The sequence below is a fragment of the Arachis ipaensis genome, chromosome B4, assembly GCF_059453495.1.
Source record: "Arachis ipaensis isolate K30076 ecotype BB chromosome B4, ASM5945349v1, whole genome shotgun sequence".
Classification (NCBI taxonomy): domain Eukaryota; kingdom Viridiplantae; phylum Streptophyta; class Magnoliopsida; order Fabales; family Fabaceae; genus Arachis; species Arachis ipaensis.
The window spans coordinates 21076946-21149034 of record NC_142439.1 but is presented as its reverse complement, the minus strand read 5'-3'; the positions used below and the strand labels follow the sequence as shown (position 1 = coordinate 21149034).

Below are 72089 nucleotides of genomic sequence, written 5' to 3'. Positions count from 1 at the left end.
ACACTTAATTGTTACACAATCCCTATCTTAAGCTAACCAAAGATTCAATTGGGATATTTAATTATTTTTCTGCTTAAGGCTAGTGATGTGGTAAAATACAGAACAAATGGGGATTAAAAGGCTCAAAGTAGCTGACAAGGGTGATTTAAAGGGTAGGCTTATTTGGGATAAGTGAGCTAAAATTAAACAATGGCCTCAATCATATGCAAGCATGTAAATACACTAAATATTGGACATATAGACTGAAACAAAGTAAAGATCACAATTATAGAGAAGTAAACACACAAGAATAAAATATTTATGGTTAAATAATGTAACCATATAAATAAGCTGAAATCTCACAGGTTGTGTGTTTTTTAGCTATAATTCATGTTCCAAATACAACTTCCAAACAAGTTTTAACATAAAAAAAAATTTTCAATTTAAATTAGTGAAATTTTTCAAAAATAGAGTTACTTTAACCAAGTAGTAACTAAATGTACAAAATCAAATAAACATGCAATCAAATATGCAGATGTAACAATGAACAAATAAAGAAAATAAGATTATTGGTGTTGAAAAGAAGGTAACTAACCCATGGAGATCGGTATCGACCTCCCCACACTTAAAGATTGCACCATCCTCGGTGCATGCTAAGATGTGCAAGTGGACGGGGGTTGTGGTTCCTCAGCTGGGGCTCTTTTTGTTCCTTTCCTTGCCGGTGGTTTGGAAGTAGCTTTCTCTTTACCTTTCTTGGTGGCCATCCTGAAAAGGGAAGAAGAAATTAACTTAAATTCAAAGGGATAGAGCAAGGAAGAGAATAGGAGAGGTGGTAATTAATGCACATTAAAAGATAAATGATGTTGACACATGGTCATGACTACATGTGAAAAATCATAAACGGGAATATAGCAGTGCATATGAAGACAATTAAATGCAAGGTGTTTATTGGCATGCAGGCAAAGGCATGAGTAGCATAGATCAAGCATTTAATGTCCAATTTAAATTACCAAGTCTTTCATACTAACAACCTGTTTGTAAGAACAATTATATTAAATTAATAAAATATAAAAAGGAAATTTGTGAAAAACAGGCATCAGAATAGTAGAATGGAATAATCTAGAAAAATGCATAATGCCATATGAGCTTTTTCACAAACACATAGCATGCATGGTAAATAAGCTATTGAAAGTATTAAATTGAACATGCAAGCAACCCTTTAAAACATAATATATAATTGTCAAACAAATCTTGAATAATCCACAAAAATATATAAAAAAATTACCCAAATAAATTGCTAACACCAATGAAAGTAATGCAATGAATGAAAGTATGCAAATAAATTAAATGAAATAGAATGGAAGTGAAGAAGGATGATGAAGAAAAAGGAAGTGGGAAAGAAGGAAGGAAGAAGAAAAGATAGAAGAAATTAGGATTAGAAAAGAAAAGATAAGAGAATTGGCACTAACCTGGATAGGTTGTGTGACGCTGGCGACGCGTTCGCGTGGGTGACGCGGTCGCGTGGTGCGCAATAAGGTCAGGCGACGCAGACGCGTGGCCTGATTTGTGCGATTGGCGCGAGTGTAGCCTCGCGCTTGCATAACTCTTTGTTCAAAACTTAGTTTTGCCAAAATCCAGGGTGACGCGGTCGCGTGGTCGACGCGATCGCGTGAGTGGCCATCATGGGATATGACGTGGACGCGTGAGCCATGCGTCCGTGTGGTAAGGCGTGTGCGATCAGCACCAGTCCAGCACCACTCTTGCACAACTTTCGGTCGTGCACCCTTTCTTACGTCGATTTCCAGGTGATGCGACCGCGTGAGTGACGCGGTCGCGTGGGAGCCATTTTTCCCACATGACGCGGACGCGTCAGCGATGCCGCCGCGTCGCGTGCGTGCTTCTCTTTTTTTTATGCAGGATGCAAAATGATATGGATGTTACGAGAAATTCCAGGTTCAATGAAATAAAATAAAATAAAACTCAAACAAAACGAAATAAAATTAAAATTAAAATTGAAAAGGAACGATCATACCATGGTGGGTTGTCTCCCACCTAGCACTTTTAGTTGAAGTCCTTAAGTTGGACATTTGGTGAGCTCCCTGTTATGGTGGCTTGTGCTTGAACTCATCCAGGAATCTCCACCAATGTTTGTGATTCCAATGACCTCCGAGATCCCAAACAAGGCACGTAAAGCCCTTGAGCATTTTTAAATAGGTTCTCAGGCTTCCAGTGTGCTGAATGTCAGAACAGACTCCAGGATCCCAAACTTTGCTTTTACACCCGTCTTTGTGTTGATCATCATGATTCCATCCGGGTAGCAAGCAATCTGAATTCTCACTAAAGTGGCCAAACAACTTCCTAGACCCATTCAGTTGAGTTTTACACCAACCTTTGCGTTTAAACTTAAAGCTTCCAACCATAATGAACCTTGCAGGACAATTCTTACCATTGACCATCTTCCTCTTACTCTTAATGCCACAAGGAGCTCTAAGTTGACCATCCGTCTCCAGTAGCCCATATTCAAGTGGAATTAGAAAGCTAAGGGATATAAATTTTACCCACTTGAATGTTGTGAAGGATGATGGCAACTTAGGGGGAAGGGTCTCTAATAACTTTGGCAAGGTGATTTCAAGCTCCACTCCCTTGTGCTCTTTGACAACTTCCACCTCTTTGCAAACTTCTTTGATTTCAACCTCTTCCTCTTGGTAGCCTTCTTCCAATTCAATCTCTTCTTCATTACTTACCAAGGGCATGGGAGGCTGTGCTTCTTCTTCTTTAATCTCCATTTCTTGACCGACCTCTTCCAAGTCCTTAATCATGATATGCCTTGGAAGGAGGTTCTATGTCTTGACTTTCCCATGGAGGTTCAGCATCTCCCAAGTCTTCAACCACTTCTTCTTCTTCAATAATTCCGGCTTCTTCCACTTATTTCAGTACAAAGTCATGCTCCGTACTGTCTACTGGAGTTTCTAGTATCTCCTTCATGCTACGTTCTTCATTAGATTGTCCACATGAAGCCATGGGGGTTCCTTGAGTGTCCGAACGTCGGGAAGCTAATTGATTTATTGCTTGATTCAATTGATGAAGTGTGGCATTAAATTTTTCAATTGTTTCTTTGAGTTGCTCCGTTGATGCTTGGGGTGATGGATATGGACATGATGCATAGGGAGGTGGTGGTTCTTGAGAGTAATTGGGTTGGAATGGGGTGGTTCTATATATGGTTCATATGGTTCATAAGGTGGTTGGTATGGTGGATGAGGGTTAGGATCATATGGAGGTGAATGGCAGTAGTTGGCATGTGAGTGTGGTGGTTCAAAGTTGTGTTGAGGAAAGGGTTTATAGGCATATGGTGGTGGTTGTTGATAGTCCATTGGAGGTGGTTGTTGCCATGAGGGTTTATCAAATCCTTGTGGCTCCTCCCATCTTTGATTGTTCCAACCTTGATGCCTGTTCTCATTGTAATTTCCTCTTCCTACAACATAATTGTAACCAGACTCATAGCCAAAGGGGTGAGAGTTCATGATAGCAAATAAAAATTTAAAAACGAAAATGAAAACAAATTGAAATTAAAAGGTTATTGAAAATTAAATTTTGAAATTTAAATATTGAAATTTGATTTTTGAAATAAGATAAGATAAGATTTTGAAAAAGATATGATTTTTTGAAAAAGATTTAAATTTTGAAATTTTAAATTTTAAATTTTGAGATTTGAATTTTAAATTTTTTATTTTGAATTTTTGAATTTAATGAGGAAAGAGAAAAACAATAAAATGACACCAAACTGAAAATTTTTAGATCAAAACGAAGAAAATAACTAAGAACAACTTGAAGGTCAAGATGAACACGAAGAACAACTTGAAGATCAAGATGAACACCAAGAACAAAATTTTTTTGAAAATTTTTTTTATAACTAAATAAAAACCAATAACCTCTTAATTTACGAAAAAGTAAAAATAAAAACAAAAATAAAAACAAATAAACAAGTAAAAAGAAAATATTTACAATAACCAATAATAAGGCACACGTTTGCAATTCCCCGGCAACGGCGCCATTTTGAAGAGAGCGGAAGATTGATGGTTTAGAAGTTATAGTAAACCTTTCTTACAAACGTTTTGGTTGTCACAAGTAACAAACTCCTTTAAAATTGATAACCGAGTATTTAAACCTCGGGTCGTCTTCTCAAGGAATTGCAGGGAAGTATGTTCTTATTATTGGTTATGAGTCTTGTAAATTGGGGGTTTTGAAAGTAAGGAAGCAGTATGTTGAATGATAAGAAGAATAAAATAAATAAATAACTATAAAATAAACTCTTAGCAAGGTATGAGGAATTGGAAGTCCTATCCTAGTTATCCTTATCAATTGTAATGAGAATTTGATTTTTCTCCCACTTTGTTAACCTCTAACTATGAAGGTAAGTTAAGTGGATGAATTAATTTTTGATTCCTCAGGTCCTAGTCTTTGAAAGGCTAGAGTTATTGGAACTCGAATTAATTCTTGAAGAATTCCAATTTTCAATCAACAATGAGTTTGATAACTCAAGAGTCACCAATTATTTAACCAAAGCCAAAAGGGAAAATATCTAAATTAAATTAAAAGCATTCATATAAATAAAGTAAAGCAAAATTAAATCTGAAAATACCTCGAATTGCATTCACAAAAGAAATTAAATCTAACATGGATATTCATAAATTAAATTAGAAAAATAAATAAAAGGAACATTGAACCTGTGATGAAGAAGAAATAATCCTAAATCCTAAAACTAAATCCTAAGAGAGAGGAGAGAACCTCTCTCTCTCTAAAAACTACATCTACTCCTAAAATTGTGAATGTGAAAACTTGATTATGAATGGATGCATTCTCCCATTTTATAGCCTCTAATCTGTGTGTTCTGGGCTGAAAACTGGGTCAAAAATAGCCCAGAAATCGCTCCCAGCGATTTCTATTACGTTCAGGTCGCGGGAAGGTGACGCGGAGGCGTCGTCCACGCGGTGGCGTGGATTGAAGTTCGCAGATGCGATGTGGGCGCGTCATTCACGCGTTTGCGTCACCTAAAATTGGAGCAGCTATGTCATATTATATATCAAATCGAAGCTCCGGACGTTAGCTTTCCAACGCAACTGGAACCGTATCGTTTGGACCTCTGTAGCTAAAGTTATAGCCGTTTGAGTGCGAAGCGGTCAGGCTGGACAGCTTAGCAGTTTCTCCAACTTCTTGTATTCCTTCCACTTTTGCATGCTTCCTTTCTATCTTCTGGGCCATTCCTACCCTGTAATCTCTGAAATCACTTAACACACATATCAAGGCATCTAATGGTGATAAGAGAGGATTAATATTAGCAATATAAAGGCCAAAGAAGCATGTTTTCAATCATAGCACAAAATCAGGAAGGAAGACATAAAGCATGCGATTAGTATGAATAAATGGGTAAAGAGTTGATAAAAACTACTCAATTGAGCACAAGATAAACCATGAAATAGTGATTTATCAGGTACTTTCCGTCTTCCCATGGCCACAAATCATGCTTGATTCCCATCGATTGGAGGTCTCTTCGAGCTTTAATGTGGTCTTTAGACTTACCTTTCTCGTTCATTATGGTGAAAACTATGTTGTCGCACACATTCTTATCTATGTGCATGACATCAAGGTTGTGACGCAATCCATTGTTCTCCCAATATGGCAGCTCAAAGAATATACTTCTCTTCTTCCAAGGAGTCTCGTCTTGCATGGCAGTTTGCTGTTCGCATGTCCTTTTCCCCGTAACCGATTGCACCTTGCCAAGTTGGACATGCACACCCTCTAACTGCCGGACAATGTCTCCACCAGAGACTTTGATAGGTGGACCTCTATCCTCTATCTTTCCATCAAAGGAGTACCGATCTTTTCTGTATTTGTGGTCATGATTCAGAAAGCGACGATGACCCATGAAACACCATTTCTGGCTGTGTGTGAGCCGGTTAGTTTCAGCATCCAAATTGCACGCAGGACAGGCTCTCCTACCGTACGTGTTCCACCTAGATAAGTTGCCCAGGCCTGGAAAATCACTTATTGTCCACATCAACGCAACATACATCTTGAAGGTTTTTTTCTCGACTGCATCATAAGTTTCAACACCCCTCCATAATTGCTTCAACTCGGTGATCAACGGCTCTAGGTACGCATCTATGTCATTTCCAAGCATTTTAGGACTAGCAATAATCATAGAGAGGATAAACAAAGTGGGTTTCATGCAAATTCAAGGCGTCATGTTATATGGGATAAGAACTACGGGCCAAATTGAGTACTTCGAGCTCATGTTCCCAAAAGGGTTAAAGCCATCGCTGGCTAATGCTAGGCGAACACTGCGCAGATCACGAGAGAAGTCGGGATATCGTATGTCAAATGACTTCCATGCCTCGGCGTCCCTTGGATGCCTATACATACCATCAGAGTTAGGACCTCTCTTATGCCACAGCATGTCAACGGCTGTCTTACTAGACATATATAACCTCTGCAATCGTGGAATAAGGGGGAAGTAACGAAGAATCTTCGTCGCCTGTGGTTTGCTATTCTTCTTAACAACCATCTTGATCCTCACCCTAGAGTTCTTCTTAGTCTTATGCTTCCATCTCGATGTCCCACACTGCTTGCATTTGGTCAACTCTTGGTCGTTGCCTTGGTATAGCATGCAGTCATTTGGACATGCATCTATCTTCTTGTACGCGAGACCTAGTTTTCTTATGACTTTCTTGGCATCGTGAACAGTGGATGGAATCTGGGCATGCTCAAAGGCGTCTGCGAGCAACTCCAAAATCATTCCGAAGGCCTTATCGCTCACTCCGCACATGGACTTTATGTGATAGAGCCTCACCAAGAAAGACAACTTAGAGAACTTTGAACATCCTGGGTATAACTCCTACTCCCCGTCTTCGAATAGGTCGTGAAAGTTGCGGGTCTCTCGAATAGGTTTTTGTATAGGTAAGGCAACTCATCCATAGCGCCGCCGTCATGTTCATTCTCTGAGTCTTCTTCGTGGCCGGGAAGTCCTGAGAAGTTGAATGCCTCGTGGACCATATCAAGCATCGGGGCGTTGAAATTTTGTTCAGATTGATCTTCTTGTCCATCACAAGAGCTCTCGACCCCGCGTCTCTCACCTTGATGGATCCAAAATGTGTAACTAGACGGGAAAGTGTTTATCACCAAATGATCGAACACATCCTCTTTATTTTGTAAGAGGCGGAACCCACACTTCGGATATGGACAACGTATCATCCCATCGGATGATGCATTGGCAAATGCAAAATCTAGGAATCTGGTCAAATCGTTCCTATATTCTGCACTAACTCGCGACTTTGAAATCCAACTCTTATCAATATCTAGTTTAATGAAAAAATAGAACGACGACACATAGTAAAACAAAGTCAGACCATGAGAAAAAAGTAAATAATTAACACTTGATATAGAATGCGAGAATAACTCTTAAACCGAATAATAAAACACACATTTACTAGCATCCAGGATAATACACAGCTAACAAAAAAATAAAAGAAAATTGCTTACTCATTGAATAATTCTGCACTTTCAAAAGAAATTACTGGAAGAAAGAAACTCTGGGTCCAATGCCAAATATTTGAAATGGAAAATAAAATTCCTTCTTTAAAAAAGAAAAAGAAAAAGAGGTATATTATATTAATCTGAGAAATAATAAAATGATAAATTAATATAGTATTACAATATATTAGGGGTGTTCAAGTTCAGTTGACCTTTTTATGTTTAATATTTAATTCTTAAAGAATCAGTTTGAAGTTCTTATATATTAAAATTGCAGAACTGAAATTATATGAAATCTGACTCACCCATTAATTATATCAAATAAGAACACAAGATATATAATAAAATAAATGAAGACTTCATTTGAGTATGGAATAAATACGATTGACTCATTATTTTGTACATCTTATGAGGTTGTAATTATCTTCAAATAACTCCTAAGCTATTAACTGTATATTATTCAAGAATTTCATAACCAATAATTGCTTTCTTTCTTTCATTTGTTCAAGCATTTGCTGGTATAGTTCTTAAAAAATTCACATTAAAATTAGTTAGCAAAGCAGAACTATAAGCCATCTTTGTTAACGGGACAAGAATAACTATTTGGATTCAATGTACCTCCAGAATCAGATATTGAAGTATTTTAAATTCATCACTATTTTAAAGTTCGATAGACTTATAATGTATAAGTATTTCTTAAATAGTTTTAGATGCAGTCTGATGATGAAATATAATGTATAAAAAGTAATTAAATATTTCAACTTTTAACCCACCTGAAGAGAACAAGTGTAAGCTGAAGGAAGCTTTGATTCTGGAGTAGGAGCTGTGAAGTTATGGGATAATATAGCTCCAAGGACTGTGATAAGTCTAAGTCAATGTTATCAAGCTGAAACAAGCAGAAACATGAAAATATTAATGTGTGAACAGTGACATGATACATGTCACAGTCAACGCGCTAATCATTTATGCATAATTTTCAACCCATTTGAATTGTAAGTACCTATGCTAAAGTCATATGGTCATCAAGCAATCCCATAATAACTACAGTATATATGAGAAGAATAATGAATTTATAGATTAAGAGAGAAGAAGATTGTGTAAGGAGCACATTTTGTAGCATAAGAAAAGGGACTAGAGAAAACAGTTTTGCCATTAATTTATAAGTCTTTAGAATAAAAATGAATACTAAGTAAATTCTCGAAAAGACTTTATGCAAGACTTATTGGTTCTTGACCATTGATAATACCTATCACAGTTACAGGTGCAGGAATACACCTCAGGTAATTTATTTCAGATCTACGAGATATCTGCTCGTCAGAGAACCTACTTCAAGGCAAACAAATTAAGTTAAGACAAATTTAGAATGTAACTCCGAGAATTAGAGGAAACATTGAACAATGGTAACCAAAAAATTTCTAAGCTGATGAGAGATCTTGAGATTAAAACCATGATGAAGGTTAATAAAAAGGTTGGTTGAAATTTCAAAGAGTGGTTCAATTTAATCATTAAGGTGATGCTCATAAGGACTAGCTTGAATCACCAAAAGCACAAAATTAGATCTCTTTTTTTTGTAAATTCAGAAGCTCACTATTTAATTACTTAACTTGAGAGGTCCCTATAGTTGCAAAAAAGTGATTCAACTTAGTTTTTAAAGTGATGGTTAAAAGGCCTAGCTTAAATCAGCCAAGAGCACTAAATCAAATAATCATTTTTCTGCAAATTCGAGAGCTAAAACCATTAATTTACATAATTTTAGAGATTAAAATAAAACAAATATACAGTTTACTGAAACCAAAACAAATTTATATTCCAGAATCATAGAAGAGAAAAGATCCACTTAGTATCAAGAAGACAGAAAAGGTTATCTCAATTTCAGTCACAGCATAATCTACATTAACATATCCCCAATTCATTAGAAACACGTCAGATAGCACCAACTAAAGTCAAGCATGTTTGAACAGTTATACACCGAAGAATCAGAAAGTCAAAAGTTGAAAAGTACTTCACCATAATAAAGCATACATGAGTGGTTTATAAATATTTTTTATAGGAAAAAAAGCATAAGATTTATTTTTAATAATACAATTAAAATATTAAAGTATATATATACATCTTTCCTCCGACTTCTCTACTATTTCAATAATGTGATGCATTAATACATATAGACACAAATTACATCCAGATACATTGGTCTAACGATATTTAGCACAAAACTTTCAAACCACAGTTTAACTAATTTAACTAATCCAATAAAATTTGTTCTAACTCACAATTTGGGAATGAAGCTGCAATGCCCAATGTGTGGCCTTATAATAATACATAGCCCTTTTTTTCTTAGAGTTTGTACACACAAAGAATAATTTAAAAAAAAACATGATGAAGGGACTACTAGTACCAGACAAGAAGAGTTGCATGTCTCTCAACTGAGTTGCTGGGAGCATTTCAGAGTATAAAAATTTCTGCCAATACAAATTTTATCCAACTAATTTGGCTGCTAAGGTTATCCAGATAAAAGTAAAAGATATACCTCAAGTGCAATGAAGCTGCTTCAAGATTTATAGCAGCAAATAATGGAACAGAGCTCCGCCAGAGTAGCTTACTTAGGTAAACATTATATTCATAAAAGTTGTAATCAGAGAGCTACAATTTTCCAGCTTAGTTCGATGAAGCTAAAACCACAAATGTGTTCATGTCATTTTTTTTATTTTTTTATTTACATTATTTCAAATCTTACAACGTATAGAATTTTCAAGAATCCAAGTCATGAAATTGTCTTAGGAAACTGTAGAGCAGCACATGCTAAATGAGCCGAAGCAATAAACACAAACACATCAAGACTCAAGGGTTCAGATATTGGAAAAACATTAAATCTGAGTGTTAAATTGAAGAAAAAATTGGCCAAAATTAATCAAAGAACGTTGTTCAATAATGAAATTTAGAAAGCACAAAGATTAAATTGATGCAAGATTAATTTATTAACAGCCACGAAACTTAAATTGGGACGAGGGAGAGGAACTTACGACTGAGAGGGGAGTCTATTGCAAATTTGCAATTGGCAACGCAAAGCAGGGCCAAAGGGGAAAAGGAGGCTGCCAAGGATGACACAGGGAAGGATGGCTTGGGATGACGCCGACGACGTCAAACACATGCACGGCAGAAGGAGAAGACTCGAACGACCCCTCCTACTTCACCTTCGTGCACGGGAGCTACACGGCTGAGGAGGAGCCTGGTGACCGGAACGAACGATGAAGCGAACGCAGTTGGATCTGACAGAGGGAAGGGTAACGAAGACGGGGAAGGAGACCAGTGATTGACTATATCTTGGCTCTGACGAAGGGTTCTTGCGCCAAATACTGAAGGTTTATGGCGCAAAATAATTTTGGTTTGGAGATTTTAGTGAAGCGAAATCCCCCTCCTCCCAAAGTTATTTGCTGCGGTGAGGGCCCAATACCGCCTCGGGTCAAATTATTTGGAGCGGGGGTTAATTACGCAGCAGGAATCACAACAAATTAACTAAATTGGGACGGTTGGGAACAACGGCCGGCAATTTGAAGCTGCTAAGTCCCGCGCCTCTTGTAGTATTTTAGTTTAATTTATATATGTTTCTTGATATATGTAATCTAGTTTAAGTCTAAAATCTTAAATATATATAATTTAGACCCATATAATTATGGTCCCAAAAAAAGATAAAATTTTATCGATCTAAAATCAAGTTAGAATTTTAAAAATAGACCTATTGAATAGTTAGGGATGGATTTTCAGATTTCACTGGCCTATCCATTTTTGGACCATAATCATATCACGTATCCTTTAACTTTAGAGGGGGAAAAAAAGAAATAATATTTTGCATGAGTTTTAAAAGAAAGAGACAGCTTGTGCTGTGGGAGTAGCAGGCAAAATGATGATGAGAATATATATTGTGGGAAATTGAGGATGAAAGATGTTAAAAAAAATTGTTTAAATATCTAAAATTTTTATTCTATATGGACACTTAATATATCTAAATTTTAGCATATTTCTTATTTTAATTAAAAAATCCGCTTATGTTTACATTAAACTCTCATTAAAAATCTTACTAACTACATCTATTTTTTAATGTTCAAAATAATAAAATCAAAAGACATCAATTTAATAATAAAAAAAGATACTAAATTTACGCTCCATTCAAAATGAATCATGTTCTGAAAGTACGTATCCTGAATTCGGCTTTGAGCAGTGCATGTTGGGGTTTGAAAGACTGCTTTGGATACCAAATCCGCATATAACTTTTTCACGCAAAACAATGGCATGTAATTGTTGATGAGTGAGGTTTCTTTCATAATTTGTTCTGCCTCGTAGCCATTGTAGTTTTGAATGAATCATTACTTTCATAGTTGATTGGACCATTGTCCAATGCCTACTGAGCCACTTGCACGGTGGTGCCGTTTAACAACTGAATCATTTAATTTACCCCACATTCATTACTCTCTCTGTTTTAGTAATATTTATATTAGTTTTCCATGCATGCATGTATATATCTCTTTAGTCTTTAGAGTTTTAATATATAGATTCATCCATTTAATTTTGATACACCGTAAAATAATTTTATACGTTACATCTAATTATATAATATCATATCAATAAAAATAATTATTTTTATATTAATTATGTGAATAATTATTTAAAAAAATAAATATAATTAATATAAAAATAATTACGTGAATAATTATTCAAAAAAATAAATATAATTACACGATTGTATAAAATATTTTATATTATTAATGCATCAAAATTAAACTCATAAATTTATATCATATTATATGACACCAAACAAAAAAAAAATTGTAGATTCATATTATATATAAAAAGTAATCAATAATACTTATTATAAAATTGATCATAGAGTGTGAGTATTAGTAAGAATGTCATATTTGTTTATTATTTTGTTTAATGTAAAAAAATTAATTTTGATAAATTGTTAATATAAGATAGTGTTGTACATGTACCGTAATGTCTTATTAACAAAAATAATTGTTATTAAAAAAATGAATATAATTAATCGATTATATATTAAAATTAAAGTCTTAATATAATTAAGAAATGTTAATTAATAGAGGCGAACTTATTTTCCAAAGAAAAAGGATTCTTCTCCCCCCGCCCAAATTTATTACTTATTTTCCTCTTGAGTTGTGGGCATAGAAAATAAATTACCAGCAATAAGAAAGCAAATTACAATTACAACTAAAATAAGCTCGTGTGAAGTTTGAGTGATTGATCGATTTATTATTGGAGAAATATTAAAGAGTTATCGTAATTTATTATTTTTTGTTATTAGTTAATCATTAATATTTAAAAATATAGATTAAAGTATATTGTTAGATTACTATATTAAAAAAATTAAATTAATAACAAAAAATAATAATAAAAAATAATAAATTATATTCGGATGACTTTTTAACATTTCTCTTATTAACTAATGATAAAATTGCTATTCATATATATTATATGTTGTCTATAGCTAGGTAAAGCAACTCTCTACTATTATCGAATTGAAAGACATAGAAAGAGCGCGTGTGTATATGTATCTATGACCATAACAATAATGACAAAATCAGCAATAATAATATATAAACATCATGATTACTTTGAATAATTAAGAATATCATGCATACACAGCGCATTTCTTTCATGTCCTTATGATTGGTATGTGACAATCATTTCAATCCCAAACATTATTGATACTATTTTTTTTCTTTTGGCAAATTCATTAATTAATATATACTATATATGATATAGTAAGATAATCAGGGCCAAAAATTTATATATTATATACATATCAAAAGGAGAGATCAACAGAGAACAAATTAAAGTGAAAAAAAAAAAACAGAAACTGAAAAATTTATCACAAACCTTGCCTTGATATTACTTAATTTTTCGTTTTTTTTTTTTTTTTTTTTTGTGTTCTAGCATAATTGGTACATTGATGTTACCTGCTAATTGGAAATTGGGTTTGGACCACTAGGAACTTCATGCTCATTGTCATTGAAGATTCTCTTTTGCCATTGAAGTGTTGTTGAAGACTTTGGAATCCTAATAGATTTTCCTGATCTCTTTAGACCATTCTTCATCACTTCATTATTATTATCAGCATGAACATGGATTTTTTCACTGCCTACTCCTCTTCTTCTTGTTGACGCAGCTAGTTTCATCATCTTCATCATGGCACCATCCTTTTTAGAAGTTAACGGAGTAGAGAGGGTGTGTTCTTGGGTGGCCATAGTGAAGTGTAAAGATAAAAAGATCAACAATAAGAAGAGGGTTGTTTTTGTGGAAGTTGTAGAGAGAAATGAAAATGATGCATCATTACTACTACTAGTACTAGCCATGCAAGAAGATTTGATGATCATACAAAAAACCAAAGTACTAGAGCTTAGTTAATCTAAAACAATATTGAAAGGGACTTTAGTATGTGAGAATTGTCCAAAGAAACTTTTTGGAGGTGAAGCTCAATGAAGGTGATGTGATAAGGTAAAGAGGAAAGGAGACTATGACTATATGAGTGAAGTTTCCCTTTAAGGGTATAGATCAGATATATAGTTGGGGACAAACTAAAGGGGTCAAATTATATATCTAATATGAATCATGTCTATTTGATTATTATTGTGCATAAAGTTAGCATACATATATGACATATCTAGTATGAATCATATATATTTTATCAAATAATAAATGTGTGTCATTTTAATTTATAAAACCAAATATTAAAAAAATATATTTCTTATATTTAATGGGGTTGTACATGTGGCTGGATTTATTATCTACTAATATGTGGGTGTTTTTTTCCGTTTGACAAGTTTTACACAAATTGATTAAATTAGGTAATAGATTTTGCACGAATTGAAGTGTTATTCTATCATTTTATACTATAGATTTGGCTTAGAAATACAATTTTGGTTTCTTTTCATTTTTAATTTAGATTTATCTGTTAGTGATAAGGTTTAATGTTTTGAAAGTTTGAGGAAATAGTTGTGCAGAGTGGCTGGGAGTATGTAGAGTATGATGGGACATCTGATGAACTATTGTTAATGTGGGATGATGGTTTGTTTAAAATAAGAAATTGCTATAAAAGAGAGAGGTAGTTGTGTGTTGAAGGAATATTGTCGGAGAATAATGTTAACTGTGCTTTTTTTTTTGTTTATGATGTACATACTAGAGAAGAGAAACTTGTTGTGTGAGAGAAAATAGGTTACGTAGTTAGTTTGTGTCAGGGTCCTTGTTTTTTAGGAACTTTAATGAGATTGTATAGGTGGAAGAAAGGCGAGGCACTGATAACTTATGTTTATTGGCGGTAGATTTCAAGAATAATTGGATAAGTGACATGAATTTGGTGGACTTGTCGATTACTGATCGTAAATTTACAGGGTTCAAAGGACAATTCTGTAGCCGTATTGATAGAGCTCTGATTAGTTTGGAATGGCTTGAGACATTTTCTGGGACTCGCTTAAGAGGGGGTGGACTTGTTAGATCACTACCCTATTATAGTGGAAAATAAGAGGCTAAGGGACGGAGCGAGACTGTTCCAAAGTCTAGATTCATGGTTTACATATGAAGGATTTTTAAGGATGGTTAAGGAGAAATGGAGGAGGCTTGGAAGATGTACAATTCACCAATAAATTGAAGGCTTTGACGGTTCCTTAAGAAGATGGCATAGAGATAATATTGGTGATATGGACAACAAAATTATGTTTGAGGAAGAGATTAAGAAGATAGATGAAATGGTGGATAACGGGGTTCATGATGGGACGGTGGAAGCAAGAAGGAGGGTACTAGTTGCTTGCTATAAAAAATGGTATGTGAGGAATGAACTACATTGAAAGCAGATGTCGAGGTCTAGGCATCCGAGGTACATGGATAAAAATACGAGATATTTTCACAACTTAGCTTCTGCGAGGAGGAGGAAAAATAAGATTGATACTCTGGTTATTAATGGTTGATTGATCAGGAATCAAGCTATGATTATGCCATCAAGGAGTTTTACAAGGATTTATATCATCAAAAGAAATCTCTTATTGTAGGGTTCAGAGATGGTCTGGTGAAAATGGTCAGTGAGGAGGATGCTATGGCTTTAGAGTTACTGCCGACACCTCAGGAGGTTAGACAGACAATGTGGGATTGTGAATCATCTAAGACTCCATAAAGTGATGGTTACAACATGAACTTTATAAAGAAGTGTTGGGATAAAATTGGCTCTGAATTCACAGTAGCGATACTAGACTTTTTCCAATCTTCCAGGTTACCGTCAGATGCTAATGTCACTTGGGTGAAGTTGGCCCCCCAAATTTACTGGTGCTAAGAAAATCAAAGACTTTCAACCAATCAGTATGGTGGTGGGGTGTGTGTATAAGGTAATCTCGAATCTGCTAGTTAGGAGAATGCGAGCAGTTATGCCAGAGCTAGTAGGCGAGACATAGAGTGCTTTTGTCAAGGGTCGGAAGATTCATGATGGGCCCTCATTGCGTACGAAACTGTTCAGTGGATCAAACTAAGGAAGAAGAAAGTGGCAATAATAAAGTTAGATTTCCAGAAAGCATATGATAGAGTCAAGTGGAGTTTTATGGACCTTGTATTGCAAAAGATGGGATTTGGACGAAGATGGAGAAGTTGGGTTATGGAGTGTGCCAGTATGTGTTCTATGTCAATGTTGATAAACGACTCGCCTTCTAAGCCATTCAAGATGGAAAGAGGCCTGCGACAAGGCGATTCTCTGTCTCTTTTTTTGTTCATAGGATGATTGGAGAAGCTGTTAGAAACGGTTGCATATCTCAGTTGTTGGTTGGGAGAGATCATATTGAGTTGTCGCATCTTCATTTTGCAGATGATACTATTTTGTTCTGCCCATCCAAGGAAGAGACCATTAAGAATTACAAGAGGCTGCTTCGGTGCTTTGAGCTGATGTCAGGTTTAAGCATTAATTTTGATAAATCTAGCTTGATTTCTATTAATTGTGACGAGAAGTGGATACAACGTATGTGTAGTATGTTGGGCTGTAAGGAAGCCACTCTCCCATTTAAATATCTGGGTATCTTGCTAGGAGCAAATCCGAGGTTAGTTAAGACTTGGAAGCTAATAATAGACAACGTGGAAGAAAAAATTAGCCTCTGAAAAGTAAAGGCTCTAATAAAGCCAGTAAGTTGGTGCTTATCAAATCTATGTTGAATAGCCTTCCGACTTATTATTTGAGCTTATATAAAATGCCTAAGGCTGTTGCAGAGAAGCTAATTTCTCTGCAAAAAAAAATTTCTATAGAGTAAGGAGGATGGGAGGAATGGTATGGCTTTGATTAAGTGGGAAGTGGTGTAGGCTCCTAAAAGGCTAGGAGGGTTGGGAGTTGGAGATGCTTTGGTTCGCAACACAGCTCTTCTGTTTAGGTGGTGGTAGCGCTTTTCAAAGGAGGAGTACCCGTTGTGGAAGAAGGTGGCCTGCTCCTATAATAACCTGAATCCAAATGTTCCTCTGTCCACCCAGGAATTACCTACTCGGAAGGTCTGTGAAGGGATATTTGTCAGTTACAGTTCACGAACCAAGAAGTTAGACAAAAGATGATTACTGGACTGTCTATTGAGGTTGGTGATGGGAGAGGAACTCATTTCTGGGAGGATGTCTGGCTTCTTGGAGTTTCTTTAAAAGATCGTTTTCCAAGACCCTTCTCAGTTTCAAATCAAAGAGGATTGGTGATAGGGGATTGTGAGTTTTAAGATGGGTTAGAGTGAATATGAAACTTTTAATGGAGGAGAGGACTATTCCAATGGGAGTTGGATATAGTGAACCAACTACACGATACATTAAGGCTGGTCAGAATTTCATATGGTAGAGAGGATAGAGTTGTGTGGAAATATGATAAACAAGGAGTTTTTTCTACTAACTCATTTGTGTAGGTGTTGCAGGCGAAAATGGTTTTGGAGGATATAACAAGCTACAATTTTACTAGGACTATTTGGAAAGGGCTAGTTCCACCAAAAGTAGAGTTGTTTGTTTAGTTTGTCTTGACTGGCAGGTCAGTACGAAGGAGAGATTGAGTCGATTTGGGGTTATTAACCCACAAGATACTTTATGTGTCTTATGTAATAAAGGTGTTGAATATGGTCACCACTTGTTTCTTGGCTGTAGTTTTTCTTGGCAAGTTTGGTGTGCTTGGATATCATATGTTGGTAGACAATGGACTTGTCCAGATACGTTGAAAGAGAATTTCCAAAGTTGGACTGAGATATCACATAGGAAGGAGGAGTGCAAGAGATGGATGATGTGCTTTTGTATGATCATCTAGAACATATGGCTAGAAAGAAACAGAAGGATTTTTCAGAACAAAGAAAAAGGAGTTGAGGAGATTATTAAGGGTTAAGTATTGTTTTCGTCCTTAACGTCTTGGGTCAAAATCAAAATCGTCCCCGACCTTTTTTCGTTATTAAAACCATCCTCAACGTTCAAAAACGCTTTAAAATCATCATTTTTACCAATTTTATTTTTATTATTACCAAACTACCCCTCATTTAAAAAATTATAAAATAAATAAAAAAGAAAGGAAAGAAAGGGGTATAAAGAGAAACGGGGGGAGAGAAAGAAGGGGGTGGGGCGCAAGAAGGGGGTGGAGGGGAGGGAAGGGAAGCCGCACTGCCGCACCGCTATACCGCCGCCCCGCCGCACCGCCGCCCTGCCGCCTGTGATCCGCCACTGTTCCTCCTCCTCGCCCTCACCGCCTGTTCTTTGCCCATTCTTCTTCTTCTTCTCCTTCTCCTTCTCATTCTCCTTCTTCTGTGAACTGGATTTTTGTTGTAGAATTTCTGAATTTTTTGTGAAATTTATTTTGGAATATCTATAATTTAATTTTTTGTGATTTGGCTTAAATTTGGAATATTGTTGTTGCTGAATTTGTTGATTATTGTTCAAAGTAAATTTGTTGATTATTCTGAGTTATGGTTTTCTGAGGTGTGGGTGATGGTGGGTTCTGGTGTTGATGATGATAGTGGGGGTGGTGGTGGGTTCTGTTTTGAGTTTTGTTGTTCTTCTTCTGATGATGATAATGATGATGACCATGATGATAATGGTGGTGGTGGTGGTGGGTTCTTGTTCATCTTGGACTTCTGGTTGATTTTGGTTGATTTTGGGAAAAGTTCTGATGATGGTGATGATGACCATGATGATACTGCTGGTGGTGGTGGTGGGTTCGCGTTGGGCGTAGGCTTCTGTTTTGGCAGTGGAGGTAGTGGGGTGAGGAAGGTGAAGAGGAGAATGATGATGATGAGGGTATTTTGGTCCAAGAATTTGGGAAATGATGATTTTAAAGCGTTTTTGAACGTTGAGGATGATTTTAATAACGAAAAAAGATCGGGGACGAATTTGATTTTCGCACCTTACCTTAGGGACAATTTTAGTACTTAACCCGATTATTAACATGTCATTTCTGAATTATAAGGAGTGGTTAGGTGCAGACTCCTTTTGTTGTTGATGGCAATGGCAGAGATGACAAAGGGATAATTATTTATGTTCGTTTGCTTTGTTTGTCTTTCCTTTATTTATTTTGTTTTATCCGTGTTTATGTTCTTTGTACTCCACTTTATATGTTGAGCTTCTTTTTTTAAAGAAAAAATTAAATTTATCTGTTATATAAAATGTGTGAAACTATTTTTGTTGTTATTGTTTTTTTATTAAATATAAAAAATAATTATTTTATTAAATGACTGTACAAAACTCATAATTTTGAGATCCAGATCATATAAATATAGAGTAAAGTATTATTTTTGTCCCCAACGTTTGGAGTAAGTTCCAAAGTTGTCCCTAACATTTCAATCGTCCTATTTAAGTCCCTAACGTTTCAAAATTGGCTCAATGTTGTCCTACCGTTAAGGATCCGTTAACAGAATTGACGGCAGGACAAAATTGAGACGATTTTGAAACGTTAAGGACTCAAATAGAACGAAAACGTTGGTGACAAAAATGATACATAGAAATAAATTTTAATTTTATCCTTAAATAATATCAATTTTTTACTGTATATAATATTCAATTATTTTTTAATCACATCTAAGTAAATTATACTTCATCACACTACTTTCATTCTAAATAAATTTTTTTATATTTTTATATTAACTTATAACTTTAAGTATAAAATTATTTAAGAATAAAATTAAAATTTATTTCTATGTATCATTTTTGTTCCCAACATTTTCGTTCTATTTGAGTCCCTAACGTTTCAAAATCGTCTCAATTTTGTCCTGCCGTCAATTCTGTTAACAGATCCTTAACGGCAGGACAACATTGAGTCAATTTTGAAAGGTCAGGGACTTAAATAGGACGATTGAAACGTTAGGGACAACTTTAGAACTTATCCAAAACGTTGGAGCCAAAAATGATACTTTACTCATAAATATATTATTTAATTATATTCTATTTCAACTCGAGTTAAACTTTAATTAAACTTTTGAATTTTTAAGTTTATATCACCGATTCGACTTTCAAAACTTAAGAAAAAAATGTAAAACATGAAATTTGTATAACCATTTTTGTAGAACTTCAACATCCATATAATGTTGCATCCCTAGGTCGATGATTTTCAAGATGGACATGAGAGTGCTCGGCCAAGCTTTATATTTGTCCTCAAAAAGAAGGATTCCCATTGAAGGGTTGTAGTCCTCCCTCCATCGTTGCTAAGAATTTAATTTCAACAAGTTGGTGGAGGTTTCTAACCAAGTAAGATAGGGCCTTTCTGTAAATTCAGTAAGTTTGGGCCATTGTGGTAGTTTCACTTTAATGTTTTGATATTATCATCTAGCGTGCTTATTTTTTGTCACATTTGAAATAAAATTAATATATGATGTAACAATTTCAACAGTAAGAGTATGCACCAAAAGAAGAAATTAAGTAGAAAATAACAAGATCAAAGTACAAATAAAAGAAAAAAAAAACAGAGAATTAATCAATATTCATCAATAAGCATTGACAAAATTGCAATTGGTCCTGATTTCTCCTTCATCCTGAGCAGTGAGAACATCAATTACTCCAAACTTGGACATAGACACAGCAAATTGATGTTGGAAAATGGAGGGTGTTGAAGCCAATGCAGAAACAAGTGGTGAAGTTCTTGGATCAGAATAAAGCAATTGGTCTGTGTACAACAACCCCATTCTTTTGCTGAGGTTAATGTAGTAATTGTTGTCAAATTTGTTTGGAGTTGTGGCATCAAGATCCACATACTCTGAGGCCCACCTACACTTTCTTTGCAAGAAATTCAGATACTTTGGATCTATTGTTGGGTCTGGTTTTCCAGTCCCTTGGTAGTTGTATAGCCTATATTGAATGGATCCACATGAACTTCTTCCAATTGTATGAGACCCTACAAATGCATTGGTAATATAGGAATGTTTAGTTCAACATTTTTAAGCAATTTCTTGCTAATATTTCCCAATTAAGTCTAAGCTAGCTAGCACTTTATTGGTTTAAAAGGGTGCTTGAAAATAAACCATGGAATTGAAAACTTTTTTTTTGGTTTATTTTGGGCTTTAACTACTACTCAAATTTTATTATTTAAAATTTAATTAATTTGATTTAATATATCTATTGTTAAAAGAGAGTTTTGAATTCCGCCTTATACATGTAGTAACTTATCAACTTGTGACAGACCTTTAAATAAAGTTCAGATCTACAGCGAATTATTAATCTTTGATCCATCGGAATAATGTAAACAAAAAAAAATCTCTCTTATTAAAAGGTGAGAAGAGCGAAATTAAGATGATTTAAATTTAATACTATTGAAAAAGGATCATTTTATCTATCACTTTAACCAAAAGAGTGTTGATCATAGAATTATATCAAATCAAAGAATTCAATTACATGCATCTTATCATTAGATTCTGAATAACCTACCCATATCATTGCTTTTTAATTAACATGTTATTAGTGATATACAATAGGGCTGAACTCTATACTGCATGGAATGTCCAAAAACAACTAGTCTATGAATAGACACAATTCAAACAAGATTAGTTAAAATATAGTATTCTATGAATAATCATAATTAAGGTTAAAAAAATTAAAAAATAATACTATTCATACACTAAATACGGTTAACATTTAGTTAAAAAAGATTTAATTATTGTGTTGGTCTTTATAATTTTACCAAATTTTTAAGGGAAGTTCTATAATGGCATTGGTTTTAGTGGCTAAAAATGGCATAAGTTTGACCAACAAATAAAATATTGACATATAACAAGAAAATTAAATCTAAAATAAAAATAATTCTCTCTCTTGTAATTTTTTATGATTATTTTTATCAAAATAATTTCTTATAATTATTTTCATAATTATAAAAAATAATTTTAAAAAAATAACACCAAAATAATTTTATAATTAATTTATAATTATTATTTTATTATTATTATTTTTATTTTTTAAAAATAATTTTTATAATTTTTTTACTAAAATAATTTTTTATTATTATTTTTATTTTTTAATTATTTTTATTATTATTATTTTTAGTAATTTCTAAAAATAACACCAAAATTATTTTTTAATTACTTTTATTATTATTTTTATTTCTAAAAAATAATTTATTTTTATTTTTTTATAATTTTAAAAAACTAACACTAAAATGATATTTTCCCTCTTGGTGTTAGTTTAAAAATAATCATAAAAAATTATAAGAGAAAGAATATTATTTTGGTTTTAGTTTTCCAAAATTACAAAAAGAAAAAATAATTATAAAAAAATTTATTTTGATAAAAAATAATAATAAAAATAATTAAAAATAATTTTGGTATTATTTTTAGAAATTATTAAATATAATAATAATAAAATAAAAATAATTATAAAAAATTATTTTAGTAAAAATAATTATAAAAATAATTATAAAAAATTATTTTTTAAAAATAAAAACAATAATTAAATAATAATTAAAAATATAATTAAAAAATTATTTTAATATTTTTTTAAATTATTTTTATAATTACAAAAAAATTATAAAAAATTATTTTGATAAAAGTAATTATAAGAAATTATAAGAAAGAGAAAATCATTTTAGTTTTAGATTTAATTTTTTTTTGCCATGTGTCAATATTTTACTTGTTGGTCAAATTTATACCACCCTTGGCCACCAAAACCAATGCCACCATAGAACTTCCCAATTTTTAATTAGGTCCCTATAACTTTTTTTTAATTCTTACAATCCTTTTAATTTTGTAATTATGTTCTTTTTATGTTAAAAAGGTTAAAATTATGTCTTTTTTATGTCAAAAACGTTAAAATTTTTAATTATTTTTTAATTAATAAACCAAAGAGAATACATGTTAGTTATTAAAAAAATAGTAATATAAAAGTAACCCATAATAAAATTGAAAGAATAATAGTTGAGTTATAAATATTTAGTTAGATTACCTGAAAGAACAACTAAGTCAAGGAGAGTCAAGCCCTTGGATTGAAAGAACTCAATCAAAGAAGTAATATTTTCACGGCCAATGGGAATGATTTGAGCTTCTTTAGCAATGGAGATTCTGCCATCTTTTCTACCATAAGGAACTGCCCAATAGGGTCCACCCAATTCAACAGTGGCATCCCTTGCAGCTGCACTTAGAATGTCAGCACAAGACACTGTGTTGGGGCAACTTCTCTCTAACTCTTCCTTTATATCATTAATCACTTTAAACCCCCTCAGCTTCTTGCTTGCTTCTGCTCTTCTCTCACTCCCATCATGGTCCAATAGAATGGACCCATCACAGCCCTGTATCAAATAATTGATCAAGTAATTTGTGTTCGGATCTTAAAGAATCATTCAAGAGCATCTCTAATGTTGGTTTTTTTTTTTTTTTCTAATTTCTAATCCCATTTATAAAAATAAGAGTAAAATAAATGAAAATATATAAGAAATTATTTTTTGGATTAGTCAATCTCAGTTCATTTTTTATTGTCGAAATTATTTTTTTAGCTCACTCTTTAGAGAATTTACAATTTAATGTTTAGACACTACAAAAAAATTTAGATTTTGTCACGGTTAAAAACGTGTCAAAAGTAAAAACAAAGCGTAGCTAGTCACGATTTTGCAGGGGTCATATCTGCGACTGTGCCCATTGCTTTATCAACACGCTTTAGAATTTTAAATATCAGTTAGTGACGAAAATAAATTTAGTTTAATAGTTATGAAAAGTACATACATACCCTAACAGCGCAATCATGAAAATGCAACCTGAGAAGACTAGCTGCCAAAGTGTGATCCTTTTGAATCCATACTTTGATTTTGTTATGTAGGATGGATTCAAATTCAGGACAACTTTTAAGATAATAACCAAAAGAAAGAAGATTATCCAAAATGCTATCATCTAATGTTGGAACTTGGAGTGTGAACACATTGTCACTTGGGACTATCTCATCATCATTAGGATTGTTGGCTGAGGCTACAATGGTGTAAAGAAGCAAAAGGAGAAGGAATGTGAAGAAGGAAGAATTTGCCATATTTACTTTATATGAATTGTTTCATAATAAATTTCTTCCTTCTGTGTGATATATACATGACGATTAGAGGCATTGGTGGTTAGTAGTATATACATGTATTATATAGACAAACGTGGGGCGCACCAAATTATTATGCATACACGACATCCTAGCATGTAGCATTGTTTTCCTCTTTTTTTTTTTTCTTTTTTTTTTCTTTTAATGCAAAGTCTATCATGTCTAGCATGAAATAAATTAATATGTGTTTTCTTTTATTATTTGTCATTGGTATGAGGACTAATGACTGCATGATTGATCACCGTATGAGCATTATTCAATATGTTTGGTAAGTTTTCTTCTTGAGTTTTCTTTTCATTTTTTCATTGTTAAGAATTATTATACGAACTTAATTCAACTAAGAGAACGTTCTTTTAATTCTATTTTTAAGAATCAAATTCAATTTGTTGTTTAAAAAATCAAGACACATATTATCCATTATTTGAAACAACTTAGTTGATATAATTTTTTTTTTCTTTTTTTTAGGTTGGGGATTCTTTTTATTGTTTTCTAATTTGGTTTGGAAAATGCTATAGTAAGAGGAGACATTCCAATAACAGCTGGCGAGGCTTCACTCTTCCAGAATAATAATATAATTTAGTCAACACAAATAGAAGGTGTATAATATTAAAGAATTTAATTAAATATATTAAATTATTTAACGAATTTTATTTATTATTTTTATATAAAAATATCTCCATCTAAGTAATTTTACTTATATGAAAAAATAATTATTTGTACCGGAAGACTTTGAGAAAGTTTAGAATTTGAAAAAGAAATGACAATAATGGAGTTAAAGTTGAAAATAAACTGTGAGGATAATTTGAAAATTTTAAAAATTAACAAAAATTAAAATTTAGATATTTTTGTCGTATAAAATTCATCTTTTATAAGTATAACATTAATTTTAATATTTAATAGATATTTTTGTCAGTATTTATAAAATTCATAGATACACATAGTTGTTTTTTTTTTTAATTATTTAACGGGCTTTGTCACATAAAATTTCTACTCATTCAGAATTGAATCAGCCGAAACCAATCAGAAGATTCAGAAAGTGTGAAAAGAAGACCCAAGAGAGACCACACTCGCGCGCCAAACCTTAGACAATCCAAAACAAGATATGATCCATGGAATTAGTATAATCATAACATTGTACGGTTCAATAAAAATGACATAAAATACAGTGCAACTTTTCATAATGTCTAAAATAGGGGTGCACATGGGCCGGGTGAAGCCGGGTTTGATGTGATCCAGACCCGACCCGAAATATACACCGGGTCTATTTATTAGACCCGAACCCGGCCCTAGACCCGATGAAACCAATACACTTTCGGGCCACAATTATACCGGGTAAAAACCGGGTGAAAACCGGGTGAAAACCAGGCCGTTAACATTACATTACGTTGATACCTTCTTGTAAGCTAGCATGTAAAAATATCCAAATTTTCAAGACTCCAACCATTATTTAACATGGTAAAATTCACTTAGAAAAATATAACAAGAACCAACCCTTCTTCAAAATTAAAGCATAACCACAATCAATACTAAAGTATAACCACAATCAATACTAATATTGTCTAATAATACCAAATATTTAAATCAATACAAATAACACAATATTATGCATTAGTCTAAAGTCTTATACATTATAAACATAAAACATTAACTTATAGTTTTATAATGACTAATAACACAAAATATTAAGATTTACAATACTTAAATTCCACATAAGATTAGTCATGATCCATCACTAATAACACAAAATATTAATTGTGTATGATGACCGGGTCACCGGGCCGACTTCGGGTGACCCGAGCTATGACCCGGACCCGACCCGAAATAATGATCGGGTCTATTTTTGAGACCCTTACCCGACCCTAAACCCGATGAAATCACACCAAATTAGCCCCAAAAGTGTTCGGGACCGGGTCGGGCCTTCGGGCCGGGCCGGGTCTGTGCACCCCTAGTCTAAAATACACATAATGGCCACAATTTTTTCATACAGTGCAACTTTATTCTTATCAATATGTTCTTAAAAAGAAAATTATTACATCAATAATTCCTATAAAAAAAACTCTAGAGTACAGGAAATATGTATATATATTTATCTTTCTTTTCGATAATTGTTAATTTAATTGTTGATGAGAATTATTTACATATCCTTACTCTCTATAGTAGATTTGGGTAAATAACGTAATACAAAGTCAAATAGCCTAATTAAGAAAAAAAAAAAGAGAAACGCTAGGTGCCAATAATTTTAGTGTTTTGTAACCATCAATTAGTCATCAATAATATTTTTAATGGTGTGAGATTACATCTAATGATAAAAAATCATCTATTTTTATTTTGATGGTTAAATGTTGGCCAGAAAACACAAGAATTTCTGGCTTATTAAAAACAAAAGAACAGTAGCACACAGTTTTGATTCATTCAGTGGAAAAATACTAATGAAGATTGAAGACACAGTATTTAAAAGGTTTTATAACACAAAGAACATGCAACCAATCAAAAAGACCAAACGCACGACACGTTAGTTTTGGTAGATGATGATGATCCAACCAATAAATACAATTTGACTCTACATGACGTTAGAAATATGAAAACAAAAAAGGGTTAGAAGAGCAATATTTTTAGTAAAGAAAAATAAAAGATATTTAATGTCAATTTAAATATAAGACAAAAATATTGTAAGAAAGGAATTTAACAATGTATGTATGTAGAGTGGAAATATATTACAATGCTTTTAATTTGTGAGGCACTACATTCATTAGACTTTGTTATAGCCAATATAAACTGAAACCAATTCCTATCAAGGGAAATTGAACTACTATTGGCTTTCGTTCTCACTGGATTGAGTGGATTCTCCTTATCTTTCTCCTTGGTGTATATATAGCTAATTAAATAACACAATACACAAGTAGCAGACATGGCTACTTATTTTCCATCATTTATTGACAATACTGCACTCTTTCACATAACACAAACCATACTTCCTTCAATCTTCATTCATTTCTCTGCCAATTCCCACACAATCCAAGAAACTGTAAACCCAACCACCACCGCTTCCCAACCTTCTAACATTAACTTTACCTTACTTTTTTCATTATCAAATATTACTATCAACTTCATTCTTCTTCTCACAAACTAAACACCATCACCATCATCATTATTAAACCTTTCACTAATGATACTACTACTACTATTCTTCTTCCTGGGCCTTTCTAATGGCGCCAACAACGTAACTGAAACTACTCTCAAGGTTCTTTTGGACGTGAAATCATCGTTTCTTCAAGACCCACTGAAGGTGCTGGCGGATTGGAGATTCAACAACACTAACTACTGTTCATGGAATGGAATCACATGCAATGATGATAAAACCGTCGTGGGAATCAACCTATCTTCCTCTTCACTCAATGGCTCAATATCACCGTCACTCTCTCGTTTACAATCTCTTCTTCATCTTGACCTCTCTTCTAACGGTCTTGTGGGTCCCATCCCTGTCACTCTCACTAACCTCACTTCATTGGAGTCGCTTCTTCTTCTCTCCAACCAACTCACCGGTCACGTTCCCGCCGAGTTCGGCTCCATGCTCGCTCTCCGAATCCTCAAACTCGGTGATAACCTACTCACTGGTTTTATTCCTCCTTCGCTTGGGAACCTCGTCAAGCTTAACTTTCTTGGACTCGCCTATAACGCACTCGCTGGAACGATTCCAACTCATCTGGGTCGACTCACCGAGTTGCAGCAGCTGGTTCTTAAGGGAAATATGTTGACGGGGACGATTCCCGTTGAGTTAGGGAACTGCTCCAATCTCCAGATACTCAACCTTGCAAGTAACAAGCTGACGGGTCAGTTACCGAGTCAACTCGGGGAGCTGAGTGAACTCACTGACTTGGTCCTCATGGATAACCAGTTTGTGGGTAACATTCCAAAGTCTCTTTTTCAACTGGGCAAGCTTCAAATTCTGGACTTGTCGATGAACAATCTCACTGGAGAGATTCCAGGTGAGTTTGGAAACTTGAGAGAGTTACAGAACTTGAGTCTCTCTTGGAACCAGTTTCATGGTAGTACTATTCCCAGTACTATGTGTTCCAATAATGCATCAAAGTTGGTGTCTTTGAGTATTTCAGATTGTGGGCTTCATGGTGTGATTCCAATTGAGTTAGCTGAGTGTGTATCATTGAAGGTTCTTGATTTGGCTAATAACTCTCTCAGTGGTTCAATCTCTCCCTTCATTATTGGGAACCTTACAAATTTGGAGGAAATTTATTTGTACAGAAACAAGTTGAATGGTTCTTTTCCTAGAGAGATTGGGAAGCTTGGCAAGTTGCAAAGTTTATCCCTTTTTGAGAATCAGTTATCTGGGCAGATACCTTTGGAGATTGGTAACTGTCTAGGGTTGCAATTAATTGATCTTTTTGGGAACCAATTCAGTGGTGGGATTCCAATCACTATTGGAAGGCTTAAAGAGTTGAATTGGTTTCACCTTAGGAATAATAACCTTGAGGGGAAAATTCCTGCCACACTTGGTAACTGTCAAAAGATGAAGATGATTGATCTGGCAAATAATCAACTATCAGGTTCAATTCCGGCAACATTAGGGTTCCTGAGAGGATTGGATCAGCTCATGCTATACAACAATTCTCTTGAAGGCAATCTTCCTCACCAGCTTGCAAATGTAGCAAACTTGACAAGAGTGAACCTTTCAAGGAACAAGCTTAATGGTAGTTTGGCTCCATTGTGTAGCTCAAGTTCATTTCTTTCCTTTGATGTAACTGATAATAAATTTGATGGTGTGATTCCTTTTCAATTGGGAAATTCACATTCTCTTGATAGGCTCAGATTAGGTAACAATAGATTTTCTGGTGAAATTCCAAGGACATTGGGGAAAATCACTGAGATGACATTGTTAGACTTATCAAGAAACTCATTCTCTGGACCAATACCAGATGAGCTTTCCTTGTGTCACAATCTTTCCCACATTGATCTGAACAACAATTCGCTGACCGGACAGATACCATCGTGGCTCGGAACCTTGCCGGAACTGGGAGAGCTTAAGCTCTCGTTCAATCAACTTTCTGGGTCTCTTCCATTAGGCCTATTCAATTGTACAAAGTTGCTAGTACTCTGCCTTGATGGAAATTCCCTTAATGGAAGCCTCCCAGGGCATATTGGTAATCTTACATCACTGAATGTCCTTAGGCTTGGCCAAAACAATCTCACTGGGTCAATTCCTCAAACAGTTGGTAGGCTAATCAACCTTTATGAGCTGCAGCTTTCAAGAAATGGATTCAGTGGTGAGATTCCATTTGAGATTGGAAACCTCCAGAATCTTCAGAACATTCTGGACCTCAGTTACAATAATCTCTCTGGTGAGATCCCAAGTTCAATTCGTTCGCTTTTGAAATTGCAAGCTCTTAATCTTTCCCACAATCAACTCAGTGGTGGAGTCCCTCTGCTGCTTGGTGAAATGTCAAGCTTGGATCAACTTGATCTCTCTTACAATAATTTACAAGGCCAGCTGGATATGCAATTCCGCCGCCGCTGGCCTTTGGAAGCTTTTGCCGGGAACCTTCGCCTTTGCGGCGCCTCTAAGTGCTGCAAAGGCAATGGTTACAGCAATAAGCTACCAATGATGAGTCTGTCAGCACTAGTTATAGTCTCTTCCGTTTCAAGTATTGTTGCAATTGCAATACTAATGTTTGCAGGCAGAGTTTTCCTTAAAAACAAGCAAGAAATTTTTAGGAAGTTTGGTGAAGTGAATTGCATTTACTCCTCTTCTTCACATGCAAAGAAGCGGTTTCTGCTTCCTCTTAACATTGGTGGGAACCGAGAATTCAGGTGGGAAGATATCATGGATGCTACAAACAATCTAAGTGAGGAATTCATCATTGGTTCTGGAGGTTCCGGGACGGTGTACCGAGCCGAATGGGCCACCGGAGAGACAGTAGCTGTGAAGAAGATTTCATTCAAAGATGAGTATCTCTTAAACAAGAGCTTCATAAGAGAAATGAAGACTTTGGGGAGGATTAGGCATAGACATTTGGTGAAACTGATTGGTTGTTGTAGCGACAGAAAGAAAGGATGTTCAGGTTGGAATCTGCTGATATATGAGTACATGAAGAATGGGAGTGTGTGGGATTGGCTTCATGGAAGAACATTGAAGGAAAAAGGGATTCTTGATTGGGATGCAAGGTTCAGAATTGCTGTGGGATTGGCTCATGGATTAGAGTACCTTCATCATGATTGTGTTCCAAAGATTATTCATAGGGACATCAAGACCAGTAACATATTGCTGGATTCAAATATGGATGCACATTTGGGAGATTTTGGACTTGCAAAAGCACTCATTGACAATTCTGACTCCACTTCCTGTTTTGCTGGCTCTTATGGTTACATAGCCCCTGGTAATAATCACCATGCTGCTCATTATAACTCTTCTTTCTCTCAAATTGTTTTATCCAACTTATTATTTTTTACCAAAGATGTCCAACTCATTTAGTAGGATCAAACTTAGTTGAATAACAATTACATAGGTTTGTTAGGACTTAGAATTATAGCAATAGTAGAATTGTTACTTGATGAGGAAGTTAACTAATATTGGGATATTGTCCATCAGAGTATGCATACACAATGAAGGCAACAGAGAAGAGTGACGTGTACAGTATGGGAATTGTGTTTATGGAACTTGTAAGTGGCAAAATGCCAACAGATGAAGCTTTCAGGGGAAACATGGACATGGTGAGATGGGTGGAGATGCACTTCCACAACCAAGATGCCGCCATGCGTCAGGAGCTCATAGATCCTGAGCTGAAGCCGTCTTTACCCACGGAGGAGTTCGCGGCGTTCCAAGTGGTTGAGATAGCCATGCAGTGTACAAAAACTGCACCACAGGAGAGGCCATCTTCAAGGCAAGTTTGTGATCTTCTTCAGCATGTTGCCAAAAACAAGAGATTCAAATTTGAGAAGAAGGAACATTGGGAGTCAACACAAGTGATTTGAGTTTTCCTTCCACTATATGGATTAATTAAAAGGGTAGGCATGCTTAGTAATTTCATGTTATTTAAGGATTTAAACTTTAAAGACATAATTTATCAGAGGGAGTTTTGGTATGATCATTTGTTTCATGCAGCGAAATCTAATAGTACAAGGTTTAGTTAATTTTCACTGGTTTTTTGGTTTCCCTAGTAATTTTTATTGTTTCAATCATCTTACGTTCCAAAAGTAATTCTAACTAGTTTTATTGGGAGACTACTCCGATATAAAAACTCTAAAAATGTCCTTTTTTTTTTTTTTTTAAGACGTTTATATGTGTTGTTTATATGTGTTGTGTTATTATTGAACATTTTTATTAAATTGATTAATAATTTATTTTTTAATAAACTAGAATAAAATCGATTTATTATAATAATAATAATAAATTTAATTGTTCGCATTATAATTATTAGACTCGATTTAATTCGATTAATTTACACAATTTAAATCGAATTATATTTAAACTTTTTGATAAAAAGATAAATATATCTTTGATTTTTATTTTAAAAAAAATAAAATATCATAATTCAGTGGGTTAGATAAATTAGTCGGTTCGACTGAATCTGATAACAATTAGATTTATTGTTATTGTTATGAAAAAATCAGTTTTATTCTAATTTGTTAAAAAATTCAAAAATAATTAATTCATTAATACGTCCAATAATAATACGACACATAAGTATCTTTATAAAAAAAAAATATTTTAAGCGTCTTTCTTCAAGGGAGCATCTCCCTCTTTTATTTTATTCTCCTGTCCAATGCACGCCAAATTATATTAAAATTATAAATACTATTTGATATTAGGCCATATTATTACATAAACCATATATAAAATAATAAAACCGTAAAATTGTGAGTAGAGCTTGTAAAATTTCAAGTTAATTTTCATCCTAATTCTGTAATTCTTTAAGTAAAAATTAGTTAATTTTGATCCGATTCATCTTGGGATCCACCCATGACTTCACACCTCAGTAGATTGTCACGTGTTTTTATATTTTATTTTATTTTTTTTATTCTTAAAAAATATAACTTTTTTTTAAAGAAAACTATAAATTTATTTAGTTGCTTCAAATTAAAATTTGATTTCAATATATGTATCATATTTATTATAAGTAGATGTCTTTTTTTTTGTAAGCAACATGTTTCATTTTTAAAATTACTAATTTAACATACTAATTTATTTAAGTTGAATCGGGTAGCTATTTTTCTCCTCTCAAAAAAATATATTAGTCTTATTTACTATTTTAGCCCATATTGGCTTACTTTAATAACTCTTTCACATATGTAAAATTCTTAATTGAAATGAAAATGTAAGATATTGTGATAAAATAAAATTAAGTTTAAATTGTTGAAATAAATTAATTCCAATAATTCAGATCATCCATATTAAATCACCAAAAATATAACATAATGTGAAAACGTATCTTTATTCATAAGAGTCAGAAATTGATGAAAGAATTTGAATCTTGTGGTTCTTTTGATCTTCCTCAACCAAAGTCTTCTGTATTCTTAGGCGGCTGAATTATGACTCTTTTGATGGGGAAAGAGTAACAAAGACGACTTTGGTATCTTGGGGACCGAAACCCTGAAGGCCTATTTATATTTGAACATGACACTCATTAAATCCTAAAGGCTAAATAAAATAGTATCTAAAGTCCAAAAGATAATATATCTAAAATCCAAAAGATAATTATCTAAAGAACAAAAAATAATATCTGGTTTTATTCTCATTTAATTCCAAATCAAAAGTAATAATGACTTATTCAATTTAGCATTTATAACAATAAATGAGATCACCATTATATAAGTCATTTAATTTGAAATAGCATAATTTGTTATTACAATTAATATATGTATTGCCCACAAACAAATTAGGAAATTAAAATAATTTCCTAACAATCTCCCACTTAGGCGATACATATATTCTTTCTTGAAATAATCACATCTTATAAACTTTATGCCCGCATCTGAATGCTATTTCTCTCATTACTTTAACAATCTAGTCCGTCTCATATATTAGATATAGAACTACCACAACTTTTATCACATTAATCTCGTGACTAAACCACGACAATCACCATCCTAATATACTTAACGACATAGATCAAATTTGGATGAGTAATATAGAAATTACATGCCAAGTGATCTCATGCATGTCTATTTCCAACTGGTCCAACTTTAAAACTTTATTGAGATCAAACGCAAAATAAATTTTGTAAAATGAACATTTCACATAACATGAAATAAACCATCAACTTAATTCTGCAGAAAAATAATTCAATATCTGTCATAGGACATATAGCATAAAATAAACTCCCACTAAACCAATGCATCACAAATATTGACACCCATCCGAGCAGCGTGCTCATGAAAGACTTTAGGGATCAATTCCTTAGTTAATGAGTCTGCTAGCATATATTCTGTTCCTATATGTCCTATGAAAATCTGTTTTTCTTAAACTTTCTCCTTGACAACTAAGAACTTGATGTCTGTATGCTTCGATTTTGTCAAGCTCTTATTGTTATTGGAGTATAGTACTGCTGACTTATTGTCACAAAATATCTTTAATAACCTTTCAATGTCATCTACTATACGAAACTCAGTGACAAAATTTCGCAATCATATGCCATGAAATCGGAATCAGAATACCCAATGATCTCCAAATTTTCCGATCTCCGATAAGTAAGCATGTATCCTTTGTTCTCTTTAGATAACGCATTACGCGTTTAACAGCTATCCAATGATTTATGTCCGGATTGCTCAAATATCTACCCAACACTCCCACTGTAAATGATATATTGGGATGTGTGCAGACTTGAGCATACATTAAATTTCCTAGTGCTGATGCATAAGGTTTATCATGCATTGCTGTCTTCTCAAGATCATTTTTAGGACATTATTTGAGACTGAACTTGTCTCCTTTAGTTTCGGGTGTGTCCATTGGTCTACAACTTTCCATGCCATATCTACTTAAAATCTTTTCGAGATAGTTCTTTTGTGATAATTCAAGAATACATTGAGAACGATCTCTTAGTATCTCGATTCCTAATACAAAAGAGGCATCACCAAGATCTTTCATTTCGAATTTGTTCGATAGAAATTTCTTAGTTTCATGCGACAAGCCTATATCGTTACTGGCAAGTAGAATGTCATCAACATATAAGACCAAAATATGTATTTACTCCCATTGAACTTGCGGTATACACACTCTTCTATGATATTTACCTCAAAACCGTGAGGTAATGACTTAATTAAACTTGTGATACCATTGACGGGAAGCTTGTTTGAGACCATAGATGAATTTTCTCCTTTTTCTATTGGATCTCCTTAATAACACTTCTTGAGGTTGTTGATCTTGCTGTATGGGTTGGGGTTGATGAGGATTCTCATCATTTTTCTGTACTGTAGCAGTATCTTGAGCAACAATAATATTCTCATTGTTCTCTTGTACTGTAACTGGATCTACAGAGGGATTCTCATTGTGCTCTTGTACTATAACTGTATTTTGAACAATGATAGGCACAAAGACCTGATTATTGTCAGTTATATTATCCTCATCAAAAGCAACATTCCTAATATTTTCTTCCCCCCAAACTTAACATCCTCAAGAAATCTCGTATTTTTCGTTTCAAAATTAGACCTTAATGCAGGATTGTAAAACTTGTACCACGTGAACGCTCAGCGTAACCAACAAAGTAGCAACTAATTGTCCTTGAGTCCAATTTTCTTTCATGCGGCTTATAAGGTCGCGCTTCAGCTGGACATCCCCAAATATGCAAATGCTTTATACTAGGCATTTTTCCAGTCCAAATTTCATATGGGGTTTTGTTAACTGCTTTTCTTGGCACCCTATTAAGGATGTATACTGCGGTCTTTAAGGCTTCTCCCCAGAGTGATTCAGGCAAGGAAGAATGAATAATCATACTTCTCACCATGTCTTTAAGAGTTCGGTTCCTTCGCTCTGCAACACCATTCATGCTAGGTTTGCCTGGCATGGTGTATTGCGGAACAATACCACACTCCTCTAGGAAAAGAGCAAAAGGCCCGAGACGTTGTTCACCTGAACCATCATATCTTCCGTAGTATTCACCACCACGATCAGATTTGACAGCTTTAATTTTCTTTCCAAGTTGAAGTTCAACTTCAGCTTTGAAAGACTTGAAAACATCCAAGGCTTGGGACTTTTCATGAATTAAATATAGATACCCGTAACGAGAGTAATAATCTATGAACGTAATAAAATACCGTTGTCCATTCCAAGAGACAGTAGGGAATGGACCACATACATCGGTATGTATCAGTTCTAAGACATCTTTAGCTCTATTGGCACCTAATTTCCTTTCATTTGTCTTTTTTCCCTTTATGCACTCAATGCAGACTTCAAAGTCCGCCAAATTTAGGGGTCCAAGAATTCCATCCGACACGAGCCTCTGAATTCTCTGTTTAGAGATGTGACCTAGCCGTTTGTGCCATAATGATGCCGAATTTTCATTTAGTTTTCGTTTTGTATCTATTTGCAGTATTTCATTATTATAGGAATTTAAGTCAAGCCTATATAGATTATCCACCAAATGACCAAAGCAAATATTATTCGATTTATAGAAAAGACTAACTTTATTGTCTCCGAACGAACAAAAATAACCTGATTTGTCCAAACGAGAAATAGAAACCAAATTTCGTCTACGGTACATAAAATGTCTCTAATAAATCCAAGTAAAATTCACTCGTGGAACATAATCTAAAGGTTCTTATAGCTTCGACTGCAACTATATTGTCGTCTTCCACATAGATGTATCTTTCGGCATCACTTGGCGGTCAGGCAACCCTGCATAGTAACACTTACATGAGTAGTAGCAGCAGAATCTACCCACCAAGTATCAACAGGTTCATAACTTAAACTAGCCTCAGAACAAACGAAAGTAAGAATTATACCTTTCTTTACACGTCAGGTGGCATATTTGGTATAATTCTTCTTCATATGTCCCACTTTCTTACAAAAGAAACAGGTTGAAACTTGATCCTATTTCTTAGCCTTTTTCTGCTGAGAAGGCGCATCCGCAGCAGTATCACGCTTTCTTTTATACTAAGAAGATGAAGCCATGTAAGCACTTTCAATCTTATCTTGCTGTAGCCTCTCTTCTTGCACACAGTGAGATATAAGCTCATTTAAGGACCAAGTGTCCTTCAGAGTGTTATATAACTCATTTTGAATTGCCCAAAGTGTGCAGGAAGGAAAATCAAAATGAAATGCACGAGTAAATCTTCAGACAACTCTAACTTTAGTGCTTTCAATTTTGAAGCAAGATGAGACATTTTTATAATGTACTCCCTTATGTTCCCTTTACCTTTATACCTTATGGAGACAAGTTTGCTCAAAAGACTACTTGCCTCCGCTTTTTCATTCTTAGTAAAGAATTTTTCAACATCCTTTAGGAACTGTTTGGCATCTTTATCCTCAGTAATTGAGCCCTGAAACGCCTCGGAAATTGAGTGTTTCATGATTATAATGCTCATTCGATTAGATTTCTCTCACTTCTCTATTTTAACCTCATTGAGATTTTTCGGAGTGAAAGTGGGTTTTTCCTCTCGAAGAGCTATATCTAGATCCATACAACCGATGACAATCTCCACGGTATCCTTCCAAACTTTAAAGTTTGAACCATTCAGCATAGGAATACTGCTAATTTGTGCAGAAACATTGGTAGCTAAAGTCATAGTTTCTGGATTAGAACAAATAAACATGCAGTAAACATTAGTTAAATAATGGGAAAAAAATCCATATTGAGATATCTAGAACAACATTAATTTTCAATCTTTGGATAGAAAAATTAATTGTAAGTGATACTCTCATTGTAGTAATCAAATATTGTCAAAATTCCTGTCACACATGAAGCCTTTCTTTGGATCGACTTAATGCGTACATGGAGACTTAAACTTCGCAACCTATTTATTACCGCATATATTTTCTATTAATTGGCCAAACAATAACCTTCCTTTGGGCCGATTATTGACCGCATAATTAATAGAAAATAAACAAAAGTGTGCAATGCTTATTATTTGGCCAAACAATAAACTTCTTTTGGGCCAATTATTGTCCGCATAAATAATAAGCATTACTTTATTCTTAATTTGTTTACCCAAACATGTATTACTATCAATATGTGTATGTAATTCGGCCAAATATAGACGTTCCTTTGGGCCGACCAATATTCGCATGAATTTCATATCACCATATTCCTTATGTTTTGAATAAATCAATTTTCACAAAAAAGGCTACTTTGACAGTATAATGTTCAATCAATTTATTCCAAAACTAAATCTTTATAAAATTGATGGGTACAATAATTCAAATTGTTACTAGTGTCCTTATGTAACAATTAAATAATATTTTTATTATTCAAATATTATTAATATGTATACATAATTTGGCCAAATATAAATTTTCTTTTGGATTAATTAATATTCGCATAAGTGACATATACATATTAATCCTTATATTTTAAAGGATAATCAATTAATTTTTATACCAAATTAATGACACAATTAAATTCAAAAAAAATTATAATTCAATAATACTCAATTGATTTAACAAAAGATGAAAACAGTATATAAATCATTAATTTATGAGCATCATTTTATATAAAAAAAATTAATCAAAACACGCTTAGGTTACATTATACGCACGCAACAAAATATATATATATATATATATATATATGGCCATATCAATATGTATATAAGAGCACTATAACCTAAACCACAACTGTATATATTATATATATGCAACAATATTGACAGGACCGTGGAAGAATAGTGTTCATCCATTATATATATATAATTTTGCGGTGCGATAATATTAACGTGAGCTACGCAATATTAACGTATACCGAATAAAATAATAATAAAATTAAATATTTTTGATGATCAAATTATGGATGGCTCTAATATCACTTATTAGAATAAATTAATTCCAATAACTTAGATCATTCATATTGAATCACAAAAAATATAACATAATGCGAAAACGTACCTTTATTCATAAAAATTAGAAATTGATGAAAAAATTTGGATCTTGTGGTTCTTTCGATCTTCCTCAACCAAAGCCTTCTGTATCCCTAGGCAGCTGAATTGTGATTTTTTTTATGGAGAAAGAGTAATAAAGGCGACTTTGGTATCTTGGAGACCGAAACCTGAAGGCCTATTTATATTTGAGTATGACACCTATTAAATCCTAAAGTCCAAATAAAATAGTATCTAAAGTCCAAACTAAAATCCAAAAGATAATTATTTAAAGAACAAAAGATAATATATAGTTTTATTTTCATTTAATTCCAAATCAAAAGTAATAATAACTTATTCAATTTAGCATTTATAATAATAAATGAGATCACCATTATATACATTATTTAATTTAAAATAGCATAATTTATAATTACAATTAATATATGTATTATCTACAAATAAATTAAAAAATTAAAATAATTTTCTACCATAAATATTTATATTTTTACATTTCATTATTTATCTGGTTATCATTTCAAATGAGATAACCAAGTATATGTATATATTTTTATAAATATTGTGTATTTGGAATGACAATAAAAAATTATTGGAATATTGGTCAACCAAAAAGATGATCTTATAGTTTCCTTACTAATTTAAATTTTTTCATAACCAAATTTGATTAAATTAATCCAAATTTAATAAAATTTACCGATATAACCTTTGCATGAAATAACATTTTTTTATGTTTTTTTTCGCATTATTTTCATCTCCACTTTCTTTTTCTTTGTGTTTTTCTTTTCTATGCGCGTTGTTTTCGCCTCCTCTTCCTTTTTGTATTAATGTTATTGTTGTTACATTTTATTTTTATTTTTTTCTCTTACTCATGTGTTATTACACTTATTTCTTTTTTTTGTTTGATTTTTTTAAAAAAAATAAAAAAATTTTAAATTGTGCAAAATTTATCAAAAAAATAATCCTGAAATTTATTACAATAACACAAAAATGTATTAATTTTGAGTTTTTCGCGATAAAGTAGAAGTACAAGAGTAGTTCTCTTTAAGTGTTAATTTTGTGATAATTGTGCTAATTTAGTGTTATCTAATTTATATTGATAATTTTTTTGGATTTAAAATTACATGCAAGTGTTTTTTGTGATTGATTGAATTATGATTATATGTTTATTTTGAATTGAATTCGTGTGTGATTATCATTAACTATTTTCGGTATTATTCTGAGTTAAAATAGGTGCACTTTATCTTATTTGACTTAAATTTGATGTTCTGGTATCATTTAAGCATATTCATGATTTTTTTTTATTTAAAATTGATTTGGATGTATTTTTATGGTTAATTAAGTCTTGTTTGTGTACTTATTCTGAACTAAGTTTGTATGTCGTCATAATTAAGTAATTTCGATATTATTCTGATTTAAATGAGGTGCACTTGGTTTCATTAACTTGGATTTGATGTAATTAGGTCATACAAAAGAGTTGTAGTGATTTTAGTGTCATTTAAACTATATTCATAGCTTTTTCTTAATTTGACTTCTCTTCTTATTTGTGTTCTTTATTTTACTAGAAAAACTTGTAAATTTAGAATAATTTTTTTAACAATTTTCAGCTTTTTAAAGTGTATTGAAAGCTATCCCAATCTTTGTTACAAACAACTCATTAATATCACACAAAAACTGTAAAAATACAAAAAAATTATAATCTCAACAGTATTGTAAACTAACAACAACATCAAAATTGTTCATATTCGTAATCAAAGAATTTGATCAGCTCATTGCTAAATAGAAATCACATAAAAATGAAAAATACAATAACTAATTCCATTTAACACTGAATGTATAGCATAAGAACCAACATCAACCACAAAATTATATATCAAGGTAACCATAACAAAATACATAACACCGAAATTAATTCTACCTAACACCAAATTATGTCTTAATCAATACTAAAATTATCATTAAATGTAACACAAAAAGATTGATCGAAAAAACAATTCAAAATTCCTAGATTCTATTCAAATTCAAATCCTCAATCATCAATACTAATTTTTACAAAGAAAAATGAAATTATCCAACTTGTATATATACTACACAAACATCAACTACTCACGAACTACATTAATCAAAGGAACGAATCAAACCTTATTGACTTAATTTGATTAAAAACAATGATTCAATTCGTCTTAGTTTTTTTTTTTGGTGACTAATTCGTCTTAGTTTAACTCATCTAAACTTGTATCGTATATTGTTTTCGTAAATAAAACTACTATATGAATCTGATTTTACTGTCTGATTTTAAAAATTTTAGAATTACTACGAAACAACAAAAAATTTAATCGAAAACAAATTCAGATTAAACAATATTTATCATAAAAGAAAAATCTATAAAAAAAAAAGTTTCACAGAAAATACAAAAAAAAAAAAATAAGAAGAAAATAAAAACACAATAAAAAAAGGCATTTGCATTAAAAATCAGTTATATATAAATGATGTATAAATATAAAAGAGGTTATAAAAATTTGGTTGAACTTTGTTAAATAATTTACTTAGTTGTAGAATATTATTGATATTTTAAATTATTATTTTCTATAAAAGAAGCATGTTCAATACACATTTTGATAATTAAAAGTTATTAAATTATAATTAAATAATATTACACATTTAAGTTTTTTTATAAATTAAGCCTAATTAAGTTAACTAATAAAATTTAAAATAATACTAATCATAATTAATACTAATGTAATATTAGTTTAAATTAAACATGTCAAATTATACAATAATTTTTAATTAAAAAATATTAAAAAATTATTAAAAATTATTATTTTTTATGATTAATTAATTATTAATATTTAAAAATATAAAATAAAATAAATTATTATATTATTAAATTAAAAAAATTAAACTAAATGAATTAAATTTATAATTAAACAATAACAAAAAATAATAAATTTTGATAATTATTTAATATTTTTCTTTTAACTATTGAAAATAACGATGAATTTTTATGTTTTAGATTTAAAATTTGAATAAAATATAATTTAAAAATAAAACGAAAAACAAAATTCTGTAGAATAGAGTTGAAATAGCAGCAGCACCGCCATTGATCCTGCAGCTTAATTTGGTGAATGTAATAAAGTAGAATAAAAGTAGATTACGCAAAAACGCTCTCGTTAGACACATCTCCCTTTTTAGGCTTTACTTGGCTCCCATCTGGCCACCTGTGTTTTCATTCAATGACGTCACAAATCTCATAACGGTCCAATCTCATAACGTCTCACTCAAACGACACTCTCTCTCACTGTTACATTCGTTCTTATTTATATAACAAACTCCCCTCCTCCAAAGAAGAAGAAGAATAAAAGTTAAAACTCTCACTTGGTTTCTTTTGTTTTCCTTAACATAATTCAAATCCGTTAGAAAAGTCGTTCTGCTCTAAATATAGAGGAATGAGGGTAACGATAATTTGTTGAAACTTTTTTTTGCCACAAACGTGTCCTCAGTTTTCGCAAAACACAACGGTCTTTTCTCCTCCACTGATTAATCTTCTCTTTTAATTTTCTTTGAGTTGTTTTGTGGTGAGGCTCTCACAATTACCCGATTAAAAATAAAGAAAGAAGGATTTTATCTTTTGAGATACATGGTCGGAATGTGTTCAATCTCTTTGTCTTTCCTCTTCATCACTCGTTAACCTGAATTGGGTTCCTCTACATTCAGCTATGCATTCACCATTCTCTTGAACATGGCATCATCACAAGTTGAAATTGCTTCGTCTTCGCCCTTTGGTTTGGTTCTGAGGGACCGTAACCACCGTGGTGATGGATGCAGAGAAAGCAATGTTGTTAATAAGGCCACACATGCTGCTCTTCAAAGGAACATCAAGAACTTCGTCATGGACCACCTTAACATGTCCATGTCCATGTCCAACTCCGATTCAACAAGAAATCTCAACGAGAACAATTCTGCCCATTGGAACGAAATTCATCATAATCAAGATCGGCGCCACCACCGGCGCCACCGCAACGTATCGAATCTTCATGTCTCAAATGCCATGGAGTTCAAGGATGGATCCTCATTGAACTCTTTGATTAGCCCGAGACAAACCCGGCTTCTTGATCGCTGGGCCGCGAAACAAGCCCGGGAGATTGTTTCAAATTTAGAGAGTGAGGCTGGGTTGTTGTCAATTGATAATAACAAGAAAGAACTTGGAAGCACAGGTAGTTGCAACTCTGATGGTGATGATAATAAGTGTGTAGATATCTCGAACCTTGCTGCTTCTTCACTTGTTCAGATATGGGAGAAGAGGCTCAGTGGATCCAAGCCTGAAACGACGGCGTCTAATGGCGCCAAAACTAGTCCCACTGCTGTTACTTCCACCAATAATTGTGATTCTGAGGCAGGGGAATCTTCTTCCTGCGCCGTGGCGAACGAGGACTGGGAAACACACAGTGATCAGTCCTTTTCGCCACAATCGCGGTGGTCGTCTTGCGAGACTGCAACAACAGAGGCAGAAAGGCCGGTTTCTGTTGCAGACATAATAAAGAGGCTAACTACACCAAGTGTCCATGGCGATGACAATGAATCTGAGGGGTTTATTAGCAGCGTGGCAAGCTCTCCTTGCAGAGATTTAGCACCGGAGAATTCTGAGAGGAGGGCTTTTCCCCTCATGATTGGTGCCCCGGGAAGGATTCGAGGCCGCCGGATTTTCACCGATATGCTTATGCAGCTGGAGAGGGACCGCCGAGGGGAGCTTAACCACCTGGCAGAACGCCGAGCCGTGTCGAGGTTCCCTCAAAAAGGTCGAATTCAGGTATAATAATAGGAGTCATCCTTGTTTCACTTCCCAAATTTTATAAGCTTCATGTTCATTGCAGCTAATTCTTTAATGTCACATCACATGATGCAGTCATTGCTTCGATTAAGATTGTTGCAGCGGAATGCAGCTGCTGAGAATGATAAATCTCAACAGAAATCAACATTATCTAGACAGAACAAACAGACACAAGAATCTGCTGTTGTTATGGAACGAAGGTTTGACTATTTCTCATGAAATGGTAGCTTATTATTTATTTTGTGATTTGCCTTGCATATTAGTTTCGAAAGGAGAAAGGAAAATTATGACATTTTAATATGGTGCCAAATGCATTTATGTAGGCCAAGTTAAAACTAAGGATACGTTGGTAGGCAACAATTGCGTCATTTGTATCTGGATTTCATAACTATAAAAAGTTTACTTTTAGCCACACAGAATAAGTACCCAAATTGATCCCTAAGGCAACAAATTTTCAAAATTTTAAAGGGGGACTAATTTGTCTTGGAATATATTTTTTGGGATATAATTATCTTGCAATAAAATTTGTCCAACACGTGTTAAAACTTTGATTAAAAGTGGTAGAGGGACCAATCTCTATGAGGAGAGTAATTCTCCACTGCATTGGATACTAAATTACATATGCTTATGTAAAATACAGGGGGAAATTTAGCACCGCAGTTGAACACAGAAATGCGGAACAGGCAGAAGTAGCTCATCCAACAACGTCACGGGTACAGACAGTTACAAATCCTGTAGTGTCGGATAAGTCTGCTGCGGCTACTCAACCTGGCAAAGACACTTGCAACCAGACTGTTGTTCATGAGACTGCTAATAGCTCTGGAGAATCCACACAAGTATCAATCCCTGAGACTAATGCAGATCACAATAAAGAGAAAGAACATGCAAGTTCACATGTGACACTGCTAGAAACATGTGCAGAGGTTCAAAATAATGATTCGCATGATACTGCCAAGGCACCAACATCGATGATGGCTGATGATTCGGGCCATAATGAGATTGCAAACGGGGCAGAGTCAAGCGAACAACAGCATGCTGTAGAAGGGAAAGATGCAACAGATCAACACAATGATGAAAGCAATTATGATGATATGTTAGAAGAGGTAGAGGTCATGGATCAGAACTATGATGCAACTAGTTATGACTGGATCAGCGAAATTTCTCGACCGAGGAGCTACTGGGAAGAGCGTAGGCAAGCATGGTACAAAGAGATGCTTGCCACTTCTCAAAATGAGGATATACGTATTCTCCTTGAAAGGTATAAGATTATTTTGTTTCTAAGACAGGACAAATGCTATAAATGACTGATGAACAACCAAATAAGAATGAAAACAAATATGAAGATGATAATTTCATTGAGAACTAGACACTGACTGAATGAATAATTTATGTTTACAGAAAAACAGTCTCGACTTTCCTTTCCAGCAGCTTCCGGGCAGTGATAGATAGATTGATGAACTCCCATAAGGGAACACAGACACAACTAATCAATTGTCAAGATGACGAGGACGAAAACCAAATTCTGATGGCGTATCTACAAGAACGCATGCGTTCTGCAAAATCTCCTCAAGAAGACAAACAAGAGGGAGGAGGGGAGGAGGAAAAGCGAGACGAGATGCAAAATGCTGGACAAGAAGAGGAGGAGCAGAGGCAGGAGCAGGAGCAGGAGCAGGAGCAGGAGCGGGAGCGGTGTCATGAAGATGTTGAGTATTTTCAACAATCCTCATCACCATGCCCTTCAAGAACATGGAGTTATAAAGACAATGAAACCTGTGATGATTCTGATGGAGTAGTATTTGCATGTGCATCTGCATCTACATATTCTCCTTCACATTCACAACCCTCTCAGTTTCGATCTGCATATCAGGATAATAGGCGAAGTTCTTCACCGCCTAATCATCATTCAATGGTGAGTCTTTGTTCAAGTACATTCTTACCTTGAAATATTAAATCATACAAGGTTGTTAAATGCTTACTATTAATGCTATTGTGGTAACATAGGAAATGGAACTCATCTATGATTTGAGAAGACAAATGGAGCAACTTCATCATGAGATGTCTGAGCTAAGGAAATCGATTAAGAGCTGCGTGGATATGCAGATTCAGATGCAATTACAACAACAATCCATGGTTCAAACAGGTCTCTGCTCATTTCTATTCGTTTAAACTAACCAATGTCATCACTACATGACTTATGTTTATCAGAATTCAATCATTTAAGCAAGTTCGGAAAACATGATTTTGCTTTCTACCTAAAAGGGGAAATCAAATAAATTTCTGTTTCAAATTTCTGTGTTTAGTAAACTTCTCACTTAAGGAAAAAACGCCTCTACAAAATTAGGCTTTATTTTACTGTAGAAACTGATATATAGTTATTTTCATATGAAATTAATAATTGAGAATTGTAATATATTAAATTATTTAATAATTTTCAATTATCAACTTCTCATAAAATCAACTGAAGGTGAGTTTTCAATTTATTTTACATATACTGTTTTTTTCCAATTTCTTCCTCTAGTAACATTTGTGATGCAATGTACTATATGAGAAACAGTTAACAAAGAAGAAAACATGACGCAGAAGAAGGTACCAAAAAAAGGCAATTGCTGTTTATGCCATGATAATAAAGCTGACTCAATTTTATACAGGTAAAATGTTTTTATTCGTTTGCTTCTAAACGAAAGAATCTTGTTTGAAATGATTTTATATTATCCACTTTGAGAATAGAATGTAACACTTATATTGTTACACCAAAATTATGTTGCAGGTGTGGGCACATGTGTGCGTGTCTAAAGTGTGCCAATGAGCTGCAATGGAATGGTGGAAAGTGTCCAATTTGTCGAGCCAAAATATTAGATGTTGTTCGAGTATACATTGATGCTTAGTCGCAAGCAAATACACATACTCTAGAAGAGGATAACAATAATACCCTTAGTCCTTGAAGCTTGGTGAATTAGCCAAGCCTATGAGTAATATAACACATAACCGTCATACATCGCTTTCTCCTTTTTCCATATACTTTATGTAGTTAAGTATATGTTTTTTGGAGGAGAAGAATGTGCGTGACAACCTCGTTGTACATTTGGTAGTCTTTTCTTAATCTAACATCATTTCTACCCGCTATGGGTTTGACTTGTCGGTGCAAAATAAGAAAAAAAAATGCTAGTATTTTGATCATTTATATCTGGATTATATTTTAAGACTTGTCCTTTCGCTAATTATGATGTGCCATTTTTTAACCCTTTTTTCAAGGATCATGCACAATGAGTCAATGAAATGCATTTATGTATTGCTTTCCTGAGAATTGAGAAGTGATTTTTAGAAAATATAGCAACGTATGATTATAAATTTGAATGCATGTTCATTTGTATGACCTCAATGTTTTTGTTCACTATTACTTTCATTCAAAATAGCAAATACTATTAGAAATACAAGGCCTTAAAACTAGACAATGAACACATTAATGTTTGACAAATTTTTTTTTTTTACCAATCAAAGGAAGCCATATAGTACATTACTTCGGCCTAAAGGGCCGAAGAGAGAGATGCTTATCAAGTATACGAGGTTCAAGTTGTCCGTAGTTCCATTGGCCAATTCCATATCTCCAATGGATTATATCAAAAGTCCAAGGTCCCATAGCCCTTGTAACATGCTTCGATTTAGTTTTGCAGCTTTTAAAAATATTATACAGAGAGGACCAGGAATGAAGTCATTTTCAGCCACTCATGATTGAATCATCTTACAAGGCATATATATCATCCTGAATAACTGTTTTGCTTATGCACCCTGTGCTTCAGTACACTCAACAGTGGTATATAGAGGAACAATGGACCACAATGGCACATGAGGATAGCCTAAAAAACAATATCCTATTGGCAAAGGTGCTGGTTGACCTTGAAGCAGCATATAACATTATTGAGTGATTGGCATTTCTATTATTTTCATATCAAAGGTGAAATACAAGAATTCAAGTGTTCAAGTGAGCGCCACAACAAAATATAAGAGTAACAAAATAAATGTGGATACAAAATACATAATATAAATGTTAAAAGTAACATTTTCCTGTTTCTAACAGACAAGTTGGCTGAATTTTTATGTTTCAGAAGTAGGCCCAAACAGTTATGTAACAGTTAAGGCAACTAGCCCCACCCTCTTTACTTGAAGACTCCTCATATTAAGGCTCTTTCAAGTACACCTACCCCGGAACTACATGGAAGGAAACTTTGCAGCACATACACTTGCTGTGGAGGCTACAATGGTCACTCAAGAGTGGAGACATAGTACATGACAGATGAGGACCCTATACATAATAACAAAGGAGAAACTAGAGAGAATTGTATGGGTGGGAACCCTTTATGGATAATGTTGGTGATGTTTCTTTATTTTTAATTGAACGGTTGCTCACTTGCTCCTTCTGTGAGAAAAGGTCAAAGGCAATGCAAATGCATATTTTATTCCATAGAGACGATTACCATGTCAAATTAGTAGCACTTAATTTTACAGGTTTAAAAGGAAATAGACAATTATTAGATGGCCACTAGTCTAACATCTCATATTTAGGCATGCTCTCAAAATGTTGGTAGGACCGATAAACTGGTTTATACATCATAAAATTGGTGGAACCCACTTTTATTTCAAGTATGCCTAAATGTGAGTTGTCAAACTTGTGCTCATACAAGAATCTCTCAATGGAAACACATCCTAACTCGTAAGCACTAAAGGGCCTCCAATGATTATAAAGGTAATGGAACATGAAGTAAACTCCAGAACAATAGCAAGCTTAATCCAAGTAGCTTAGATCTATACCAAACGACCACCTAGCTTTGATAGACTATCTACCCTATTACAGCATTCAGAATCAAGAGGATGATAACAAACTACCAACATCTTTGGTACTCACATTTCAACTTTTGTTGTTTTGTGGCAGACCAAAAACTAAAAACAGAAACATATACAAGAATTACTTACATTGGAGGGAGAAGGGATACAAATAAGGTTTTTGCACCAATGACATATTGACATCTAATGAAAAGAATGATAACAAACAACCATGAAGAGTTTTGGGGTTCACCATTCAACTTCTGTCGTTTTGCAGTAGACCAATAACTATAAACAGAAACGTAAAGAAGCAGTACTTACATTTGAAGGGACGAAGGATAGAACTAAGGTTACATTGTTTTGCACCAATAACTTGCAATCTTCCAATCATAGAAATGCATAATTGAAGAGATTTTAAGCTTTTGTTGTTTCCTTTCAAATTGCCCTTTTATATCTATTCTAAATTATGTGTGAGAACTCAGAAACCAGCCCACTCATTGAATTTTCCGTAGTATTCATGGAACAATAGGGCAATACTCCAAAGAAAAATAGTTCAGTCCAGAAGCCTATCGCATAATGGGTACGCATAGGACACTTAGCTACAGCATCACCAGACTAGACGTAACTGAAGTCAAGTTTTATGACAACGGTGAAAGAGCGAGAAATGCAAAGGTTGGTAGAAGCCTAAACACCACCTTCCCATTTACTAATTAATTTCCCTCAAAAGACTCAATCAAGAATTCAAGATGCACCTTGGCACCTTTGAAAGCCAGACCTCACGTAACCAGCATCATATCATCTCCGATTGTTTTTCAATATCTAGGGATACATGCAATCCCATGCTTAAAAGGAATCCTTAAAGTAGTCTATGCATTAAATCTGTTCTAGCCATTTTCTATCTTCAATTGCAACAAGCTTGAATTAGTACTCTCTTAATTATATATTTCTACTATCTAATATCACACCACTATTCTAGTCCTCAGTTCTACAAACTTTGTAAAATACCAAATAATGAAAACAGTATGCTAATTCAATAAGAGTATTCAATCATGCACCAAGAAAGAAGGGTAACACATTCCATGCAACCAAGTCTAGAAGCATAATTCAAAAATGTGTTAGTTCCCCATGTTGTGGAAAGTTATTTCCAGCAATTTCTTAACTGGTCTAATTTGTATGCTGATCAATCTCTTTGAAATCCGGATCACAACATATTAGTATAATAAAACAGATAAAGCTACAACAAGAATTCCCAATACAGTTCTCCGCAGCAAAAGCTGCAAAAAATTTCAGTATCTTCAGTATATTATTGTCAATCATAAACAACTCCAAAATTGTTGACACCAAATACAGTGCCTTTCTTAACAGAGTGCATACATAACAATTGCAGGTAGGCTTGGTTTCAGGAAAGTTATCTACTCTTACAAATAAATACAGGGATTAACCTGCACAATATGACATCATTTTCGGATTTTCAGATTTACACCCTATATTGCAGGTTAACACAGAGAGAGAATCCATTATGAAATTTACAATTGTGAATTTGTAGCATAATAAACAAGAAAGTACCTGATGGTCATCGAGGTAAGATGTCGAGCAAACTGCGCAAACTCCAGCGTGGATGAGAACTGAGGTATCCTGCAGAAGCCAACTGAAATATGCCGCTCGATAAGGCGGAGACAATTCGTGTGTGCAACACCTGGAAGGTATATATATGCAAAAGGATTGTTTTGATAACAATGAGAAAACTGAAACTCAAATCAATTGCAGCACTCATAGAAAACGGAAACTTATTTAACTCCCAATTTATACACAATGAACTTGCATTACATTTTCATATTATAATGCAAGTGTACTACTGCTACACAGAGAAACAAATAGTGAACATTGATCTCCAACTAATTGTTAGATCAATGGCTCAATTAATTCACATTGAAGATTTTATAATTTTTTGGGGGAAAAGAAAGAGATAAGGAGAAACCACCTAAAAGAAAAAAGGGAGGCTGCATTTGCAACCTGATAATGCAATTAACCGGGTACAGCGGGTGGAGAGAATTTAAAAAACAAAACCCCACAAAAAATTAATACTAATGATAATAATTTGGAGCAAAAACCAAAGAAATTAACCTCATACCACTAAATACAAAACCCTATACAGCAAACAAATACAGCAACAACAATGGAAGACTTGAATTTGGAACCACGAACACCGGAGGCAGCAGCGTTGGACTGCATGTCCTCGCGGAACCCGGGCGGCGACGAGAGGTGCGAAGGCTGGCCATCCATTGCCCCCGGCGACCCCTCTGGTGACAGAGCATCGTCTTCCGGAGGCGGTGCAGTCGATCCAAGCTTCGGCGTCGTGATCGGATTCTTCCCGAAGATCTCCCTCGGCAGCAGAACCTTCGAGACGCCGAAGATTGCCACGGGGTTCTGATCAAACACCGTCTGCGTCACGGAAGCTTGCACGATCCCAGTGTTGATCGCAACGGAGCCGTTCACGCGGGAAATATTGAGCGTGAAGCTCCCAGCACCCATGGCCTCCGTCGCGAGCGTCGGCTGAAGAGGGTTCACCACCGATTCCAACGATCCCAAGGGGTAATACGAATGCAGCACATGAAATTTGAGCACGACGGCTTTCTTATCCGCCGGAAGGGATTGCAAGCTAACGGCTGGAGGCAGATCGGCGTATGCATCGTCGACGGGGACGAACATAGTAATTCCAGCGCCGCCCTCGTCGGCCTCGAATTCTTCGACGACGCCGGAGGCTGCGAGCATGGAGGCGGCGACGTTGAAGTTCTTGCCGTCGATTAAGGCCTTGGTGATGTTGAGCCCTAGATTGGGGTGAGTCTCCGAGGCCATGAGATCGAGGCCGAAAGGGAGGATGAGGTTATCAACGGAGAAAACAGTGACGTTATAAGGTAAGGTTTTGACTAAGGACAAAACGGTGGCGTTTGAGGAAGGGGAGTAAGGGGAAGTGATCGTAACGATGCCGTTTCGAGGGTCGCGGGTGAGGTTAAGGGAGCCAGAGTTGGAGGGGGCCCGGCCAGTGGTTTGGAAGAGAGTGGTGAAGAGCTTGCCGGAGGGAGGGAGGGAGTGGAGGTCGGAGAGGGAGAGGAATTGGAGGAGGACGTGGTAGCGGAGGACATCGGGGAGGGCGGAGGGAGAGAGGTGTGGAGCAGAGGAGAGGCGGGAGTTTGGGACGGCGAGGAGGGAGAGAGAGGTGCGGCCGGCGAGGTCGGACGAGATTGGGGCGAGGAGGGCGGTGAATTGGGAGAAGTCTGGGAAGGGGGAGAGGACGGCGGTAATGTTGATGGAGCGTGAGGGGAGGGGCGCCACCGCCACTAGCGCCACCGCCAGGTAGGAGATAATGAAGGTTGTCTTAAGGGTAAAATGGGGAATAGCCAAATCAGAAACAGAATAAGAAGACGAAGAAGAAGGAGGCATTATTATTGTGTAGTGCAGCTTCAGTGGTGGGTTTGGTTCTTAGTTCTTAGTTGTTAGTTGTTAGTGGAGAGTTGAGTGAGTGAGATGGGGAAAGTACAAAGGAGGAGGGTGGTGGAGTTGGGATTGTGAGCTGTGAATGATGAGAAGAGCACGGTTGTCATGCAATGATGATGCTGATGTGGTGGTTTTCCATTTTCTATTTATTCTTTTCTTTTATAAAATAAAATAACAATAAATAAATCAATTTTTAGTTTGCTTCTTACATTCCGTGACATCCGTGTCCTAAGTACACACTCTCACTTCACTGCGCACTTCTCACACTCAAAGCTTAAGCTACTAGCGTCTAGCTCTAGCTCTAGCTACCCCCCTTCGGCCCTTCCTTCACTTGATCAACATTCTTTGACTAAAATATCCACATTCCTAATTTTCATTTTAGTTGGAGTGGCATACATTTTTCGAATTTTTTATTTTAATATGGAAGAGTGGAGGGAGTTTTACCGTTAATGTTACAAAAAATAAGGTTTTACAGTATTATGGGAGCGCTGCTCTATGCAAGCACAATACGTAGAACACGTATTGTACTGACAATACGCAGAGTGTGTATTTACAATACGTAGACTGTGTATTATAATTTAATATTAAAATAATACAATACGCAATCTGTGTATTGTCTTTATACATTAAAAAAAATTAATCTGACAATTTGCACTCTGCGAATTCTATAGTCCTAGAATTTTATAAAACACCATAACTTCCAATATTAAAGGATTACACTCATTTTTATCCAATATCCAAAAAAATTAACCACATTTTTCTTCTCTAATTAATAATTGTGAAACCAAAGTGAATTTAGACTTAGACATGTGTCTAAATTTTTTGGGTGAAAGTTTTAATTTGTTTGTGGGCACAAATTATTTTTAATATGGAAGTGAAGATAGTGTTTTATTTGAATATTGATATTTGAAGTGTATTATATTATTGTGGAAATATTTAACATGCTCTTCACGTATTTTAACACGTTGTCTGCGTATTAGTTGAAATGTTGTCACGTATTGCAACACGCTCCTCACGTGTTGACTTTTTACCTATAAAATTTACCCATCTGTAATTACACTCAATAATCCCATTTCTAACAAAAACACTAATATTTTTTCCATATAAAAAAAAATTAGTTGTTTGCGAAATAGTAGTTTCTTCGAAATTTTTGTTTGTACAATAATAAGGGTACATAAAAAGGATTTTAATGCCTAACTCAGTAAAAATTTAAATAAACTTTTATTGAAATCAAAATTTAAAAAATACTTATATGTTAGATTATTTATAGAATAATAATATAGGATATAATCATTTTTTTAGAGATAATTTCTAAATCAAAAGTGATTACTTTCTTATAACATCAGAAGTTATCTTCATGTTTTAGGTTGGTTACTCAGTGAATAGTGATAATTAAAGTAGTGAGAAGAGCGTCTAATTTACTTCTCAAATTTTAGAGATCAATATCTTAGTCGGTCTAACCCATAAGAATAAAGTCAACATAAACTAAGTTTCGCACTTTATTGTACCGAGTTTCTGTAGTCCAATTACAAATTCTTTCTTGTCTATTAATAGATTGTGAACTGGACTTATAGTCAATGTGTAACAACCTAAATTTTCACTAACGGACTTCTCGAGTTTCATATGTTAGGAATTTGCAAAATCTGAATAATGCGAATAGATTCCGTTTTTGATGAGCCGATTTTGAATATGTGAAAAAATAAATAATAATATTTTATATAATAATATTTTAAGATAATAATATTTTTTGTATATTAATACTTTATTCTAGTAATATTTTATGAAAATAATATAATAATTGGATACAAAAATCTACCGATACGGATGAATGTCGTCACTCTTGTTACTAATATCATTTATACTAATAACTCATATAATTATATGTATAACTAAGGAGGTCTCACAATATATTATGTGGTTGTTATATATTGAGACTTATTATTATTATTATTATTATTATTATTATTATTATTATTATTATTATTATTATTATTATTATATAAGCATTTTATATTTGTTACATAAGAAAAATAGTAATAATATAATATATATTTATTTTATAAAATTTAGTTTTAGAATAAATTGGTTGAATATTATGCTACCAAAATAACCTCTTTTATGAAAATAAATTTATTTTGAAACATTAGAAATATGATAATATGTAATTTATGCGAATATTGGTTAGCTCAAAGGAAGGTCTATATTTGGTCAAATTACACACATATATTGATGGTAACTATATGTTTGGATAACTAGTTAAATTTAAATCAATGTGTATTATTTAGGCATACAATAATCGACCCAAAAGAAGTTTATTGTTTGGCCAAATAATAAATATTGAACCTTGTGTTTATTTTCTATTTAATTATGCAACCACTAATCGGCCCAAAGGAAGATTAGTGTTTGTTCAATTGATAGAAAATATATGCAATAATAAATATGCATAATTCTCAAGTTTTCATGTGAACAATGAGTCAATTCAAAAATAAGTTTATTGTTTGACAGAATTTTGTGGAGAATATTTGGTAAGCCGCACTAAATGAATTTATGTGTGCGTAGTTTATGCAAATACAGATCGATCCAAATGAAGTTTTGTACTTGGCCAAATTACATGCGCATTTGTGATAATAAGCATGTGATACTTATTTGGTTCCATGTAAATAATAAGTTTGTCGAAAGATAGACTTATTGTTTAACAAAATTTATTATCAATGTTTGATTACTATATTAAAAATGCTACTTACAAATTAATATTTTTTTATTTATATGATATGTAACTTGTGTGAATATATTATTTTACTTTAAAGTTGTATCTGCCAATGTTAATCTATTTTTTTAAATAGATTTTTTTTTGCAATTAGAAAAAGAAAGACTTTCTATTATTAGTAAACATTCTATTTCATCATATTATTATCTCATATGGCCTTCTGAAATAAATGTGGTTGATAAATTATATCAGTTTTGTTTAGTAGGAGTAAGTATATTTTTACTATTATTGTATGTTAGTGACATTAGAATTGTATGAAGGTTTTAGAAGACTTAGAGAAGGGGGTTGAATATATGGCCTTCTTTTTCTTTAATTGATTAAGCCTTAAAACCAGAACTCAAACTGCAACTCTATTTGAACTGCGCAGCGAAATATTATGTGACAATTTTGTTTTATCTCATGAATTTCAGAAAATAGAACATAAACAGAAAGGAAGAAGATGACACAGTCATGTATCCTGATTCGGCTGCCTTGTGCAATGCAACATACATCCGATCTCCACCACAACGTTGGTGGAATTTTTACTATATTAAGAGTATTACATACACCAATTCTCTAGGACTCACATAATCCTATCTGGGCACACAAGTTTCAACCTAAACTTGACTTGATTATGCTAATACCTAAACTCTTTACATTAAGCAAGGTTGCGAGAACCGGACCGGTCAATGAACCGGTAAGGCAACTGGTTCACTGGTTCAATGGTCCGACCGGAGTTCAACCGGAGTTCAACCGGTTTAATTAAATATTAAATAAAATTATTAAAAATTAATGTATGTAATGCTTAATCACTATCTAGTTGTTCTATCTTCAAAAATAAAAATTTCTAATTAGTAATAACTACAAGTTACAAACACAAATTTACACAAATTAAATTCAGTTACAGCCAATGACTAAATATTGATTGTTGAATAGATTTACAGAATTTCTAATCACATCAAGAAGCAAACAATACATGCAGCACCAAAAATTCAAAACAGAAAATTATCAATTACATTCGACATCAAAAGTTCAGAAAACAAATTCAGAAGTCATAATCCAAACAATTAGACAATTAAATCAACAATTAACAAAGGGAAAGAGAAGGCTAATTCCATAATTTATAGCTTTGAAGATGCCCACAGCCTCATCAAGAAACTTAGCAGAGAAAGAGAGAACCTGGAGAACAAAGGGAAGAAACTCGACTGCTCAAGCATTTCATAGAGGTGAAAGCAAGGTCCCTAGAATACGCTCTTGTGAAAGTTAAAAGAACTCCTCCTTTGAAATAAGAACGATTATCCGGCTAACCCATGCTCTTGGAAGAAGAACTAAAAGGGCTGGTGCAGACAAATACATCAATTCATACAATTCATACAACATTCAACATAATTAAATTCATCAATTCATCAGTTAATTCACCAAACTCAATATAGCAGAATTCAATACAACAGAATTGAACTTATATAGCAAAGTTCAAAATTTCAAAATTGAATTTACATCAAATTTATTCAAAATTACAAAACCTTTAATCCATATAATTAACAAAAAAAAAATTGAAAAGCAGAACAAGAACTCAAAAGAAAAACTGAAAAACTCTGCATCTGCCATCTGAAACTCTAAACTAAAATATGCCCTAAATTCCTTACTGAATAAAAAAATCAATTGAAAATAAAAACCAAAAAATCCATGAACTCAATAACATCAGCAAGTCAACAACCCAGTTCATACAGAGAAACAAAATTCAGCAAGTCAACAAGTCAGCAACCCAAACCAAATAAACAAAATTCATTGAAAAACAAAGATGTTATGTTAGAGACTTAGAATACTCAACGCGGAAGAGCACAGCCAGACGACGACGACCAGATGCCCGACGACGACCAGACGATGCCGATGACAAGGATGACAAGCCGACGACCAAATGCCCGACGATGACTAGACGGCCGACGACGACCAGAAGATCCCTCGTCTGCGAAGGTGAAGCTTCGATTAGGCGTTTGTTGGAGGTGACAGTGGCGTTCCAGCCTTGGAGGTGGGGATTGGCTTCGAAGAGGAAATTAGGGTTGTGAGTTTGTGACTTGGGAGTCTGCGAAGAGAAGGGGGTTCAAAATAACCTCATCATAACAAATAACCTCAGGATTAGGGCTTCGTTGCTTTCTCTCTCTTTTTTTTTTTTACTTTCAAAACGACGCCGTTTAATAGTTTAATTTTCAAACCAAAAACTGCTAAAAAACCGAACGGTTCTTCCGGTTCACTGGTTAACTGTCGGTTCGACCAGTTTTTTATTGGTTTTTTGTCAGGCGGTTTTTGACCTTACCCGGACCGATTAAGTGACCGGTTCTCAGTTTTTCCAGTTGAACCGGCCGATCTGGTTCGGTTTTCAGAACCATGACATTAAGTGCTTACCCAACTTAGCAAGGGGAACCTCTCAGGTACTTGACACAAGACAGAAAATACAACCAAATGAAATCTGAAATCACTCTTGACTTTTCTCTCAAGTGTTTCTCTCAGCCTTTTTCTCTTTATGGCTCTTTCTCAATGCCTCTCTTTTGCCTTTTTCCTCTCAAAGAAAATACAGAAAGATATACATTAAAACTGAAATACAAAACTGTAAAACATGAAGGAGATGATGAATAATAGCATTAAAACTATGAACAGAACCCATCAACAGAACTCAGGACTTTGTTCTTCATCTTGGCGGAGTGTTTCCTTTAGTGTAGGTGCAATGCTTCCAAGATTTCAAACTCACTAGTGAGGTTTCACACACAGCTCTCTATTCGGGTTCTCTCTCCTTGACTCCCAGCCCCAAATATTTTTTTTCTTTTTGTACCTTATTCTCAGTCTCAGCTAAGATTTTTCTCAAGTCAACTTCTTGGATTTTGAGCTTTATTAAATCATCCATTCTCTTTCTTCAATCAACCCCTAAATTAGAAATTTCAAATCTGATTTTCGTGCTTGACCAAGGTTAATAGAGCGGCAGAGATAATCTTCCTTAGTGATAATCCCAAATCTAGACCTTTGAAAATGTGCTTTAGTTCCAAGTAATGTTGTAAGCCATTGATTTTCAGCAGAAGTAATTAGACACCACTTTCTTCATTTATTCAAGAATGGTGTCGTAGAGAGTTGGAGAAGAAGTGAAGAAATTAACATGCATGCAAATGGAAATAAATTACCTTTATCTTCTGACTTAGCTTAGCATATGCTTTGATTAGGGCGATTACACATTTGCTTTCTTGATCTACTCTTCTCTTTCTTTCTTTTCTGATGAATGAATGAAAAAGAAGAAGCATTCTCTCTCTTTCTTCTTGAATCTGTCCGAAGAAAGCTTGTGAGCATTGGCTTTGGTTTGATTCATCTAGGATGAGTAAACTTGGGCTTGGATTGGATTGACTTCCCACTCAACCCAATTGATTTGTTTGTTTCCAATTGGTTTGGGCTTCTATTCCATCACTTGGGCCTGCAACACTTTAAATAAAATATTCAAACCCAATTGGGTGTTTAACCCAATAAATCAATGTTTGTCATCCTCATTTAAGTTAATTTTATTCTTAACTCAACAATCTCCCCCTTGATGACAAACATGTGTTCAAAGAGATTTAAGTAGACATGATTTAGAACACTTCCCTTTGATGATTTCACTAGTAGTTTTGATGTGCTCCTCCTTTCTTTCTTAATGAGTGCTCCCCCTGACTTTCAGAAAGTAGAGCATTCACCTTAATTGCTTTACATGCAACTTCACATACATGTATCAAATCAAAAGCAACCAGCAGAAACTTAAGCAATCATCATAAATCAATAAGCATTATCAAAAGCAGTCTAACTATAAGTAGCAAAGCAATCAGCAGTCACACTGTCACACAGTCAATCACACCACTACCACTACTCTCCCTTTTTGTCATCAAAGGAGAATATGGAATCAGTTTGCAAACCTGCAAGAAGCTATTAGGGTTCAATGTTCAGAGAACTAGATAAATGACAGTAAAGTAAAATAGTAGTTAATTGTTTACAATCATCCAAAACAAAACATAGTTCAAAACAAACTACATTTTTTCAAAAGGACAATTATCCAAATACAGAAATCAGCAACACGAGACATCCTCAAGCATCCGAACCATCCTCCTCAGAATCAACAGCGTCTTCAAGGTCAGTGGCCATAGTGTCACCCTCATGGATATTTTCAATGAATTTTATGAGAACTGCCACTCTGTCTCTGGACTTTCTGAGGAAGTTTTCATGCTTGGCAGCAAGTTTCCTCTGTTCTTTGCTTAAGGTAATTCGATGGTTCGATTGAGAGACAAACTCATGGACAACATCTTTCACCACTACATATAGAAGTGATTTATGTCCAGTGGAAGCTGAAGTCCCTGAGGCAGAGAGAGAATGAGATTCATCAGGCTCATAGTCGTCATCATCATCAAGAACCACCTTTTCAGTTTGAGTAGGCCCCTTTTTCTGCTATTTCACTAAACTACCTCCCTTTAGATATGAGTGTCTATTTTCATATGACTCATTTGACAAGTCGACACCAAAATGTTCAAAAATACAAGTTAAGAACATGCCATAAGGAAGAGCCTTATCTTTCTCACTTCTTATGCAATCAAACATATGCCTTACCATTAAGTATGCAAAAGAAATTTCAGATTTTATGAGAATAGCATATAAAACCATAGTATTATAGAAAGACACTATTTGATATGAATCGCTTTGAGAAAGAATAACGTGATTCACTATATGATGCAACTGAGCACGAAGATAACCAAGGGCTTTATGAGTTGGTGTAAGACCATCAATGAGAGATGTTTTCACACACAACAGTCAGATCATCTTTATATGAAACACCCAACCCCTCATCCCATTTACCAGAGGTATAAGCACAAGCACCAACATCAGTATATTTAAGAGCGTCGCTAATGGATTCATCATTCAAAACAAGGCCACGACCTTTTACATATGAGTGAATATTCCCCTCATGGTATGTCATATTTGCATAGAACTCTCTAACTAAGACTGGGTAGACATAGGGGTGTTCATAAAAACCAAAATGTGGTTAACCGGTTAAAAAACCATAACCACATTTTGGTAACCAGTTTAATAAAACAATTTTAAAAACCATATCCATATTTTTTAAAATTGGTTAACCAAAACCAAATTAAAATCAAAACCCAATTTCAAAACCAAATTACATACTCTCTCTCTCTCTCTCTCTCTCTCTCTCTCTCTCTCTCTTTCTCTCTATCCCTCACTCTCCCCCTTCCTCTCTCTTTCTCTCTCCCTCCTTTCTTTCTCTTCTTCTTCTTCTTCTTCTTCTTCTTCTTCTTCTTCTTCTTCTTCTTCTTCTTCTTCTTCTTCTTCTTCTTCTTCTTCTTCTTCTTCTTCTTCTTCTTCTTCTTCTTCTTCTTCTTCTCTCTCTCTCTCTCTCCATCTCTCTTTTTCCCTTCTCTCCTTTCTTTCTCTCTCTCTCTCTCTCTCTCTCTCTCTCTCTCTCATTTTCCTCTTTCTCCTCCTCCTCTTTGTCCTCTCCTTTTCTCTCTCCCCCTCCTTTCTCTGTCTGTCTCTCTCTCTCTCTCCCCCTCCTCTCTCTCTATTCTCTCTCCCCTTCTCTTTCTTCTTTTCCCCCTTATTTCTCTCCCCTCTCCCTCTCTCCCCCTTCCTTCCCCCTTTCTTTCTCTCTCCCTTCTCTCTCTCTCTCACTCATTTTCCTCTTTATCTCTCTCCGCTTCTCTCTCTCCCTCTTTCTCCCTTCCTCCCCCTCTCTCTCTATCTCTATCTCCCTCTCTCTTTTCCCTTTTTCTCCCCTCATCTCTCTCTTTCCCTTTCTTCCTCTCTTTCTCTTTCTCTCTTTCTCCTTTCTCCCTTTCTCTCTTTCTCTCTCTCTCTCTCTCTCTCTCTCTCTCTCTCTCTCTCCTTCTCTCTCTGTCTCTCTCTCCTTCTCTCCGCTCTCTCACTAACTCTCTCTCTCTCTCTCTTTCTCTCCTTGCCCTCTTTCTCCCCCTTCCTTCTCTCCCATCCTTTCTCTCATCCCCTTCCTCTCTGTAATCATCTTTTTCCTTTTTCTATCTCTCCTTATCCTCTCTCTCTCCCCCTATCTCTCTCTCCTCTCCTCTTATTCTCTCTCTCCCATATCTCTCTCCTTTCTCCTCTCTTTTCACTTCTCTCTCTCTCTCTCTCTCTCTCCCTCTCTCTCCTTTCCCTCCCCTCTCTTTCTCTTTCTCTTTTTTTTCTTTTCTCTCTTTCTCTCTCTCGCTCCTCTCTCTTTTCTTTTCTTCTTTCTCTCTCTCCTATTTTTTCTCTCCTCCTCTTCCTCTCTTTCTTTTCTCTCCTTCTCCTCTTTCTTTTTTAACTCTCTCTTTTCTCTTTCTCACTCAACCTTCTCTCAATCTCTATCCCTCTTCTATCTCTTTTCTCCTCTTCTCTCTCAAGTGAGAGAGAAGAGAAAGAGGAGGAGAAGATAGAGGAGGAGAAAGAAAAAACCGGTTTTTGGTGTAAAAACCGGTTTTTAGTGTAAAAACTGGTTTATTAATGTAAAAACCGATTTTTTAATATAAAACTGGGTATTTTTTAAAAATCGGTTTTTACTTTAATAATTGGTTGAAAACCGATTTTGAATTTTACTAACCGGTTAATAACCAGTTTCATCATGTAAAACCAATTTGGTTAATTAACCAATACTATATTTTTGGTTAACTAAAAAACTGGTTTGGTTTTTAGATTAACCAAACCATGAACACCTTTAGGTAGACAGGTTTTTTTATTTTGAAAAGATGGTCCCAGTCCAAAAATTAAAGATTATTAGCAAAAATAAAATCTTTCTTTTTCAGGGTTGGTAAATCAGTCAGAAAAGTTAGACAGATGGTACGATGAACGACAACATCCTCATAAAAATCATGGTTCATGGCAGAGCAAAAACGGTGAGGGTTGTAGTTAGAATGAGAAGTCATAAACTGTGACTTGTGTTCAAAAGGATCAATGGAAGGTTTCTTAACCGGTTTGAGAGGGAGATGGGGGTTACCTCTTTGAGGACGTTGAGGAGCTGACCTAGGCTTAGGTCGCAAAAGTTTAGGCGGAGGCTCCTCAGCAGCAGGACATTTTTCTTTCGAGGTGCTTGGCTGTGAAGGAGCACTGGGTGGAGCCATTGGCTTGGATAAAGAGGGATACCTTGGAGTTATTTTGGTATGAGCCATTGGATCGGTGCGAGGAGGAGAGGTTGGTGGAAAGGAAGATGGTGTAAAGGTTTGATCTTTGGAACGAGGAGAGGTTTTTGGTTTATCAGGGAGTTTGTAGAATTTGGCCTTAGGACTCTTTCGAATAATAGTTTTCTTTCTCATTTTGAAACAAGGGTTTTGCACAAACAAGACAATGATGATAGTGGGGAAGAACCGAAGAGGTTGTGGAACGAGTTATGAAGAGAGAGGTTTGGTAACTGCAACAAGAAAGGAGTTTCTTGAAAACATGCAACTGCATCACCTATGAGTAGACCTTGAAAAGACTTGACATCATTTTCTTGGTAACTGCAACAAGAAAGGAGTTTCTTGAAAACATGCAACTGCATCACCTATGAGTAGACCTTAAAAAGACTTGACATCATTGGAAAGTTTTGATTTGATTTTATTTAAAAAAATAAAGTACTAGGTAAAACAAAACTAATTTTAAAATGAAACCTTTTTCATTAAAGGACAAAACATAAAAGCCCACATGGATGATGTAACACTCATTGGGTCCAGAGATGATAGAGTTTAAAGAAACACATTGGACCATGCGAACGCTGAACTGAAAGGTCGGCCCAGAGGATTCAGAACTTGCCATTGAGCCTAGAGACTAAGATTTAGGATTAAGATACTTCACTTGCTTAGAATTGTCTCCTTCCAACATGAGAGACAAAACTTCAACAAACACATTAGCAAGGCTCAAATAAGGAATCATAACTCAGAATGCCTAGATTAGTTTTTAGCTTACAAAATCTGTCTTCAGGCAGAGGTTTGGTGAAAATATCAACTAATTGATCTTCTGATTTAACAAATTGAATGCTAATATTTTCCTTTTGAACATGTTTCCTTATTGAGTAAAATCTCACTTCAATATGTTTAGTTCTTGAGTGCAAAACTGGATTTTTGGAAATATTTATAGCACTCAAGTTGTCACACAACAAGAGAATGTTTTCAGCATTTAATTTGTAATCAGCAAGTTGAGTTTTCAACCAAAGAAGCTAGAACAACACGAGGAGGCAGCAATATACTCAGCCTCAACAGTGGATAAAGCCATTGTGGATTGCTTCTTACTAGATCACATTCAAATACCTTCTAAGAAAACAGCATATGCCTGATGTACTTCTTTTATCAACTCTGTCTCTGACAAAGTCTGCGTCACAATAACCAACTGCAGAAAACTCATTACTCATCGTTGTGATACAAATACCTGTCCTTCATGGATGCATACTTGGGATACAATCAAATCTTGATGTACAAGACAAATGAAAAAAAAAAAAAAACATCTTTCATCACTCCTAGGGCAAACTACTACTACTTAGTAATGTCCTTCGGGCTAAAAAATGCTAGGACTACATATCAACGGTTAATGAACAAGGTATTTTTATCTCACCCTGAAAAATTAATGGAGGTGTACGTGGACGACATGCTTGTCAAGACCAAGGAGGAAGCCAGAAAGTACATATTTGCAGTAGAAGCCATAAAGTTCTTTGGGTTCATGCTCACTCAAAGAGGTATTGAAGCCAACCCAGACAAATTCAGGGCCATCATGGAGATGAAAAGTTTGACCTGTCTTAAGGAAGTTCAGCAGTTAAATGGCAGACTAAAAGCCTTATCCAAATTCTTGGCAAGATCGGCTTTGAAATTCCTACCCTTGTTTAAAATTCTCAAGAAGGGACATCAATTCTAATTGACTTAAGAATGTGAACAAGCTTTTTGAGAGTCCAAAAACTTCTTGAGCCAACCCCCCCATCCTTATCCGATCTGAAGAGGGGAAAGAGCTCGTGTTATACCTAGCTGTCACAAACAATGTTATAGGCTCTGCCCCCGTCTAAGAAGATAACGAGGGACAATGACCTGTCCACTTCACGAGCAAAGCATTACAGGGGGGCAGAATTGAACTATCAAAGAATAGAAAAATTTGCATATGCCCTCATTTTAGCTTCCAGAAGACTCCGACCATACTTCTAAGCCCACACCATCGAAGTCCAAACCAACCAACCCATAAAGTATATTGATGGATGAGGATTTGTGCCGGTTTAGAATTTCTCAAAACAAGAATTACTTCGTCGGTAGCATAGTCCAAACCAGCAATTAAATCCCATCAATCAGAGTTTAATTCAATTTAAAATAACCGAGAGTAATTAAACCTCGAGTCGTTTTCCCCAGGAACTAGTGACCACAAGCGCACAATTTTGGTTGTGAAAAACAAGGGGTGTTTTCAATGATTGAAGCAAACGATTAAAGAAATTAAAGAACAATCAAAATTATAATTAATAAACTAATAAAGGAATTAAAGAACTATCTATGTAATATAGACAAGTAATGCTTTAAAGTGAGAGAAATGTGGTTGAAAACATAAATAGAACCTTGACTTGGGGATGAGTTATGAAATTCCTTCCTTGCCATAACCACAACTATGATAATTATGATGGATTAATCTCACCTAGTCAACCCTTAACATCGAAGAGTAAGTCAAGTGAGCATAATTGTTATTAATCTATAAATCCTAGCTAACTTACTAGTTACCTTAGTAAAAAGCTAGCGTTAGTGGAAACAATAACAACTAACAACCCAAGAATTATCACTAAATGTCAAACATTATGACTCTAGTAACCCATATACTCATTTTTCCTAAGTCAAGGAGTAAAAATTTACTCCATAATCAAAATTGGCATTTCATCAAACACATGGTAGGCATAATCATAAAACATTGCAAAATTGGAAAACTACTTGAAACTATGAACAACCAAAGAACAAATCAACAATGGCAACTCAACAAACATATAAAAACTACTAAACATCAAATTCATCAATTAAAACTCAAAACTGCAAAAGCATATATGTATTGACAAAGTGACTTAAAATATAAGAAAGTGTAGAACACGTAGTGTAATAAAGAGAAAATTAAGAAATACTTACAATAAAAATAGCTAGAATCCAAGATCAAAATTGGAAAATACAAAATTGTAGTATAAACCCTAACTAAACCCTAAGAAAATTGAGAGAAAAACTAAGAGAAACTATCCTAAAAACTACCTTAAAACTCGAACTAAGTGTATTGTGTAATGTATGTTATGAATGGGTGTTGCTAGCCTCTCCCTTATATGCTTCAACACTTCAAAAATGGGCCTGGAAACCTCCAAATTCGTGAGCCATGTGACTTTTTAATGAAGTCACGTGCAGGGACTTGTGCGTACGCACAGGTGTGCGCATACGCACACTTGGCTGTGTGCTTCTCCTTTGTTTTCTTCATGTTCTCTCCCAATTGCATGCTTCTCTTCCACCCTTATCAAGCCATTCCTACCTATTACACCTGAAATCACTCATCAAAACTATCAAAGCATTGAATGGAATGAAAGTGGAATAAAATTAATTAAAATAAGCACAAAATAACATGTTTTCATAATTGGACATAATTCAGAGAAAAAACACAAAAGCATGCTATTTAGATGAATAAATGTGGGTTTATATGATGAAATTCACTCAAATCAATCCACAATTTATCATCAAATATGGACTCATCATATATCCTTCCAAAGATGGATATTGCAAGATGAATGCTACAAAGGACTGTGAAACTGTCCAAATTTGATCTAAAATATGGAGCCCGAACAACCGTTAAATCATAGTATCTGGCCGACTTCCTAGTTGAGTATACAAGAGAACTACAGAGAAGCTTTACAACTTGGAGTCTATATGTGGATGGCTTATCAAATAAAATTGGTAGTGGGGCAGGAATTATTCTTGAGAATGAAGAAGCAACTCGGGTAGAGGTTTCACTAAAATTAGAGTTTTCAGCCTCCAACAAGGTTAGTTGTTCAACCATGCTTGTGGCTTGAAACTAGCCATAGAGGTTGGGGCATCAAAAGTCACAGTGTTTAGTGATTTTCAAGTAATAATCTCTCAGATTAACAAGGATTACCATGTCAAGGATCCTAACATGAATAGGTATTTGGAAAAAGCACTTGAACAACTAATCTAATTCTAAGAAGCAGAGGTCAGACATATAACTCAAGAACACAATTGCTGAGCCGACGTCCTCTCCAAACTAGCACCAAGTTAGGGGGCAACAACAGAAGTCTGATTTAGGAAATCCTCCATACACGATCAGTGGCCAAGGAAGTTGACAAGTCAGACACGCTAACAACCTCTAATCTAAACTTGGGTTGGATGACTCCTATCATCGAATATTTCAAATTTGATGTCCTCTCTAAAGAAAGGGAGACAAATAGACTTATAAAAGAAGTACAAAACTATACTTTAGTTCACAAAGTCCTCTATAGAAATAAGGTGTTTATACCTTTATTAAAGTGTGTTCTAACCTCTAAGACAGAAAAGGTCCTAGAAGAAATCCATAGTGGCATCTGTGAAAATCACCTAGGAGCAAGGTCACACTACAAGAAAATGAAACATTTGTAACAAAAAATTTGTATCAAATTTAAAATTGTTATAAATTATGATTTTTTTGTAACAATAATTAGTTATTGTTACAAAATAAGAATATTTTGTAACAACGTGATTCTTTTTGTTACAAATTATGTTGGCTTTCGTATCGAATCGTTGTTTTGTTGCAAAAATTTAAAATATTTTATAACAAAATATCTATTTGTCTCAAAAGCTCTAAATATTTTGTAACAAGAAATTAATTTGTCACAAAATACAATATTTTTGTAACAAGTTATTTATTTGTCACAAAATTCAAAGATTTTATAATTAATAAAATTTTTGTTTCAACATATTAAAAGTAAGATTTCGAATTTTTAAAAATTAACATAATGAGTTATTTATGATTTATTATATTTATTTAAGATTTTATATTTAAAAATTTATTTTACTAAAAATATTTAAGTCAAATTAATGATATTTTGAGTTTAAAAATATTTTAAAAATTAAATAATAAATTATTTATGATTTATTATATTTATTCAAAATGAATTTTTAGATATTTTTATATTAAACAGGATATTTTTTATTTATAATTTAAAATGTTAATATTTTAAAAAATATAAAAATTTTATATAATTTAATTTAAATATTTAAAATTTTTGAATTCAATACTTTAATTTTTATAAATAAAAAAATTTAATTTGATTATCTCTAATTTTATCTTAACTAATATTTATTTAAAAAATTTTATAAATTAATAACAAAATAATAGTTTAAAAATAATTAATTTAATTTTCTCTAATTCTTAAAATTAGTGTATTTATTTAAAAATACTTTGAGATTTTATAGTTAAATAATATTTTTATATAATTATTATTAAATTAAAATTAATTTTTAATTACTATACTACCCCCATTTTTATTAAAAATACTTAAATTATCTAAACATTAACCCTAATACAACTCTCTCTCACTCCACCCTCTAAACCTAGCCGCCAACCCCCCTTCCCAAAACACATTTGCCCAGCGAAAAGGAAAGTAAGAGAAAGGGAAACAGAAATAGGGGAAACTGGGAAAGAGAAAGAAGAGAAGGAGAGGGAGAAGGAGGGGAGGACGACGCCGGCGGACATCACTGTCGCCGCACCGTCGTGTCACACCCAGAGGAGAGAAGGCGCCGTTGGGCAAGTGACAAGGAGAGAGAGAGAGAGAGAGCGCGTCGTGCCTGTCGCGAGCCTGCTGTTAGAGGAGTCGTCGTCGCGCCCAGCCACCATCGTCACTGTTCAAGCCGCCAGACTGCCGCATGCAAGGAGCTTCCCGTTTCGCCCCTGTCTTGCCGAGCCAGGGGAGAGAGCGCCGTTGAGAGAGGAGATACCGTGATAGAGAAACCGTGCCGCGAAGGATGAGACCGTTGTCGCCGAGGCTCTGCCACCGCCCAACCGCCGTCGCCGAAGCCGTGATGCCGTCTCTGCGCCAGCAGGGAGAAGCAGCCTTTGAGTGTGTAAACCCCAATAACCCTTCCTTTTCTATTTTAATATCAAGTTTCTTATTATTTTTAATTTTTGGGGATGAAATTTCTTTTGTGATTTAAAGACCATAACTTTGATTTCTTCTGAACTTTTTGGCTGCAAGCTCTAATTCATGCCATTCTGAAGAATGAGTTTATTACTGATGATGAATAGTAAACATTATTGAAGATTATTGAACTGTTATTATTATGAGTAATGATTTTTTTAGGTTTTTCTGTTATGAGTAATTTAGATTATTTTGTTGTACAGTAATTATGGAACTGTTCTTGTTGTTCACATGTTTTTTTTTATTTAATTATGAAATTATTCTTGTTGTGTTTATTTAGTATTGTGTTTATTTAATTATTCAGTGTTGTGTTTAGCTTGATCAGATTTGGCCTAGTGCATCTGTGCGTGTAGGAAGTGAGCTATTATCTTGTTGTCAGAGTTTTTCTTTTTCTTTTGTCCTAACTCTAAAGATGATCTTGAATTTCAAATTTATTATTAAGTTACTGGATAAGTAATCAGCATATATTATATATTGTTATAATTGTGAGATGATCGATTTTGTTGTCATCACATGTCAAATTTGTCTTATGAAACTTTATAGTATGATTTTGTAAAAATATGAGAAGAATCAAATTTTGTGGTTCATCTTATTCTTATTTCCATTCTCATTTATATTTCTGTCAACCATCCCACTTTGGCTGTTTTGTACCAAGTGATAAAGAGCTTTTGTTTGAGGGAGGGGGATGATTTACATTATTTGTTTACCTGAAAGGACTTTGATATTGCAAACATGTTGACTTGTGTGTTTTTTAGCTTTCTTTTCTTTTATTAAGTGTGCACTATGAAGCTTTGCATCTTGTCCCTATATTATGCTGCTTTATGATAAATAATTGTTACTGAGAATAACATGTTATTTTTCTTTTGATAGTTTGTAATATTATCTTTCACATCTTGTTCCTAATTTATCTACATATTTTTAACTTTGAATAAAGTCTAGTATATATATTTTGTTTTGCATGAAAAACTCAGTACAAGGGAAAAGTTGGCTAGACTTGACATTATTTTGGAAGAGTTCTCAAATTGTGTTTTGTGTGGAGAGGTCATAAAAACTGTCCACTGTCTCTTTTTTCAGATGCAATATTTCATAGAGTATTTTGGGAGCAGCGTTGAAGCAGAAAAAGTCTGCTGTGGCTATGGTTAGGGAATGCTTTGTCATGGCTAGAACTAAAAATGCCAAATAAAGTAAAAGAGATATGATGCTTTGTCTTTTATGCTATAATTTGGTGTTTTGACATGAATCTCACTTTCTTTGTATGGAACTTTGTGAGTGTAAAAGCATGAAAAGCATTATTAGAGTTTACATTATGTTATTTTGCATGTTTGATCTTGTGTTTATGGTGTCATGGAGCAGAATTTTTGTAATGTTATGATTGGGTTTATCTATTTTTTTTGGGGGGAAAATGTTGGACTGGGTTTCTTGAGGGATAAATTACTGCAATATGCGGTATATGAGAGTTTATAGGGAGGGGAGTTAAAGGATAGAATATAAGCTTGATACTATATTGAATTTTCTGTTGGTTCAGCATAGATTGAGATTGGAGAAGTACAAGAGAGATTTGCATTCTTTGCAAAAGGAAAGGAAAAACTTGCAGGCTGTGTGGAGCCCTGAAGGCAAATTAATCACTATTCCTGCAAGTTAGTGGAAAAAACTTAGTGGAAAAATTATAATTAGTGTTATATCTTGTTTCTAACTTTTTTGTTTCAGTTTTTCTTATTTACAGGAGTGCTGAAATGGTGACCATATGCTATCTTGAGGGCTCAAGAATGTTTTGATGCATAGAGACACTAATCTATGTTAGAACTTTTATGTTTTGGTTGAACTTTTATGTTAGAACTTTTATGTTTTGGTTGAACTAATCAATATACTCAATAGCTAATGTTATTTTGTTTCAAGACAATTTTAGCTAAAAATATCTTGTTTGACTTATGTATGTTTTTGCATATTATATACATGTAAACTTGTTTATTAAAATCGTTAATATATTAGTTAATTTAAAAAAGAATTTAGTAAATTATGCATGTAATTTGTAATAAAAAAAAGTTACAAAATAATTAATTTGCTTTCGTAACTAAGAAAAAAATGTTACAAAATCATGTTACATTTTGTAACAAAATTTTTTGATAGGAAAAAAATTGACTGTCACAAAAAATACCTTCAAAATCAAAATTTGTTATCACTTTTGTAACGGTTTCTGATTTTTTGTATCAGAAAAAATTGTTACAAAATATGGTACTGAATGTAATAGTTCCATTTTTCGTTACAAAAACTTTTTGTAATGGGACTTATTGCAATGGACCCTTTTTTTGTTACAAAAAACTTTTGTTTCAAAATTTTGACGTTTTGTAACAATATTTTTTGTTACAAATACGCCTTTTTCTTGTAGTGTCACTAGCTAAAAAAGTGTTACGAGCTGGTTTTTATTGGCCAACCTTACAAAGGGAGGCAGCTGACTTTGTCAACAAGTGCCCACCTTGTCAAAATACATGCCAACTTCCACGTGGCACCATCAAAAGAACTCATCAGCATAACTTCATCATTTGGCCTTTCGTAAAATGAGGTTTAGACTTGCTTGGGCCATTTCCTCAAGAACTCGAACAGGTAAAATACCTCATAGTAGGGATTGACTGCTTCGCTAAGTAGAGTGAGGCAAAAACTTTGGCATCTATCACAACTCAAAGAACTAAAAAATTTCTCTACAAAAATATTGTTACCCGATTTAGAGTCCTATACTCCATCACTACAGACAATGGTACTCAATCCACTGATTCGACCTTCAGAAGCTTGGTGACAAGCCTTAAAATTAAACACTAATCCACATCGGTAGAGCACCCTCAAGTCAATGAGCAAGCAGAAGCTACAAACAAAGTCATACTGGCAGCCTCAAAAGAAGGCTCCAAGATGTGAAAGGAGTATGGGCAGAAAAACTCCTCCAAGTCCTTTGGGCATATTGAACAACTCATTCTACAATAGGAGAATCTCCATTTTGACTTGCTTATGGCATAGAAGTCATAATCCCATAGAAGTACATGAAGAAAGCCCAAGAGTAAGTGGTGCACGAAATTGTCATCATCAATGGCGCCATCAACATGGTACGCTCAATTGTAATCTCAACTTTTTATCACAACTTCGCACAACTAACCAGCAAGTGCACTGGGTCGTCCAAGTAATAAACCTTACGTGAGTAAGGGTCGATCCCACGGAGATTGTTGGTATGAAGCAAGCTATGGTCACCTTGTAAATCTCAGTCAGGCGAATATCAAAAGGTTATGGAGTTTTCGAAATTAAATAAGAAGTGAACATAAAATAAGGATAGAAATACTTATGTAATTTATTGGTTAGAATTTCAGATAAGCGTATAGAGATGCATTCGTTCCTCTGAACCTCTGCTTTCCTGCTGTCTTCATCCAATCAATCTTACTCCTTTCAATGGCTGGCTTTATGTAAGGACATCACCGTTGTCAATGGCTACTTTGTATCCTCTCTGGAAAATGGTCCGATGCGCTGTCACTGCATGGCTAATCGTCTGGAGGCATCACCCTTGTTAATGGCTGCGTCCCATCCTCTTGTGAAAATGGTCCAAATGCTCTGTCACAACACGGCTAATCATCTGAGGTTCTCGATCATGCTGGAATAGGATTCACCCTCCTTTTGCGTCTGTCACTATGCCCAGCAATCGCGAGTTTGAAGTTCGTCACAGTCATTCAATCACAGACAAGGTTTAGACTTTCCGGACTCTCATGAATGCCGCCATCAATCTAGCTTATACCACGGTGATTCTGATTAAGAGATCCAAGAGATACTCATTCAATCTAAGGTAGAACGGAAGTGGTTGTCAGACACGCATTCATAGGGAATGATGATGATTTTCACGTTCATCACATTCAGGTTGAAGTGCGAATGAATATCTTAGAAGCGGAATAAATTGAATTGAATAGAAAAACAGTAGTACTTTGCATTAATTCTTGAGGAACAGCAGAGCTCCACACCTTAATCTATGGAGTGTAGAAACTCTACCGTTGAAAATATATAGGTGAAAGGTCCAGGCATGGCCGAATGGCCAGCCCCTCTGATCTAAGAACCAGGCGTCCAAAGATGTCTAATACAATAGTAAAAAGTCCTATTTATAATAAACTAGCTACTAAGGTTTACAGAAGTAAGTAATTGATGCATAAATCCACTTCCGAGGCCCACTTGGTGTGTGCTTGGGCTGAGCTTGAATGTTACACGTGCAGAGGCTCTTTCTGGAGTTGAACGCCAGGTTGTAACGTATTTCTGGCGTTCAACTCTGGTTTGTGACTTGTTTCTGGCGTTTAACTCCAGACAGCAGCGTAAAACTGGCGTTCAACGCCCTTTTACGTCGTCCAAACTCGTTCAAAGTATGGATTATTATACATTGCTGGAAAGCCCTGGATGTCTACTTTCCAACGCAATTGGAAGCGCGCCATGTTGAGTTTTGTAGCTCCAGAAAATCCACTTTGAGTGCAGGGAGGTCAGAATCCAACAGCATCAGCAGTCCTTCTTCAACCTCTGAATCTGATTTTTGCTCAAGTCCCTCAATTTCAGCCAGAAAATACCTAAAATCACAGAAAAACACACAAACTCATAGTAAAGTCCAGAAATGTGAATTTAACATAAAAACTAATAAAAACATCCCTAAAAGTAACTAGATTCTACTAAAAACATACTAAAAACAATGCCAAAAGGCGTATAAATTATCCGCTCATCACAACACCAATCTTAAATTGTTGCTTGTCCCCAAGCAACTGAAAATCAAATAGGATAAAAAGAAGAGAATATACTATAAATTCCAAACTATCAATGAAACATAGCTCCAATCAGATGAGCGGGACTTGTAGCTTTTTGCCTCTTGAATAGTTTTGGCATCTCACTTTATCCATTGAAGTTCAGAATGATTGGCTTCTATAGGAACTCAGAGTTCAGATGGTGTTATTGATTCTCCTAGTTCAGTA

At 34.3% G+C, this 72089-nt stretch overlaps 4 protein-coding genes and 1 pseudogene across 4 annotated transcripts; 2 read left to right on the top strand and 3 right to left on the bottom strand.

Moving 5' to 3' along the window:
• Positions 1–5425: 5425 nt before the first annotated feature.
• On the bottom strand, positions 5426–7469 carry LOC148566869 (uncharacterized; annotated as a pseudogene).
• Positions 7470–20465: 12996 nt separating this feature from the next.
• LOC107637663 (peroxidase 7-like) lies at positions 20466–23979 on the bottom strand. Its single transcript, XM_016341039.3, has 3 exons — positions 23686–23979; positions 22909–23251; positions 20466–20872 (listed from the first exon to the last, which is right to left on the bottom strand). The coding sequence occupies exons 1-3, from the start codon at positions 23977–23979 to the stop codon at positions 20466–20468; spliced, it is 1044 nt and encodes a 347-aa protein (XP_016196525.1).
• Positions 23980–26929: 2950 nt separating this feature from the next.
• LOC107639090 (uncharacterized) lies at positions 26930–31185 on the top strand. The gene is made up of 2 exons (XM_016342508.3): positions 26930–30425; positions 30638–31185. Exons 1-2 carry the CDS (start codon positions 27203–27205, stop codon positions 31018–31020), a joined length of 3606 nt encoding a protein of 1201 aa, XP_016197994.1. The 5' UTR covers positions 26930–27202; the 3' UTR covers positions 31021–31185.
• Positions 31186–41414: 10229 nt separating this feature from the next.
• Positions 41415–46079, top strand: LOC107639087 (uncharacterized). The gene is made up of 7 exons (XM_088483895.1): positions 41415–42877; positions 42974–43098; positions 43539–44156; positions 44297–44807; positions 44900–45038; positions 45453–45546; positions 45666–46079. The coding sequence occupies exons 1-7, from the start codon at positions 41810–41812 to the stop codon at positions 45781–45783; spliced, it is 2673 nt and encodes an 890-aa protein (XP_088340021.1). The 5' UTR covers positions 41415–41809; the 3' UTR covers positions 45784–46079.
• Positions 46080–49492: 3413 nt separating this feature from the next.
• SOS5 (Fasciclin-like arabinogalactan family protein) lies at positions 49493–51405 on the bottom strand. The gene has a single exon (XM_016342507.3). It carries the CDS (start codon positions 51155–51157, stop codon positions 49850–49852), a length of 1308 nt encoding a protein of 435 aa, XP_016197993.2. The 5' UTR covers positions 51158–51405; the 3' UTR covers positions 49493–49849.
• Positions 51406–72089: the final 20684 nt, after the last annotated feature.

What these genes read in the sequence shown, in the direction of transcription:
- LOC107637663 (XM_016341039.3), bottom strand. Translation starts at nt 23,979, where the DNA reads ATGGCAAATTCTTCCTTCTTCACATTCCTTCTCCTTTTGCTTCTTTAC. An exon ending in TTCATGATTGCGCTGTTAGG is followed by an intron (nt 23,252 to 23,685) that starts GTATGTATGTAC and finishes TATTTGATACAG; the next exon opens with GGCTGTGATGGGTCCATTCT. An exon ending in TGACTTAGTTGTTCTTTCAG is followed by an intron (nt 20,873 to 22,908) that starts GTAATCTAACTA and finishes ATGCATTTGTAG; the next exon opens with GGTCTCATACAATTGGAAGA.
- LOC107639090 (XM_016342508.3), top strand. Translation starts at nt 27,203, where the DNA reads ATGATACTACTACTACTATTCTTCTTCCTGGGCCTTTCTAATGGCGCC. An exon ending in TTATGGTTACATAGCCCCTG is followed by an intron (nt 30,426 to 30,637) that starts GTAATAATCACC and finishes ATTGTCCATCAG; the next exon opens with AGTATGCATACACAATGAAG.
- LOC107639087 (XM_088483895.1), top strand. Translation starts at nt 41,810, where the DNA reads ATGGCATCATCACAAGTTGAAATTGCTTCGTCTTCGCCCTTTGGTTTG. An exon ending in GCTGTTGTTATGGAACGAAG is followed by an intron (nt 43,099 to 43,538) that starts GTTTGACTATTT and finishes TGTAAAATACAG; the next exon opens with GGGGAAATTTAGCACCGCAG. An exon ending in ACAATCCATGGTTCAAACAG is followed by an intron (nt 45,039 to 45,452) that starts GTCTCTGCTCAT and finishes TATGAGAAACAG; the next exon opens with TTAACAAAGAAGAAAACATG.
- SOS5 (XM_016342507.3), bottom strand. Translation starts at nt 51,157, where the DNA reads ATGCCTCCTTCTTCTTCGTCTTCTTATTCTGTTTCTGATTTGGCTATT.